The 72,089-nt window shown below is 40.3% G+C and overlaps 1 protein-coding gene and 1 pseudogene across 2 annotated transcripts; both read right to left on the bottom strand.

Annotated features, from left to right (window-relative positions):
* Nucleotides 1-48,390: 48,390 nt before the first annotated feature.
* On the bottom strand, nucleotides 48,391-51,108 carry LOC120515181 (annotated as a pseudogene).
* Nucleotides 51,109-51,134: 26 nt separating this feature from the next.
* LOC120515040 (1,25-dihydroxyvitamin D(3) 24-hydroxylase, mitochondrial) lies at nucleotides 51,135-63,543 on the bottom strand. 2 transcript variants are annotated; one of them, XM_039735745.1, is made up of 12 exons: nucleotides 63,296-63,543; nucleotides 62,974-63,164; nucleotides 62,594-62,687; nucleotides 62,296-62,392; nucleotides 61,909-62,000; nucleotides 59,900-60,011; nucleotides 57,540-57,685; nucleotides 55,184-55,350; nucleotides 54,653-54,731; nucleotides 53,058-53,255; nucleotides 52,542-52,655; nucleotides 51,135-51,774 (listed from the first exon to the last, which is right to left on the bottom strand). In XM_039735745.1, the coding sequence occupies exons 1-12, from the start codon at nucleotides 63,506-63,508 to the stop codon at nucleotides 51,727-51,729; spliced, it is 1,551 nt and encodes a 516-aa protein (XP_039591679.1). In that variant the 5' UTR covers nucleotides 63,509-63,543; the 3' UTR covers nucleotides 51,135-51,726. The 2 variants fall into 2 exon arrangements, with proteins under 2 accessions (XP_039591679.1, XP_039591678.1); XM_039735744.1 differs by lacking the exon at nucleotides 51,135-51,774 and adding an exon at nucleotides 52,151-52,418 and having other exon boundaries at nucleotides 52,480-52,655.
* Between the last annotated feature and the right edge of the window lie 8,546 nt (nucleotides 63,544-72,089).

The following is a 72,089-nucleotide window of genomic DNA, read 5'->3' as shown; positions in this document are numbered from 1 at the left end:
TTTATGCAATTGCATGACTGCAGGAAGTTAATGTGGTTGTTGGAGTGAGTCGCACCTGCATGTGCGGGTGCAATCATTCTCAGTTGCTTCATTGGCTTCCTGCGGTGTGTGATTAAGGCCCACGGAGGCGGGGAGTGTATACATAAAGGTCAGCAAAAAAAGAAAGAAGTAGAATCAAAGCAAAAGAGAAAAGAAAAAAGTTTAAAACACATGAAAGGCAGGCTTGGGAACGATGATCTGGCCACCTGGAGAGAGGAAGCAGTTAAAGCTAGGGCCCCATGAAAGAGCGTTAGCGGTGGTGCTGTATGGGCTACTTCGCCCCACTGAACATTCGGGTGGAGTGTGGCAAACAAGGCAGGTGCCGTCCCTAGGCTTCCGAGGTGCGACTACGTGACCGTGAAGGAAGAAGGGAGGAGAGCCGACCTCGGACGGTCTGGCCGTGATGCCTGGAGGCAGTCAAGACGGAGGTCGGCCGAAAGGAGCTTGTGGCTGCTGAGCCTCCGACGGCTACGTGAGCAATGGGTGAGCCAGAAGAATGAGGAGGAGGTGGGCTGAGATCAGGAGGAATTAGTCTGCATTTTAACCTCGGATTTTTAACGGATTTATGTATTGATTTTGTTATCCTTACATTTCACAATGATTTTTATGGATTTCCAGTATATATGTACTGCTTTTTAGAACACTGCACCATTGACACTTTTGTTGATTTTACTTTTGTTTTGACTGGTTTTAATAAAATCACTTGAGCACTTTTTCCACCATCCTCTGGCCTCATCAGTGAATTATCCTCATATGTCAGCTCATCTCAGTCATAACTATCGAGAGTGTGGGTTCAGCAGACTCCCATGTGGGAAGAGGGAGTCTGTAGGGGACCGGCATTGCCACACACTTCCCCTCCAAATAGCACAGCTGACAGAAAATAACATTAGAACACAAGGCAGCTTGTGCACGTACAAGAAATCTCACTTTACCATAACTGTCTGTGCATGTTTGGTTAAAACGTGCTTGTTCTTCACTCAGTGAAGTGATGGTTAAGCTTCAGCAGGAGTTGACTCTCAAGGTTCTTGCAGTGAAGCTGTGACCGTTTAGCAGTGAATAGGAGCCCCACATGACTAAAAAGTCTCTCACAGGCTGCAGACATAGTAAGTTTGTGTGTGGTCATGTGACTGCATGGCAACGTCTGATTGGTGAAACGTAGTCAAGTGATTATTGTTGCTACGTCTGACTGGTGAAACAGTTATGCAGTAGATCCACTGGCGACTTCTCTCTGGCAAAAATATAGTTTAATGTGTAAATGGAAAAAAGTCGAGTGTTGCCCAATGTAGCGGAGTAAGAGTAGCGTTTCTTCTTCACAAATGTACTCAAGTAAAAGTAAAAAGTATGGTGCAGTAAAACTACTCTTAGAAGTACAATTTTTTAAAAAAGTTACTCAAGTAAATGTTACGGAGTAAATTTAACTTGTTACTACCCAGCTCTGGCACTTACATAAGCAATTACATCATCAATGAAGACAAGTGTGCCAGTACCTGTGGCAGATGCGGTGGTATACTTTGGATCTTGGGTAGTTCCTTTTCATCTCCACATTTGGCTCTTGCCATCACTCTGATACATGTTCATCTTTGTCGTGTCTGTTCATAAGACCTTTTTTTCCAGAATTCTGCAGGCTGTTTTAAGTACTTTTTTTGTAAACTGTAATCTGCACTGTGGCCTCTATATTTCTGTTAGTGACGTCTACTGTGGATAGCAGTCTCAGACATACACACATCTGCCCCCAAAGTCATTTCTGATCTGTCAGATAGGCATTTGGGGCTTTTTCTTTACAATTGGGAGGATTCTTCTGTCATCAGCATTGGAGGTTTTCCTTGGCCTATCAGTCCCTTTGTGATTGCTGAGCTCATTAGTGTGTTATTTCTTCTTAATGATATTCCAGACAGTGAATTAGGTAATCCTAAAGCTTTAACAATGCCTTTAATGGTTTTATTCTTGTTTTTCAGTCACATAATGATGTCTTTGACTTTCACCGGCACAACTCTTGCCCTCATGTTGAACAGTGGCAACTACAGACTACAAATGGTAGAGGCAAGCCTAGGTATCTTATGCCTGCAGTAATGAAGCAATGAAACACACCCAAGGAGTCACAAACACTGGTGACGGCAATTGTAATATTGTAAATTGAAATGGGGGGACGATGTAGAAAAAGTGTAATTTCTACATGATGTGATTTAAATATATTCTAATACAATACCCTTAAATTAAACTTTGCAATGTGAATTGAATTGTAATTGTAAGCCGTGGAGTACAGGTGTAAATCAAGGAAAAATGTATCTTTGTCAGACAAATTATGGAATTATTATGTTATTTACCCCATATACTTTGTAGTGGTGGTTGAGAATAAAATCATCTTATGTTTTCAAGTGGAATGGAAAGAAAAAAAGTTCAGAATCAAATAGTGACCAATGTTACACAACAGCAAATGATGAGAAAAACATCCAATGGAAAAACATACATTGTGGAAGCTCTCCCCTGGAACATAGACAGGCACACACTGATGGTTCCAAAAAGCACATGTTTATTTACAAAACGTCCACACAACACACAGTGCCCCTGCACCAAACACCCTCTTCACGGGCCCTCCACCACCACGGGTCCTGCACCACTTCCACTCCTCTCCACCGAGCTCTGTCCTCTTCCTCACGACTCCAACTCTCGACAAGAGGGAGGCAGCCCCTTTTATTCTCACCCGGACGTGCTCCAAGTGCTCTCTGATTGACTTCCTGTGGCACTTGCTGGTGTGGTGTAAGTGCCGCATGAGCACCCGGAAGCCCTCTGGGTGTTCCTGGTATTCTGGAAGTGCTGACGTCCAAGGCCACACAATTATTCGGACACCGTCTGGTGGTGACCACAGGCCCTTATAGGGTTGAGCTTCTATACTCGAACCCCGCGGCCCCCATACCAGACCATCTCATTGTCCTGGGAAGGCACAGTCCTTCTCCTTGTCCGTCTAGGCATGGCAACTGGGCACGACCCTCAGCCAACCACCACTATATATATATATATATATATATATATATATATATATATATATATATTCCCACCGGTAAGTCCGCAGCACTAACAACAACGTCCTAACCTTGCCTTCATCCTCCCCCACCAGTAGATCGTTTCTACAAAGTAGGGGCCCTGTGGTGTGGGAGTTTCGTGGGAATTGCCCTTCATGGAGATGATTGCATTCCTGGCAAACTTCAGGAAATCATCATTCCATTGCTCCCGTTTGAAGGAGGCCGGCGTAGACCAAAACTAAAAGTCTAGGCAGCATAAAGGGTCGATGTCACTTCCCAGAGGTGGGTTCTCCTCTCACGGACCCTCAGCCGGAGGTGTTTCCGGGTCAGGGTTCAGAGTGGGGAAGATCATCTCCAGGGTTGTGACATCATCCGTAGTTTCCGGATATCACGCTGTGAGGGCACTTGTTGTAGTCTGTCCATTATCAGACCCAACTCACGTATGGGAGGAATATAGGGCTTACCACTTCTGTTTTCCAAATAGTCACACCCTAATTTAACCAGATGGGGGGTTCGGGCAAAACAGCTACCACTAACTGTTTGAGTTATAAAGCACTCGGCGGATTTATAGAATCTGGTCTTTCCCGAGCCAACTGTTTCATGCAATACGAGAGCGTACAGGTGCAGTTTGTCTCAGAAAGGCATTTATTCCCAAACCACCAATCCCGCCAGACACTCACCCTTTCACCCCAAACACTTTATGGCCAACAAGAACACACTGTCGTAAAATGTACATATTGCAAACATAACATTTCCCGCCCTCCCCCACCAAATACAGTGACTCCCAGAAAAACATAACATGAGGCTTGAATTTTCAGAAGTAATTGAAATCGTACAGAAATATTTTTTCTCTTTTTTGTGCGCTTCTTCCAAAACCCAAATGTCATTCTAAAGTCTGCTTAACTGTGAAAATCAGTAAGGAAATCTTTGAATCTGGCTGGCCGAGTTCTGACGCGTTTAGGTCTGGAGATGGCTTCAGTCAGAGGTTGCAACACCTCAGGATTCTCATTCTGCATAGGGACCGATGATCCTTCAGCTGAATCGAGCCACTCTGCTATAAAACCTGAAGAGTCACAGCTCAGCACTGGTGGTGCAGGTACCTTGCGGAGGCGGCTTGCATGCCATCGGGAACCATCAGCCAGACAAAATGTGGCAGGTCCTAGTTGGCTTATTACTTTTAAAGGAGAAGACCAAAAAGATTTCAAGTTATGTTCTCGATGTGGCCTCCAGACCCTGACCCAATCTGATACAGTTCTGTCTGGCATTTTCACCCGGTGTGACCTGTCAAAATGTTGCTTCATTTTATTCTGGCTTTTGGATACCCTGTTGTGTGTATGCATTGCAGAGGGCAAAGCTGGTTGGGCATGCAGACGATCCAGTGGAAGCTGAAGTTCACGACCAATCATAAGAGCTGCAGGTGAACTGCCTGTTGTTGAGTGCTGTGTAGCTCTGTAGTGAAGAAGTGTCTGGAGAAGTGGCGGAAGAAATGTGCATCCATCTGCCAAATGTGTTCTAATGCCATTTTACAAAGTTTTATTTAGACTCTTTACCCCCCCATTGGCCTGAGGGTGGTAGAATGCTGTGCGGTGGTGTCAAATTCCTTTGCTCATCAAAAAGCTTGTAAATTCAACAGAAGTAAATTGTGGACCATTATCTGTGGAAACAGCCACTGGCAACAGCCAGCAAGCAAAAATGGAGTCCAAAAACTCGATCACAGCTCTGGTTGTAACTGATCCAACTGAGGCTACTTCTGGCCACTTAGAGTGTATGGTCATATGCCACAATAAGAAAACGCTGATGACGTGGAACGCCATGTAACTCGCCGCAGATGTCTAGCTGTATATGTTCCCAAGGCTTAACAGGCCACTGAACTGGCTGCAATGGGGGTGTGGGTGGAGGACTCATTTTACCGCTAACAAAGCAAGCAGGGCATTCCTTGACCAGAGCTTCAATATCAGCATCAATCCCTGGCCACCACACAAGGTTGTGACATCGTTGCTTAACACGGACAATACCCAAATGGCCCTCATGTGCCATAGCCAGGACTCGTGCTTGGAGAGACCTTGGAACAACTGTGCAGAGACCACGAGCAACACAGCTTTCATTCCAGCAAGTGAGTTAATCCTTAACACGATGGAATGGTGTCACCTCAGCCAGTACTTGAGTAGGCCACCCCTGCCTGATAAAAGTACGAAGCTGAGTGAGCACAGGGTCTTGCTCTGAGGCCTGCTGCAGTTCCTGGAGTGACACTGTTGCCTCTAGAGGTGTGTGAAAAAGCTGAAGAAGTTCAGGCTCAGCAGAATCAGGGCAGGGAGTCATGGCTGGAGGAGCTGAGAACCGAGACAGTAGGTCAGCCACCACATTATGGCACCCGGGAGTATACTGGAGTTTAAAATTGTACTGCTGGAGACGCTCTGACCAGCGGTGCAGTCTTAGTGGCCTGCGAACAGAACCAGATATAGAAAGCAGTGCAGTGAGAGCTTGGTGGTCAGTTGTGAGTGTAAATGCACAGCCATACAGTGTGCCACCGGTCGCAAGCCCAGATACATGCCAGTGCTTCTCGCTCACTGACTGAGTATTTCTGTTCACCTGGGCTAAGAGCTCTAGAAGCAAATGCCACAGGTTTCTCAGTCCCCTCCTGAATCTGAGACAGTACAGCCCCAAGAGCAACTCCAGATGCATCACAAGTGACTAAGGTGGGACTATTGAGGTCAAAGTGTGCCAGCACAGGCGATGCAACAAGTTTAGCCTTTAGTAACTGAAACGCCTCTGTGCAGGCTAGAGTCCATGCCCAGGGAGCATCTTTCTTCAAAAGTTGACATAAGAGTGCAGTAGTGGAGGAGTATTGTGGCAGAAAACATAGATAGTATGCAGTCATGCCCAAAAATGAAGCAACCTGTGCTACTGATGTGGGCTCTGGAATTCTCTGAATTGCCTCTGTGTTAGACTGGAGTGGGGCTAAACCATCTGCAGATAGTCGGAAACCCACAAATTCAATTGAAGGTGCAGAAAACACACATTTATCACCATTAAGAGTGAAATTATGCCTGGCCAGAGCTGAAAATACTCTTTTGAGACGCTCATCATGAGTAGAGGTTGTGGGACCATGCACAACTATATCATCAAGATAAATGACAACCCTTGGAATCCGTGCCAAGATGGTTGATATTATCTTCTGAAAGCAGCTTGGGCCTGAACTGAGTTCAAATGGTATTCTAGTATATCGGAAAACCCCAATGTGAGTGACAAATGCAGTCAGGTCTCGACTGCTGGGGTGGAGTGGCACCTGCAGATATCCTTGACGGAGATCTAACTTTGTAAAGAAACGAGATCCATAAAATTGTGTAGTTAGCTCCTCTGAAGTTGGCAGAGGGTATTTGTCAGGAATGACTGCCTTGTTTACTGCTCTTAGATCTACACAGATTCGTAGTTCCCCTGACTTTTTTTTTGCAACAACCAAATTGGAAATCCATGGGGCAGCATTAATAGGTTCAATAATTCCAGCCTCTAGTAGGCGTTGCAGTTCAGCAGATACACTGTCATGAAAAGCCAGTGGGATGCGGCGTGGTGGCTGGATGAAAGGAGTCACAATGAGATCTAGCAACGGCTGGTGATGAAAGGCAGAGAGACAGCCAAGTCCATCAAAAAGTGATGGCCACTTCTGTTGCCAAGAGGAGCAGACATTAAGAATTACAGATCCACTAGTGTCAACAAGGGTAAAACCACGGCTGTTAAAAAGATCCAGGCCTAAGAGGTTGGCACCACGGCAGGAGACATGAAATGTGAATTGAGGAAGAAACTTAGAACCATAGCGCACTGACAACCCAACTGAACCCACAATGTCAATCTTAGAGCTGGCATAGCCACAAAGAGTGGTGACTGGAGCAGATAGCTGGAGATCTGGGAAAAACTGCTTCTTAGTCTTTAGATTTAACAGAGACACTGTTGCTCCAGTATCTAGCAAAAGCAGAAGGTATACATTGTCTAGTTCTACTGTGCAGGTTTTAAAAGATGTATGCCTAGATGTCACATTATGAATCGTCACAGGCTTTGACGATGCCGGAGCGGAACGGCAAACTTTCGCAAAGTGATTGGCTTTATTGCAGCGCTGGCATAAATGACCCCTGGCAGGGCAGCTCTGCGCTCTCGTAGAGTGTGATTTAGAGCCACAATTTCCACAGAAACGTTGGGGCCTTGGAGGAAGCTGTCGCATAAGCTGCACAATGTGACCCTCATTGCAGTTGTCCGAGCCTTCTGTGCATTGCAGCGCTTGAGCCGCGTCTCCTGTCACTGCTGAGGTGAACTCCGCGGCAGACTCGATCTGAAATGCAATGTGGATTGCCTGTGATAGACTTAAATCATCTGATTCTAGCAAAAGCTTTTTGTGGACTTTTGGATTGTTCGTGTGCTCAGCCAATTGATTCCTAATAAATTCATCTTGCATGTCTCCGAAATTGCATAAACTGGCTAAACCCCTTAAGTTGGCCATGTATTGGTGAACCGATTCGTCTGCCTGCTGTTGCCGTTTACGAAATAGGATTCGGCGGAAAATAACACTTTGCGAGCAGAAGTACGTCTCCAGGAGAGTCACAGCAGCTGAGTATGTGGCTGCGTTCCCCAAAGTCTTAAACAGGCGCTGTCCCTCAGTTCCCAGACAGTGTAGGAGCAAAGCTCTTTTGCGCACATCACTTATATTTTGCAAATCAAGAGCCAGGAAGTAAGTTTCAAAAGACTTCAGCCAGTGGGACCAAGGCACTAGAGGCTCTCTAGGGGGGGAAAGAAAGGGAGAAGGTGGTGGAAGTGAAAATTAAGCCAACCTTGTCGCCAAAATGTTGCATACAATACGAGAGCGTACGGGTGCAGTTTGTCTCAGAAAGGCGTTTATTTCGGAACCACCAATCCCGCCAGACACTCACCCTTTCACCCCAAACACTTTACGGCCAACAAGAACACACTGTCGTAAAATGTAGATATTGAAAACATAACACCAACAACTGTCGTGGTAAAACAAAATGGTGAACAACAATGGAGATGTTACTCCTGGAATAGAATAGGGCCAGCACCCTGTGCCCATTTACCAACACCACTCTTGTATTCGGAACAGACAGAGGATTCTCCAGTGCACAGTACCTTTCCCCTTTCAGCCAGGTGCAGTCCATGGGTCAATGGGCAAGTGATGAAGATATGTCCCAGCTCCCCACACTTAAAACAGTGGGGAAGACTGTGACTTTTCTCGTGGGATTTACCGGGAGCTTCGGCTGTGCAACTGGTGGGCTCAAGAGTAGTGACACGTCCCTGTCGGGATCTATGAGCAGAACACTCTGACCCCCTGAGTTGGGTGACCACCAGTTGGCGATCCAAGACCTCCAATAGGCCATACATATCCTTAAAGGGATGTCTCTGAACCTGTTTGGTGAGATATTCTTGCATGGTGTGGACCAGCCCCTCGCAAGCCACCTGTTCCAGTGACCTAGCTTGCCCCACTACTCAAAGGCCTGGGTTCTAGCGGGGCGGCCAGGGTCACATTTCAACTGACATTATACCCTCACCTGCTGGCTGGAGGTTATGCCTCAGTGCTTATAAATTTTGGCCCAAAGGAAATTAAATCAAATGTGAAAAACTAGATGTGCAAAAAATTGGGTCCCCTTGTAATTTTGCTGATTTGAATGCATGTAACTGCTCAATACTGATTACTTACAACACCAAATTGGTTGGATTAGCTTATTAAGTCCTGAATCCTGAACTTCATAGACAGGTGTGTCCAATCATGAGAAAAGGTATTTAAGGTGGTCAATTGCAAGTTGTGCTCCCCTTTGACTCTCTTCTGAAGAGTGACAACATGGGAGTTTCGTGTGACATCATCACGCTGCCCACGTAATCACGTGAACTGACTGTCAACGCAGTACGTAGAAAACCAGGAAGAGTTCCAAAAAGGGCAGAAGAAAACATGCATTATATAATTAAGAAGGCAGCGAAACAATTAGAAGCAAGCGAGTGACATATACAACCATATTCATGAGTGCTGCTACTTCGGAAACAAAGCATGATGTAAACCTAAAGTTTAAATTAAGTTCATAGACACGCTGCTGCTGGCGTTTGTCATGCCCACGGGTAATGTGGGATATAAATTTAATTAGAGGACGCAGGATATTAACGAGAGTTTTGATCACTTTGTAACTAAGTTAAAATTGCAGGTTGAAGGGTTGTGCTTATGCAAATTCGGAGAGACTGTGTTTGTGGGGGATTGACAGTTAAGGCGGGTGGGGGAGTCACGTCATCATCTCCCCTCCCATTCACCTCATTTCGCTCTGAGCTGAGCTCCGCAGCTAATGCAGTCTTACAGAGTTGACTTTGTGACGCTGCCACCAAATACTCACGGAAAAATCCACAAGTTAATACACACGCTGTCTCTAGAGTTTCTCCACACTGAATCCTCCAGGCACTACTTACAAAAGGTTACATTGACAATCGTGTTATGTTATTTTTAAAATGTTTCCTTTTCTTAGCACAAGCACAGCTGAGAAGCTTCGATGCATGTGCTCCATAACGTGTTAAAAAATCACACATTTAATCACACTTTCAATTCCAAGCAAAGGGGAACTTTTGTCAATGCATGATTTTCTGGTACACCGATTACATTGATCAGCGCTTCCCGATTCATTTTACCCTCGCACCCCCTTGGTTTGAGAAGAAGTATGAAAAAATATGAGGTTAACACAGAAAAACAGATCACCAATTGAATCTTTATGAATAATCGATTCGCCATCAATAATTGTTTTGGTAAAGCTATACTCAGTGTAATCCTCCTTCCATTTTATAAATTTTCCGCCACTAGCCATGATTAAATGAACGGTAAAAAAGTAAGAGCAAAGCGAGGGTGACTTATTCAGTAGGCAGGCGACAGCTCAATAGCTCGAATTTGGATATAAGTAGGTTCTATTTAGTCCCCAGAAATATCTTTGGTAGGAATGGAAGTTGAATTTAGTCTTTAAATTTCTATGGTAAAGAAAAAGTTATGCAATGATGACTAAATTTAACTATACTGTATAAAGTCAAAACTTGTATATATAAAGTCATTCCCGAATATATAAAGTCAAAACTTGAATATATAAAGTCATTCCCAAATATATAAAGTCAAAACCTGAGTATATAAAGACGGCGTTGGAATATTTCGGAATATATAATGTAAGCGCTGGAATATATAAAGTCAAAACTTGAATATATGAAGTTAGCGTCGAAATATACAAAGTCAGCGCTGGAATGTCCATCCATTTCCCAACCCGTTGAATCCGACCACAGGGTCACGGGGGTCTGCTGGAGCCAATCCCAGCCAACACTGGGCGCAAGGCAGGAACCAATCCTGGGCAGGGCACATGCATCATTTTCAAAACATTAACCGAACAGTGTTTTTTAAATGTATTTTTCTGAATACATTTTTGTTAACTTAGTTCAGTTCAGAGTCGTTTCAATCAATATATTTTGACTTATATTCAGGAATGAGTTTATATACTCCGATGTTGACTTTCTATAATTAGGAATGACTATATATTCTGACGCTGACTTTATATATTCAAGTTTTGAATTTATATATTCCAGCACTGACTTTATATATTCAAGTTTTGACTTTATATATTCGGGAATGAGTTTATATATTCAAGTTTTGACTTTATATATTCGGGAATGATTTTATATATTCAAGTTTTGACTTTATATATTCTGACGCCAACTTTATATATTCAGAAAATTAATGTATTTGCCTGTTTGGCACACCATAGTATATGTGTGTGTGTATATATGTACACATGTATGTATATATATGCCAGCAACACTCATGACAATGACAAAACAATTACGTTGTCAATCATGTTACGTTTTTATTAAAATGTTTCCTTTTGTTTTTACGTTATTAAAATGTTTCCTTTATTTTGCTATATATTTTGCTATATATATATATATATATATATATATATAGATATAGATATAGATATAGATATATATACTAGCAAAATACCAGCAAGCTATATATATATATATATATATATATATATATATATATATATATATATATATATAGATATAACAACAACACTCATATCAATGACAAAACAATTACATTAACAATCATGTTATGTTATTTTTAAAATTTTTCCTTTTCTTTTTCATAACTTCTTTTACACACTACTTCTCCGCTGTGAAGAGCGGGTATTCTGCTAGTCTATATATATAATTCACTAAGGGCACGCAAGATGCACACAAGACAGAGAGCCATGCCCACCAACTCACAGAGCCCCGCCCACCAACTCTAACAGAACCCTGCCCGCCAACTGTAAGACCATGGGATACCATGGGATACGCACAATAGGGCCAGGCGCGCCAACTCACAGAGCCCCGCCTGCCAACTCTAACCCTCCTCCCACGTCATGGGATACGCACGACAAAGCTTCGCCCGCCAACTGTAACCCTCCTCCCGCGTCCACCGTCGCTCTCAAGGCATGTGCACTGCCTGCTCATGTGCCCGCACGCAACAACTCACCAAACACAGCCTCAGTCGCTTTCATCTGTGCTACAGTCCACATGCACCTCTGAGCCACGTTGACTTTTCATTGTTCTTTTCGGTTCCGGTTGCTTTTCTATATATATAATCGACCAAGTCGCCTGACCATGGGGTACGCACGACGGAGCCCCAACCGCCCACTTTAACCCTCCTCCCACGTCATGGGGAACACACGACAGAGCCCCGCCCGCCAACTCTCACCCTCCTCCCGTGTCCACCCTTGCTCTTGAGGCATGCGCACTGCTTGCTCATGTGCCCGCCCCCAACACGTCACCAAACACATCCTCACTTGCTTTGGTCTATGGTACAGTCCACATGCAGCTGTGAGCCACGTTGACTGTTCATTTGCCTACCATGGACACCGCCTCAAATGTATTTCATGAAAACAACACTTCTTTCAATGTTATACAAATTCCTGCATCAGGTAACTGTATCAGATTCAAATTTACCTTTTACTTTTACACACAGGCAACTTGCTGTTAGATTAGCCTTTGCAATGACAATTAATAAGACACAGGGCCAAACTTTCAAAAAGATATGCCTGTATCTGCCAAAACCTGTTTTCAGTCACGGACAATTGTATGTTGCTCTCTCCAGAGTTCCATCTTTTCATTCACTGACAGTTGTATCCTAAAACCCTCCCCATTTGGACAACTGTGTCTTTCAGGAAGTGTTCACACATCAATAAATAATTATGTGGCATAGCATACGCCGGGTTGGTTAGTTTAGTATAAGACCTGTGAATCCTTCACATGAACAAGTAATTTTACCATCATGTCAGTTTGCTGCACTGCACAGAGATAAATAACCTGTCAACCGATGTTTTATAAGTGTTATGGAGAACAAAGGAAGCTTCTTTTTACAAAAAAGTAAATGAGTAATACAGTAATATGAAAAAGTTTGGGAACCCCTCTTAATTCTTTGGATTTTTTTTTATCATTGGCTGAGCTTTCAACGTAGCAACTTCCTTTTAATATACAACATGCCTTATGGAAACAGTAGTATTTCAGCAGTGACATTAAGTTTATTGGTTTAACAGAAAATATGCAATGTGCATCATAACAAAATCAGACAGGTGCATAAATCTGAGTACCCCAACAGAGATATTACATCAATACTTAGTTGAGCCTCCTTTTGCAAATATAACAGCCTCAAGACGTCTCCCAATAGCCTTTGATGAGTGTCTGGATTCTGGATTGAGGTATTTTTGACCATTCTTCCATACAAAATCTCTCCAGTTCACTTAAATTTGATGGCTGCCAAGCATGGACAGCCTGCTTCAAATCATCCCATAGATTTTCGATGATATTCAATTCAGGTGACTGTGATGGCCATTCCAGAACTTTGTACTTCTCCCTCTGCGTGAATGCCTTTGTAGATTTCGTACTGTGTTTTGGGTCATTGTCTTGTTGGAATATCCAACCCCTGCGTAACTTCAACTTTGTGACTGATGCTTGAACATTATCCTGAAGAATTTGTTGATATTGGGTTGAATTCATCCGACCCTCAACTTTAACAAGGACCCCAGTCCCTGAAATAGCCACACAGAGCCACATCATGATGGTACCTCCACCAAATTTGACAGTAGGCAGCAGGTTTTTTTCTTGGAATGCGGTGTTCTTCTTCCACCATGCAAAGTACTTTTTGTTATGACCAAATAACTCAAATTTTGTCTCATCAGTCCAGAGTACTTTGTTCTAAAATGAATCTGGCTTGTCTAAATTAGCATTTGCATACAACAAGCGACTCTGTTTGTGGCATGAGTGCAGAAAGGGCTTCTTTCTCATCACCCTGCCATACAGATGTTCTTTGTGAAAATTGCGCTGAATTGTAGAACGATGTATAGATACACCATCTGCAGCAAGATGTTCTTGCAGGTCTGTGGAGGTGATCTGTGGGTTGTCTGTAACCATTCTCACAATCCTGCGCATATGCCGCTCCTGTATTTTTCTTGGCCTGCCAGACCTGCTGGGTTTAACAGCAACTGTGCCTGTGGCCTTCCATTTCCTGATTACATTCCTTACAGTTGAAACTGACAGTTTAAACCTCTGAGATAGCTTTTTGTAGCCTTCCCCTAAACCATGATACTTAACAATCTTTGTTTTCAGATCTTTTGAGAGTTGCTCTTCACAGGAGAGTCAAAAGGGAAGCACAACTTGCAATTGACCACCTTAAATACCTTTTCTCATGATTGGACACACCTGTCTATGAAGTTCAAGACTTAATGAGCTAATCCAACCAATTTGGTGTTGCAAGTAATCAGTATTGAGCAGTTACATGCATTCAAATCAGCAAAATTACAAGGGGACCCACATTTTTGCACAGCCAGTTTTTCACATTTGATTTAATTTCATATAACTAAATACTGCTTCACTAAAATGTTTGTTCAGTAAACATCCCAGTACTCAGAAGTTCCTAGGAAATGAAAGACATACCACTGTTATCTTTATTTGTTGTAAGTAGAGTAAATTATTATGCAGGCTGAGAGGGGTTCCCAAACTTTTTCATATGACTGTAGATGCATTTTGCAGTAAATAAACAAAAAAAAAAAAATTAAAATATAGCTGCAAAAACAAAGTTGTAATAGCACTTTTATACACACACTAAATATTTCCATAAATTTCTAAGGTTATGCCACTGGACGAAAATAACACCATACAAACAACACAGAAACGTAACAATTCATAAATAAACCTAAAACAAATTCTAAAGAAATGCTTTCCAAATCATCCTGCAGACAGCTAAACTCGTATATAAATTTGAGAAGATGTAGCAAATGACAAAATAAAATAAGAACTTGAAAGCCTCAGGGGCACCAATGATTTTCTTAACCAAGCTGATTCCTATTGAATCTCAGCAATTCACTGATCGGAGATCTGATTGTTGCCCTGATATCATGTTTTGTGTAATGAAGAATTTTAATCATTACAGCTTTGCTCTAAGTCTGAATTATTGTTTTCGGTTTTTCGTGTTGATTGAGAGTTTCCTGCATGTATGTTCCAGTTCCCGAGGTTGATATTGACAGCACTTTGAATTCTTTAATGATATGTTTGCGCTACAGAAATAGACCCAGGATTGCTTTTAGTCATCTTATGTCCACACCCTTCAGAATCTGTGTGAATAAGAATCCTGAATCACAATGCATCTGCCATCCAAATGAAGCTGTCTCAACCTGCCTATTTTTCCAAGTAAAGTTTAGAAAACAGAACAAATAGATCCAAATAATTTACTTACTGACAAGACCTCTCTGACAATAAAACACTTTTGGCAGCACAAACCAATACAGCACCTGTGGACCTTTTGACAGGGTCAATTAATATATGTTTAAATTAAACCTCAGTTCACTTTTTAAGAAGTTTTTCTATTATTATATTTTTGCTTCTTTCTGCATGTTTAGAAATAGTTGTAGCATTAAGATGCAATTGTGATATTTAGTTTGGATACAGAGAACAATAATATGTGAATACAGAATGGAGAGCGCAAGTGCTTTTAACACTAGTATAATAGTGAGTTTCCAATTGTAATACTAATAAGAATGATATGAAATTGCTAAAATGTTACTTTCACAGGTTATAAGAGAAAGCTTCAAAGCAATATAGAGGGAATCAGGGCAAAGTGTACATTAAACTACAAGTTCTAAGCGCTTTAACTCCACCAACAGTCAAGGTGTTTCAGCCTCCTCTATTGCAACAAGTGCAAGCCAATCAGATAGCTATGCAGTCTACATTGACAAACACTGGAAGCAGAATAGGTCGTACTGAAGAGCTCAGTGACTTTGATCATGATACTGTTAGAGGATGCTACCTTTGCCACAAGTTAGCACATGAAATTTCTTTCTCTGCTAGATTTACTCCAGTCAACTTTAAATGCAGCTATTGTGAAGTGGAAGCATCCAGGAGCAACAACAACTCAGCTGTGAAGTTGAAGACTACACAGACTTAATGAGCAGGGCTGCCAAGTGCATTGCTCAAAACAGAGTTCCAAACTGCCTCTGGAATTAACATCAAAATAAGATCTGTGTGTCAAGAGATTCTTGAAATGGGTTTCCATGTTCGAGTAGCTGCACTATATGCAATCTCTAGCATAGACTGGAGTGGCTTAAAACATGCACTAATGGATTTTGAAGCAGTGGAAACATGGTTTCTGGAGTGATGAATACCGCTTGAGTATCAGGTAGTCTGATGGACCAATCTCTCCTGTTTATCCATTAATGGTCACGTTTACACTCAAGGGATGAAACCCAGAGATAAATGATCCATTTCATAGTGTTGACCAATATGTCTCCTGCCAGTTTCATCCTGGTTTTAAACTATAAAGACGATTTTAGAAAAAGAGCGCTGCTAGACAGGTGCTGTGAGACTGTTGGTTTTTTTTTACGGATTTTAGAAGTGCCTACAATCATCCTGGGATGACAAGTTTGATTTTACTATGAAGTCAGTCATCCCTCCATTAAAGAGAAATAAAAAAAGTTTTCTGGTTATTCCATTGCACCAGCAGAAGAAGACAATTTAGGGCTACGTGTCTGGGGGTCTATTCACATTCTGTCCTGTTTAATAGTTAATGTTCGAATTTACTGTACTTACAAACATTTAAACCTAGAGCTAAATGAACCATATCCTAGTGTTGACCAATGTGTCTCCTCTCAATTAAGTCCTGGTTTTTAACTATGAACCTACCTTCCTGACTATATAGTGAGTACTGTAAAGTGTGAGGGACAAGGGATAATGCCGTGGGGCTGTTATCAGGAGTTGGGCTAGGCTCTTGGTTCCAATGTAGGGTACTGTTAATGGTACTGCATACCAGGACATTTTAGACTATTGTACACTTCCAACTTTATAGCAACATTTTGGTTTAGTCCCATTTTTTATCCAGAATGACCATGCCCCTTAGCACAAAGCCAGGTCCATGAGGACATAGTTTGATGAATTTGGTGTGGAGGAACTTGAATGGCCTGCACAGAAAGCTGACCTCAGCTTTACTGAATACCTTTGGGATCAACTGGAATGCCGATTAAGAAGCCATTCCTATAGATATACATCCTTGAGTGCACAGTTATGAGAATGGAAGAGCTAATGTGAAGATATTAAAATTACTTTTCCTGCCTTTGTCTGGACTGAGAGTGTGTGTAGGTAGTGCTGTTAATTCCAGTCGGATAGAGCCTTATCTTTTAGCGTTGCTGGTTGCAGAAGAAAAGGATGCAAGGAGGGATTGAAACTAAGCCAGATCTGTCTGAACCTTTCAATTCCTCCATTTCCATTCATCTGTCCTGGGCCCAGTCAGGACTGGAGGGTTATTCACATGCAGGCCTGGAAGAGAGTAGACAAACATTGTCAACACAGGAAGACAGAGTTGAGCCTAGTGTGACTGTGGCAGTGTTAGTTTCAAGAGAGGAAAATGGTGGGGAAGAGGGAGAACAGAGGAGACCATGGAAGAGATATGGGCAGGAGAGGGGGAGCAGAGGTGTCAATGGAAGTATACAATGGGGGAAGGAGAAGAGTAATAAGGGGGAAGCAGCAGAGACAGCTAAATGAAAAGATGGTCAGATATGTGTAGAGGAGTGACAGTTGCATTTGTGAATGTGCAGTTTCTTAAGAGGAAGAGGTCAATCAAATTGCCAGCCTTGTCAGTGGGCAGGGTGTGGAGCTGTGTGATGTTGAAGAAGGAAAGATGAGCAAGAAGGTCAGCAGGAAAAGGACTGTCCAGGTGGATTCTCAGGTCTCTGAGAATTAGAAGTGGGCTGCCATCATCTGGGAGGGAAGAGAGCAGTTTATCCAGCTCATCGAGGAATATCCTGATCAAACCTGGTGGGCAATAAATAAAAACAATGGTCATATTAAATGGAGAGGAGACGATAACAGCATGGAATTCAAAATTATTGAAATTGCATACATTCCCCAGAGGGGTGAATATCCAGCTCTTAGACATAAGAATACTTTTCCCCCAACATCCCTACCAGTGGACTGGCAGGAGTGCAGGTGCTGAAGGCAGAGGAAACTGCTATTTGGTGTTACCATGTTTTCTGGTTGAATCCATATTTCTCTCAGAGCCACCATTTGGCTTGACAGCAGACAGAGGTTGTCAAAGGTTGTTGAAAGTTGTCCTGCTCTTTGCTTAATATCTGTGACTTTGTAAAATATGTTGATGCCCACATTCCAAAATTCAAAGATATACAAGCATGAAAATACATCACAGACATCATTTGACTCTCTCAATTAGTTTTGGTATTGAGCAGGAGGAGAAGATGATTTAAGGCTATGTGTCTGGGGGGTCTATTCACACTCTGTCCTGTTTAACTGTTAGAAAAAAAGGGCTACTTCAGAGCATATTTCCTAGTCAGTTACAGCTATATGACAAGACCTTAGCAAATGCTATGCTTTGTCTTAAAATGAACTTGGGAAGCACCAACAACACTTTAAAATAGGTCATAGACCATGGAGCCTGGAGGAGACCCCCAGACCTTAGTCACTTGTAGCTTTTTAGTGATGAGCTAGTGATCTGAACAAATCTGGATGTGCAGAAAAGCTTACAAAATTCACTTTACCTAAAAAGGAGAAATTATTATTACATATAACCTACCCATATTTTCATTTTATTTACTGTACAACCTTATGGCAGTGCCAACACAGGAATTACAATTCACATCGGGCAGCAGAAGTGTATTGGGGCTGATGGTAGGACATCTTCATCAGCACATGAAATGGTTAACTATTCCTTGAAAAAGCAGGATCTCATATAAGATTGAAGGTATAGACTTTTCCTCTCATCTAATTTAAATGACATCTTTTGGCCAAGAGTAAGTCTTTGTTTCAATGTGGATTGTGTTTAGCCATTTACTTTTAGTTGGACCCTTTTCTGAGAAATGTATTGGTCCAAAAAGAGTGTACGGTGTTGCCAAACCCTTAATGAGCAGTATGTTCCTTTCTTCCCACCACAAAAAAGTTTATATTTGCCAAAAACTTACAATGAACTCTCAAGGCCTGCCATCAAAATCTTTCCCAGAATTCCCAGGTGTCCCTTTAATCCTAACTGCATCTATCCTTACCATGCATTTGTCCAAATTTACTTCCTGTAAATTCAAACCTCATATTTGTGTAAATTTATTGTATAGTCACTATTTTAGTCTTTTTTGTGATCTGTACCTTTCTTGATTTTATGTGATTATTTAGATGAATTTAGAACTCATTGATAACAATTTTCTCATTAGTTTTTTAAGGAAGATTAGGTTAGATTCAGTTAGATTAAATTAGATTAGCTTTACTGACCTTAAAGTGGAATTTAGCTGCATCAGCATACAGCATCAGATACATAAAAAACAAAGATACAGATTCACATGACAAATAATACAAGTAATAAATAAATAAACAACTATATTGTGCAGAAAATGAGAAATGAATTTAAAGAGTATAAGCATTTAGTTTGAGATGTCAGGAGGATGTATTGAGTTGCTTGATAGTAGCTGGCAGAAAAGATTTCCAGAAGCATTTCTTAGCACACTGTGGAGGAATGTGGCTAAAAGAGCTCCAAGAGAGCACCTCCTGGATGGAATGGAGGGGATATTTTAAAATCGCATACAATTTGCCCACTGTTCTTTTTTCCACAACAGCTTCCAGTGTGCCAAGAGTTAGCCTTTTCTGATATGTTTGTTCAGGCATTATGTGTCATTTGAACTCAGGTTGCTTCCCCAGGTGAACACAGCATAGAACATTACACTAACTGCTAAAGACCGATGGAACATGCATAAATGAAAAAGGCCAGAGTCTCCTCAGAAAATACAGCCTGTTCTGGCTCTTGTTTTCAAGTGCCACTGTGTTGCCAGACCAGTTCAGTTTATTATTTATTTGAATCCCCTGGTACTTGTATCTCTGCACCACTTCAAAATTACCTTCTGAATGGTGACTGGTCTCAGAGGCTCTTTGGCACACTGGAACTCCACTACAAACTCTTTGACTCATCCACATTATAAATGCAGCCTATAATAGAGGAGTCATCTGAGAATCTTTATAGAAACAGTGCAAATTTATATAGTTCAAGAATTTTCCCATTGTGTTGCGATGCCATCTTTGTTTTCTATGGTACTGCTGTTTTCATAGCAGTTCTCCCATAATTCCATACGATCTGTCCCACCTTTCGCGTCATCAGAGCAATAATTTAAAGGTCACTCGAAGGAACTCAAAACTATCAAAATTTTACTGATAGAACTCTCACTGAAATGTTTTGAAACCTTTTGTTTCTTTTGAATAAACATTTTGAATACATATTTCTTGATCTCTTGCTATTGATTCTAACTACTGATATTGAAGTAATGTTCTAATTTGTGTGAAAGTTAAATTAGATTTTTGCTGTCAATCTTAGCTTGCTTTTTGAGTACATGTATTTTTCAGTCTCCAACATTTAAAACATTACTGTCTAACTCTGACTCGGTGTACATTTTACTTGACCTTGTAGCATTGAGGTCAGTAGATAATATTTCTGAAGCCTCCCAATGTCAAGTCTCTGTCCATTCAGAGACCATTAGCTCCCACCATGTCATAATCTTGAACAGTGATCAACACAGTTACTTTTCTCTTTGGTCAGTTTGCAAGATTATATGTGATATTTATATTCATAATTTGATACTGTTGCATTTTTATTTTTGGTATTATTCATTGCCATAACTTATTCTATTGATCTCAGTTAGGTTCACTGATGTCATTGTCAAATGAATAATTTTATAATAATAATAATATTTAGGGATACTTGCATAAAATGAGAAAAGCACCTAATGTCATCATCATGCCTGTCTGTTCACATGAAACAGGTTCAAGTAGACTGATTTTTTTTTAATATGATAGCTTATTCTTAAACAAATTTGTTGAGAAAGTTTACTATTTATTTGATTTATCTATCTTGAATAGATGCCATTGCACACATTTTTTATGTTTTAAAAATGAGACAGTGCCTTAAATGTGGTCAAAACCAGGAAATCAAACATCACCAAATAGACATAAACCACCTCAATGCTGAAGCCATATTCACCTTGTTTCCCTAAATACTGCACAGACACCTCTCTAGCTGCAGCATTAGGTGGCCCAGAGGCACCACATAAAAGGCCAAGTATGTTCTGATGGTTCCCCTCTCCCAGGCCGAAGTCCTTTTTGGAGCTGTCGTTGATAAAATCTCAAAAATTATTGAGATTGTTGATCTACCATGTATAATCGCATTTAACTTCGCATAGCATTCGTACATTGCTTCTGCAACAAAATTCGATGTGTCTGAGAAACTGGTGCGAGATTGGAGGAGGCAAGACGATGTAAAAAAACAAAAGTGTCATATTTTTGAACGGGCATATAAGTTGGGGTCTGATTTTATGATCGATTGGGTTTCAAGACCCGACTTGTACGCGAGTATATACGGTAGGTTCAGTTAAGACTTTTCCTTTGAACATATTATTTTCTGTTGTTGTGTTTTAGAGGTACAAAAAGGTGCAGACTGAATTCTGGTCAACAGACAAAAGGGTCAGTAAACTGGCAGGAAGTCATAACAATGCTTATCAATTCTAATAATTCTGCTTTGGTTGTTAATCTCAGCCCTTTATTCTTTTTCTTCAGAATTACTTCTTAATAGCTCTTCTTCTGTTTGTTAGTTTATTTTCTGAGTGTTTCAGTCAGAAGGAATATTAATTTTTCTTACTTAGATTTTTGATGAATTTGATTTTTTGCCTTTTTTTCTTTTGAAAGTCTTTATTTGATTATTCTTATACAGTATAAAATTTGGCCTCCTTAAGCCTTATCACTTTTAAATGGAAAATCAAAACACAGTGTATACTTAAATATATCCAGGGCCATCTCAAGAAGTGAGAGGGTTTGGTGGGAAGTGGTGAGGCATACAAAGTCTGATCACGAGATGAGTGTTCAGAATTCTTGTGTGGAGAAGCCTTGAGACGATGAAATCACTACCTAATTGGCCTGCATATTGCCACTTGCGTAACATTAATTGTAATCGCCCCTCCCTCACTCCCTACACCACTGCTATCCTTGCTCATAGTCTTGTCACTTCTCATCTGGATTATTGGAATTTCCCTTTTCTTTGGTCTTTCTCGCAAATCTCTTTATAAGCTTCAACTGGTCCAGAATTCAGCTGCCTACATCATTACTAGAACCCCCTCTATTCACCATATCACTCCTGTTTTGCAGCAGCTTCATTGGCTTCCAGTTCAGTTCCGAATTCAATTCAAAATTCTCCTACTAACTTTTAAGGCTATGCACAACCTTGCCCCTCCATATCTGTCTAACCTCCTCCATGTTGCCATTCTCTCCCGTACCTTTAGATCCTCTTCCTCCATCCACTTGACTGTCTGCTTCATCTATCTTACCACTATAGGGAGCAGAGCATTCAGTTGCTCTGCTCCCCAGCTTTAGAACTCACTACCATCTGGGCTTAGATATATTGAATCATTATTATGAGGGGCCAAACAGGCCATAAATCATATATTTCTGTGTGTAATCTATTGGTTTACGTGTAAACACTATTGGTTTATGAATATTTACTATCGGTTTGCATGCATACTTAATTGGTTTGCGTGCGTACAATACTGGTTTCACTCATATGAACTATATTGGTCCGTGACCGTATATTATCGGTTTGTGCGTGAACTATATCCGGTTGTATGTGCATACTACTGGTTTGCATATGAACTATATTGATTTGCATGTGTATATCACTGGTTCCAGTATGATTTGTTATTGGTTTGTGAGTGAACTGCATTGGTTTATGCTTGCATGTTATCGGTTTGCGTATGAACTATACTGGCTTGTGTTCTGTGTCGGTCTAACAATGGATTTGTGTATGCACTATATTGGTTTCATGCACATCTTATACTGGTTTCATGTGGGTAATCTGTCGACAAATTAATTACAAAGGTGGCAGACATTTGACAGTCATATTAAACATAATGCGGTGCTACTTTCTCTCTGGATATAAAAAGACCCCTTTGTAGGGGCCGTAGTCTTTGGTGGACAGTCACTGAAAAAATAAAGAGAGAGGAGCATTCTGCTGATGTGAGAAACAAAGTTATTGAAATGCACAAGGTAGCAGGAAACAACTATAACAATATCAAGAGTTTGTATGTCCCACTGCGCACTGCTGGATCCATCATCAGAAAGTGGAAAGTTCATCACAGCACCCAGAATCTTACTAGAACAGGCCATCCCTCAAGACTGAACATCAGAGTTAGACATCAACTGGAGAGAGAGGAGACTAGAAATCCAACCATCACTCTCAGATGTTTGCAGTGATTTTTGGCTGAAACTGGAGTGAAGGTGCAGGGGTCCACAATTTCAAGAGCTCTCCATTAAACAGGCCTCTACAGGAGGGTGGCAAGAAAGAAGCCATTCCTTAAGATGGTCCACATAAAAGCACATATGGCGTTTTTCCAGTTAAATGTGGGGAGAAGGGTTTATGATCAAATGAAACCAAAATAGAATTTTTTCTCAGACTTCAAAGAGGTACAGAATGTGTGGTGTAAAACAAACACTGCACATGCCACAAGAAACACCAGACCTACAGTGGAATATGGTGGTGGCAACATCTTGCTATGGGGATGTTTTTCATGTGCTGAGACTGAGAATCTTGTCAGAGTTGAAGGGACAATAGATGGGCACAAATACCACACAATATTGCAAGAAAAACTCATTCCAGTCTGCTATGAATTTAAAGCTCGGGAGAAGATTCATCTTTCAAGATGACAATGACCCTAAGCATTAGACCAAAGTGACACTGGGATGGCTCAAAAACAGACAAGTGAATGTTTCTGAGTGGCCAAGTCAAAGCCCTGATCTTAACCCTATTGAGAATCTGGGGCACTGTTTGAAAACTGCTGTTCAGAGATACCATCCCACCAACATAGAGGGTACCTAGAAATCATACCAAGAAGAATAGGGAAGAATCACACATGAGCAATGTGCAGAACTGGGGTGTATTTACATACCCCAAAAGAATGAAGGCTGTTACTGCAGCAAAAAGGTTCTTGAGAAAGTATGAATATGTTGGGCTTGAATACTTAGGCAAACAATCACTTTGAAGTTTTTCTTTAGTTATTTGGAGTTTGATAATGTTTTGTTACAGCACAAGAGTTTCACATTAAAAATACCAAATGGATAAATATGTGGACAAATCTTTTATCATGCAGAAAATTAGGATGACTTTTAAAGGGATTGAATACTTTTGCATGTCACTGTATGTTTGTGAAAGGGCTTGGTGGTAATTCTTTTTCCCTTAATTCTGAAATGATCACAGGGCTGGTTAGGTACGCATTCAGCTGGCATTTTATTCACTCCCAGCTACTCCCAGTATAAGCTTGCAGTCAGCTACTTATTCACACAGCTTTTGCAAAGTGGCTTCTTATTCTATTAGAACAGCAAGGCAAAATATCCATTATTTGAAAAAATAAATATTCCACATTTTGGTCCTGCACGGGTCAAAATTGTTAAACTCTAATTTAACAAATGAATCTGTCCTGGACAAGTTTATATACGTCAATGTCACAAAACTATGAAAATTAAGGTGGCCCAACGTTATTTAACACTTTACAGTGCCCATTAAATATCACAGTAAATCCCATTTATCTGATATTGAAGTGGGAATACATTGTCAGTTTCACCCTGATACTCGCACTGGGCAGAGAAAAGCTCCGCTGCATCTTAAAAAAATGCACCTGTCCTTTCACAAAACTGTGAAAGGTAAGGTGGCCGAATATGATGTAACTGACCCATGCAGGTCCTAAATGTTAAATGTTTAGCTTTTCAAAGAATGGACACGTTTAGTCAATTAATATACACGATGTGCAAGCATTGCGGTTTGGGCTTTGCACTTTCAACTATTTGTTCGTGGGTTCAAGTCCTGAGACTGACACTGTGTTACCCTGAGCAAGTCACTTCACCTGTCTTAGGCACGGTGCGGGGTCGCCGGGCATAATAAATCTAACTAGTAGTAACTAAATGTCATGTTCCATAAAGACGTCAATCGTAAATGTTGAATATTTTGCCTTTAGAATAAGTAACTGTTTTGCAAATACTGTGTGGACAAGTATAGGTGCGGGTTGCAAGCAAGCATGTAGATGAGACCGAATAAGAAGACGGACGAATACATACCTAACTTAACCCTTGAGTTCATTACAGACTCAAGGGTAGATTCTGTTAAATAGTAATAATTACCACCAAGTCCTTTCGCAAACGTATGGTGCGGAAAAATATATAGTGCCGTTTATACGCAGATGCATCTCCTAGCCACTTCTCTTTACACTCCATGACTCTTCCTGACCCTTGAGTTTCTGTTTCTTGCCCCGCCCATTTCCTCTAAAGATCACGTGAACAACCAATATAGTTCACACGCAGAACCGTTATAGTTCATACACAGAGTTGCGAAAGGGTGCGCACGCATAACCAGTATGGTTCATACGCGAAACCGACATACAACCAATAGAGTTCAAGCGCAAAATCGACAGGTTACCCACATGAAAGCAATATAGTGCATACTCAAATCCATTGTTAGACCGTCACAGGACGCAAGCCAATATAATTCATACGCAAACCGATAACATGCAAGCGTAAACCAATGCAGTTCACTCACAAACCAATAACAAACGTACTGGAATCAGTGATATACACACGCAAATCAATATAGTTCATATGCAAACCAGTGATATGCACGTACAAACGGATACAATATTGTAACAGTATGTCGAATTTACGTATTGTCATTTGTGTTGTAAATAATGGTGTGTTTGTATTTAATTGGTTGGGTGGGTTTGGGTTATCGCCGTCCGGGGTTATTTATTTTGTAAAAGTACCAATTTATTGAAATGTGTCTTCGTGCTTGACCTTGGCAATGGCAGCAATAATGTTGAGCTTTTGTTTCTGACTATCTTCTGTAATAAAAGATACAACAGGACAGAGCTGTTTATTTGCTAAGATGTTATCTAAGCAAACTACCGAGACACTCGAGTCGTGCGGTGTATGGGGCACGAGTGTTCTCTTTCTTAAAGAGCTGGGTGCAGTTGCGTGCATGACGCTGGCAAGCCGCTAGCCGACACGCTTCGGAGAGGTGCACGCAGAGTTCGCTCGAAATCTTAAAGACTCCTCCACGGGTCGCTACATTGGTGTCAGAAGTGGGAGACCAGGCTGTTAAGAAGACGCCGTCATGGAACAGAGTCTTGAAGAAATAGAGCGTGCCATCTCGGAAAATAGCGTTATGTTGGGCGCCTGATCAGCAGAACTGCACGGAGAAAAGGACAAACTGGCCTGAGGGTGCCAGTATTCCCCGGACAGTGTTGCGATCTTCTAGGCACGGCGGAATGAACCTGTAGCTGCCGCAACACACCCCAAATCACCAGTCGGCGGTCCTCCCCACGGTCACCCGCTAAGCTGCCACGATACAGCGGGTTGGCGCCCTGAGCCATACCTTGCACAAGTGGATCTGGCTGCTCTTCACAATGGTTGGAGCTGCGAGGAAGCTGCAACACACTTGGCCCTTGCCTTGGAGGGTCCCGCACTTCAGGTACTCATCGACCTGCCGCCTGAGGAGTGTCGTGATCTTCAGGCCCTCACCGATGCTCTCACCCGTCGTTTTGGACAGAGAACCTCAGCGGAACACAACAGGGAGGAGCTGACAAACCGACATCGGCGTGAAGGTGAGAGTGTGGGAGCATTTGCAGCTGACATCAGGGTCTATACGGAAAGGTTACCCTACTTTCTCGACAGCAGCAAGGGAAGAACTCAGTGTTCATGCTTTCCTGCGGGGCCTTACACCAGAGCGTCTCCGTCAGCATGTCTGTCTGCTGTCGCCCAGACATTTGAGTGAGGCACTACGGGAGGCTGAGCGGGCTGAAGAGGTACTACAGCTTGGGTCTCCGGCACGTCAATCATCACGCCCAAGCCGGCTAAGAGCAGTTGGCGAGTGGTAGAAAGGGACCAACCTGAGGGTGTGGAGGTCGGTGGCGCCCAGCCATCATCATCCCTCCGCAATGACTGCCCTAAAGTGGGGCTGTGGGTTTTCAGGTGGACTGTACCTAGACTGCATTATAGGCGGACGGCCATGCAGTGCCTTAGTGGACACGGGTCCACTATTTGTCTATTACAGAGAGGAGTGTTGCCGAAACAGCTGGTCCTCTTCCAAAAGACTGGACTCCTTCTAACATCGAACTGCCACGTTACGGGTGAGCGGACAAAAATGCCGGAAAGAAACTATTGACTGTAGTAGTAGGGACGAGCCAGACCAGCCACGAATTCTGGCTCATGGACATTAAAGACAAATGCATAATTGGGTTAGACTTGCTGGCCCACTGGGGAGCATGTGTTGATGTGTCCAGGGCCATCCTCAGCGTAGGTAATGAGACTGTGTCGCCCAATCGGGCTGGAATCATCCTGGAAGGGCTGTTAGCTTGGATTTGCCTGGACACCACGGCTCACCGGCTCCCGACCGTTGTTCGGAAGATGCAGGGACTGAAGAGACCCCCAGGAGAGTATTGCAGCTCAGACCAGTGCTCCCCAACGGTTTTCCTCACACGACCACCCATCCACTGAGGCGGTTGCTGCTGTGGAGAATTGGGCCATCGAAGTGGTGAACAGCTGAGCACGCCACAGCAGGAGCAACTCCAGAAAGTATTGAGCGACTTTGTGGACATTTTGCGGCTCGAGAAGAGGACTGCACCAGAACCTCGTTAGTCAAACACCACATTGACACTGGCCACGCCGCCCCATTCGGTTCGCCCCACAGATTGCCTCTTGCAAAGCGCCAAGCTGCGAAGAATTGATTCGCGAGATGGTAACCAACGACATCATTGAGCCTTCTGACAGTCCTGGGCGCACCCATGGTCATGGTGCGGAAGAAAACGGGGGGTTGGCGCCCTTGTGTGGACTTTCGTAAATTAAATGCAGTCACTCGAAAAGACTCTTACCCATTGCCTCGCATCGATGATGCATTGGACTATGTGGCTGGATCCCGTTGGTTCAGCACTTTGGACTTGCGCAGTGGATATTGGCAGGTAGAACTGGCAGCAGAGGACCGACCCAAAACTGCATTCACCATCGGACAAGGGCTGTGGCAGTTTAAGGTAATGCCGTTTGGACTTTGTAATGCGCCGGCCACGTTTGAAAGACTAATGGAGCGGGTCCTAAAGACATTCCCGAACCCGTTGTGTGGTCTATTTAGATGACCTGCTGATTCATGCCAGAGACTTTGACCAGGCGGTGCACAATTTAAGGGAGGTCCTGACCGCCATTAGTAGCGCCGGGTTGCGGTTAAACCCTGAGAAATGCAATCTTCTCGGCCGACAGACTCAGTTTCTAGGACGCGTAATCAGCGAGAGTGGGGTGGCTACAGACCCCGCGAAGGTGACTGCCGTGAGCAACTGGCCCCACCAGCCAATATCACTGAACTGCGGAGCTTTTTGGGTTTAGCCTCCTACTACCGAAGATTCGTAAAAAACTTTGCGACCATTGCCAGCCCTTTGCACCGACTAGCGAGTAAGGGCCAACAGTTTGGGTGGGCGGAGGATTGCACAGCCGCCTTCCAACAGTTAAAGGCTGCCCTCGTCAGCGCCCGGTCCTGGCGTACCCTGACCCCAACCAACCTTTTGTGGTGGACACTGACGCTAGCAATGTGGGGATTGGGGCCGTGCTCTCACAGAAGGGGGAGGCTGGAGAAAGAGTGATAGCTTATTACAGCTGCAGCCTCAGTCGACGGAGAGGAATTACTGTGTCACTCGGCGGGAACTGTTGGCAGTGATCCTAGCGGGACGGCACTTTCGGCCCTACCTATTGGGCACTAGGTTCACACTGCGGACTGACCATGCTAGCCTCACCTGGATGTTGAATTTCAGGCAACCAGAGGGCCAGGTGGCAAGGTGGATGGAGATTCTACAAGAATATGACTTTGAGATACAGCACCGACCGGGGCGGCAGCATGCCAACGCTGATGCCCTCTCCAGGCGTCCATGCCTCAGCAATGAATGTCGATATTGCCGCCGACAGGAAGAAAGGGGCTGGGGCCATCGTCGCATCCGCAAGGATAGATGACACTGTTGGAGTAGGGGAGCCGTACACTATTGACCAATTGAGGCAGTTACAGGCGAACGATCAAGCACTAGAAAAGGTAAAGGGCTGGTTGGAGACACAAGAACGTCCCGACTGGCAAACCGTGTCGTCACAGGGGCCTGAACTCAAAATACTCCACTCTCAGTTGGGCAACTTGGAGTTGCACGATGGCGTAATCTACAGGCGGTGGCGCACCGGGGAGGAATTGACCGGCTACAACTACTGGTTCCCCAGGCTTTGCGCCGAGGTCCTCCGATGGGTCCACGGGCGGCTGGATCCGGACATTACGGAACGCTAAGACAGTGCGTCGACTACGGCAGCGGTTTTATTGGCCCGGTGTCGGCAAGGCGCAGAGCTACACGTCCACTGCTGTGACGTCTGCACTGCACAAAAGGACCTGGTCAGCGTTCTCCGCGCCATTGCAACATACCTGGTCGGGCACCCATGGAGAGAATTGGCGTGACATACTGGGTCCTTTTCCTGTAACGGAAGCGGAAATCGCTACGTTTTGGTAGCAATGGACTACTTTACCAAATGGCCAGAGGCGTATGCAGTTCGGATCAGAGTGCCCCACAGCTGCCCAAAACTCGTGGATGAAATGTTCACTTTCGATTTGGAGTTCGGACGAGCTCCACAGCGATCAGGGCGGAACTTTGAGAGCCGTTTGTTCAGGAGGTGTGTCAGCGACTGGGGTGAAAAGACCGGACCACCCCTTCACCCACAAAGTGATGGATTGGTCGGCGATTTAATCGCACCCTGGCCACTCAACTGGCAATTCTGACCAGTCAACACCAGCGGGACTGGGACCAACATTTGCCTTTGGTCCTATGGGCATATCGGACAGCAGTGCAGGAGTCGAGCCAATGCACGCCAGCGGGCTGATGTTTGGAAGGGAACCGCGCGCCGGTGGATTTAGTGTTTGGCTCACCCCCTGAGCCTGAGATTATTGGTGGGCCCGAAATGGATTATTTTAGACGGCTAAAAGAGCGGCTGGGCACCGTTCATCGACTGGCCAGGGAGGCCCTGGAGGGAGCTGGAGCGCCAAAAGCGGGCTTATGACTCACGGGCTCATGGCCCGGCGCTGAAGCCAGGGACAAAGTGTGGGTATTTTGCCCGCAGCGGAAACGGGATTGTCCCCAAAACTAGCCCACCATTGGCAAGGACCGGGAGAAATATTGGACAAAATATCGGAGGTAGTTTTCCGAGTCGAATGCCTGGGCGAGGCAGGCGGGTGGTGCTGCACAAGGACCGTTTAGCACCATACCACCCACTGGCCCCAGAGCAACAACAACTCGAAAATATAAGCGGTTCTCCAACCTCCACCCCCGGCACCGAGTCAGACAGTGACAGGACTGAGCCCGACACCAGTGATGGCACCTCCGGCAGGACAAAGCGTGTCCGTCGGCGGCCAGGACATTTACGTGATTTTATCTGTGATGAGTAGGGTTGTGGGGACACTAACCCTCTTAGGAGGGGCTGTGTAACAACCCGGCAGCAAGCTGCGGAGTGGCGCCTCATGGGTAATTTATGTAAATAGTTTGTGGGGAAATTATGGGTAATTTATAAAAAGCTTATTGTATGTCGAATTTACGTATTGTCATTTGTGTTGTAAATAATGGTGTGTTTGTATTTAATTGGTTGGGTGGGTTTGGGTTATCGCCGTCCGGGGTTATTTATTTTGTAAAAGTACCAATGTCACGAACCAATATAGTTCATATGAATGAAACCAGTATTGTATGCAGGCAAACCAATAGTAAATATTCATAAACCAATAGTGTTCACACATAAACCAATAGATTACACACAAAAATATATGATTCATGGCCTGTTTGGCCCCTCATACATTTTCTCTTTTCAAATCTAAACTTAAAACTCATTTGTTTAAGACTGCTTTTTCTTTTTGATTACAATTGCTCTCTCTGACTTTAATTTTTGTATTTCACTTTTGTTTATAATCTGTGTTTTATCTATTGTTCAGTGTCCTTAAGTGTTTAGAAAGGCACCTACAAATAAATAAAATTCATTATTATTATTATTTAAACATGTATGTTATCATACAGTACATACGCATTAGAGGATTGCAATCCACACTCATCTGAGTTATGTAATACTGTCTTCTTCCTTTATAAAGCCAAAACACATTTGGAAAAGTCAGTCAAAACCAATATTGGGGATTCAAAAACCTGAAGGAGCTCTAACAATCCAGGTAATAGGTGACAAAGACAGCTGAAGGTGAAATTTCTCAATTATCAATTTAACATTTAGAACCTGTAACAGTAAGCAATTTACCTTAATAAGAAATTTAAAGCCATTCACTCATGAATAACCAGTGGCTGAAGTGGAAAAAAGCAGTCAGTACTCCCTGTTCTTTTGGCTTCTTCATCCTCTTCCTATATATATAATTACATATAATATACAGTATGTAATGTTCAAGACGCAATGCGAATGTTACAATTTCTTTGAAGACTGGGGAGAGGGAGGAGTTTAGGGATTCCCTTTCAATGTCCAAACCCCTCTAATAAACAGTGTCTGATATACTGATATACAGTCTCTGTATTTAATCGCTGTTTTGGAAAACAGGGAGTCTTGGAAGTATGAAAGCTGGTACACATCAGTATGCATACATTACCTGCTGTTACATCTAATGGCAGAACAAGGAAGTACTGTTACAGTTACCAGTGAGTACTGACCCACATCAGGAACTGAGAAGAACCTGTTAATTTTAGCAGTCAAGAATATCCACCTTTGACTGTGTAACACTGAGACAATATTGAGAAAAAGAGGATGTTAGAAATTACCTAAAACGTCTAAGACGTCTGATTTCTTTAGAGTTTCAAGTCTGTTCACAGTGTTAGCCCTTTTTAAATGATAAAACAGTTGTCGAGAGTTCTAGGTGTGACATTTTAAAAGGTTCTTGACAGTTATGGGTTCATAAGTTCATGCTCATTAAATCACCAAGTAGGCCTTCATCTTTACTTCCTCCTTCTTGAATGTTTGCATTACAGGATCTTGCACATACAGATGACTTACATCCTATTTTCTATACTGAACATCAGAGTATATTGAAATGAAATGTTTGAGGTTTAAATGACACTGCAAATGTTAAAGTATTAAAAAAATTGTTAACTCTTTGTAGCCACTCCAAGTCTCAGAATTCACACTTAAAATTAAACCATAGATTTCCATATTTCATTTTTGGACTTTACCTTGGAAAATTGATCATTAAGGAAGGCTCTCTACACTTCAGTAACGGGGATTGGTGAAAAAGAGAGTGCAGCCAGGGTGAATGGGTGGAGAAGAGTGTCAGGAGTAATTTGTGACAGACTGGTATCAGCAAGAGTGAAAGGGAAGGTCTGGGTTGGAGACGGTGGCACTGACTAGAAAGCAGGAGACAGAGCTGGAGGTAGCAGAGTTAAAGATGCTAAGATTTGCATTGTGTGTGACGAGGATGAACAGGATTAAAAATGAGTACATTAGAGGGTCAATTCAAGTGGGATGATTGGGAGACAAAGTCAGTGTTGGTTTGGACATGTGCAGAGGAGAGATGCTGGGAATATTGGGAGAAGGATGCTAAGGATAGAGCTGCCTAAGGCCTAAGAGAAGGTTTATGGATGTGTTGAGAGAGGACATGCAGGTGATGGGTGTAACAGAACAAGATGCAGAGGACAGAAAGATATGGGAGAAGATGATCCACTCTGGCAACCCCTAACAGGAGCAGCCAAAAGAAGAAGAAGATTGAATTTAACACCACTAATCACTGGAACTATCAGGATGAAAAGACTCCAAAGTGTATATAAAAGAGTCAAGTTTCTTCACTTATGTTTGGAATTAAACACAAAGCAATTGTCTTTACTTGGCACTTTTTAGGCATAAGTCTGTACTATGTAATCTCTGTTATAGCTAAGATAAATAATAAACTTGTAAAGTACATTGAGTTACACTTCTAGATTAAAATATGGAATATAAATAAATAAATGTTGCTGTTGTCTACAAACATAGTCTTTGAAGTATCATATGTGCCAGCAGTGTTATTATTCTCTGAACCTCTGATGCAAGACAATGTTTAATCCAAAAAGAGTCCACTATTTTCATACACAGGTTCATTAATAATTACATGCAGCATTTAAACTAGAATTTTCAGTTATTGCACAAACACATTCATAATCAATTTGCTTTTAGCCAGATCAGAAGACACATATTTACATTGTTTCGATTAGTAGTTAGTTCAAACAATAAACATTTAAATGAACAATGAGGATAACAGTAAAGACTTCATAGGAATGTCATGGACCACTTCTATTGGACAGAAATATTTTTTTCTTTGGAAAAATGATCACGGAAAGTCTACAAGGAAGAATTGAGTGGACAGAATAACAAGCATTGTTGGGCTGAATGACCTGTTCTCTTCTAAGTTGTTCTTAATCTTCTAATGGACAACAGCACGGCTGCATTTGCAATAATGCCGTGGTTTGTTTAAGTGGTTTGTTTGCCTATAATCTGATAAATAGAAGAGTACATGAAAATTATCTACTACTTGATATGCTACAGAAATAATATGTTTCATCAAGGTCACTCTACAGTTGATGTATTAGATGAGTTGTAAGATGTTGCATATTTACTTGCCAGTTGTAAGTTTGTTTTAAATCCCATATCTACTGTCTCTAGGCCTGTAAATAATTGTTAAGAGTGTTCATTTTGGAATGTATGATTAGCTTTTAATTTCAAAGTTAAGGCACCTCCAGTGTTTGAATCGTAAATGAAGAGTGACCCCATTGACAGGATGCTCCATGAACCACTGTATGGGGTTTAATTGACCTGACCACTATCTGATTGGGCGAGAGACAGAGAGGCGGTGAGCCTTAATAATTTGCTAGAATTGTTGTAATTGATAAGTATTTGTCAAAGCTGTTATGATAATTGCGTTATATTTGCATATACTGTATATTCAATTTTAAATTTTTATTGATTTTTTTAATATCTATTTTGTCTTTTAACTTTTTGACCCTTTAACAAAAAAATACTAAATGCATAAGGCAGGGGTCTTCAATCACAGTTCTGGAGGGCCACAGTGACTGCAGGTTTTTGTTCTAATTAGAAAGCAATTCTTGCCAATAATTTAATTTCATGACTTGTTAGTGCTTTAACTCTGCTATGTCAGGTCACTCACATATCCTAGATTTTCTTTCCCTTTGTAAGGATATCATCCAAACGATTTGAAGGCTAAAATGGATGAGTAATTCTCAGTCTTTCACTTTGTTTTCTTCACTTTCCTTCCAAGTATTTAATTAAACCCAACAGTGCATGATAAATACACACAGGTGTAAATGGTAACAAGCTAAATGGAGAAATGCTGGTCTCTTTTGTTATTTGCATGTTATTGCTAATTAGGAGCAATTAAAAACCAAGAATACAGCAATAAGAGTTCAAAATCTTAACAAGCAAGACAACTAAAGTGAAGCAGAATTGTTACTTGAGCAAAAAGTGCTTCTTATTAAGCAATTGGGTTGAAGCAAAAACCAGGCCATTCAGCACAGCAAAGCATGCTAATCCTTTCCACCTAATTTTTGCAAAATAACATCAAGTCTAGCTTTGAAGGTCTACAAAGTCCTCACGTCTACCGCATAGCCGGGTGACTTAGTAAGCAGGTAACAGTCTCAGTCCACTGTTCCAAATCTCTTCATAATTTTAAACTTCAATCTTGTCTCCTCATTATCTCCATGTAATGTACAACCTCCCATTACAATTTCAAAGTTCCTGATCACATTTGTAAATATTCATTTGTGTTGGTGAAAATCTGTTGCATGTATGAATATTTGCTGATTTGTTTTTAACAAATTGAATTTCATCCTTTCATCCTTCAAAATTGTTGACAATGTTGAAGGCATTGTTCCAACTGCTTTCACCACGTCAATTCAGCTTAAACTGATGCCTTTTCTCACTTTTTTGTTCATCACAAAGAAAACTTTAAGAAGCATTGTGAAACTCAAACAGTACATGGCAAGGAGAGATGTCAGGAATACACAAGAATCAGTGCTGGGCCCTCTCATCTTCTTTCATCACACTTCCTCATTAAGCCCAATCTGTATGTCCTATATATTTTTCTTATCAGTGATATGCCAATGCAACACAGATGTACCTGTGGTTCCCTCTAGAGGATCACATGGTATCAGCTAGAATCTTTGCATGTCTCACTGGTTTTACAACCTGCATGAAAGAATACCATCTCCAGCAAATCATGGCAATGATGGACCATCTTGTTAGTATAGCCTGTCCATCCCTCCTGTTCACCCCATCACTGTTTGGTAAGTACAAAAGACATTGTCACTAACACCTGCTAAGTCTGTATATAGCCTTGGGGTAGAGATCAATGACTGGCTGTCCTTCAAGGACTATATTGCTATGGTTTTGTGGTCTTCAATATTAAGTTTTTACAATATCTGTAAAATCAGAGATTTCCCCACATTTACAGTCACAAACCCACTGAGTCCATTTACTGTGTACTAGGTTTTTTGGGTACCTAACCTTAGCTACTCAAGAAACGAAACAAGTGGTTTTGAGGTCAGAAAAAAAGAATTATTCTAACTTTTCTGACCAAATAAGTCATGATAAATTAACAGCTAGTCAATTTCTGTGAAGTAAATTAATGGACTAATGTAGCTATTTTTCTATCCTGCTTGATAAGAAAACAAATTAGTGGAAATCTGATGACAAAAGGTTACATCAGTAGTAAAGATAGTATTGTAATTTATAAGCTACACGAACGTCCAAACTCTTTAATTGAAGAGTTTTCAATTTTCTTGTTAATGTCAGAACTTCATTTTTCTACAAGAATTTCTGTTTGTTTCAAGTTTAATGCTAGGTAAATAACAACAACAGCAATGTTTTCGTGTATAGTTCAAAATCACATAAGGAATGCCTCAATGGGCTTTAATGGGCCTGTTTTTTTTTTATTAATTTTATTACAATCCATACATAGCAATCAAGTTTTTACAAAAAAAAGAATTATGTTAAGAACAGATCGATCCCCACCCCTGAGAGAGAGAGCAAGCCAAACGGTGTAAAATTTAAGGCTTGTAAAAATACCTAAATTAATAAATTCTTAATGGGCCTGTTTTTGACAGACCCCCCAGCCTTTACTCTCTAAGAAGGCAAGAAAAAACTCACCTGGTGGTCCAGAGCAATTCAATTTAAATGACTGAACTGTAATTATAAACAAACATCTTTTTTAAAAAAAATGTGCTTCTAAGGATCTTGGATTGGTGCTAACTCTAAAAATGCTGAAGGAAACAAATATGACTAATTTATGGCAAATTAGTGCTTGTCGCATAAGCCTTCCTGCATTCCTTTCCACAACTACACCCCAGTAAAAAACAAACTGGAGTGATTGAAAGCCTCCTTGAACTTCAAGAAGGAGGAGCAAACAAATCGACAACGGAAGTTGACCTCAGCAACTTGTCTATTTACAAGTCTAAATCTGGATCTCATCACTAATTTCTAATCGAAGTACAAATAGCTGCTAAATTTAGGCTACAGTTTAAATTTAAACCAACTTGGCAAAGTTTCCCTGTTTAACTTTCTCCATATTAACTAGTAAATGAACATCCATTATGCCACTGTTGTTGGGTTAGTTAATCTCTTGAACTAATGAACACTATAAGATTTTCCACAATGAACAACTTTCCTGTTCATAACAAACGCAATGATCCACACACTTTCTTCAAAACAGATTGCTTGTTTGTTATATTTTAATTTTAATTCATCTAATGGCTAATAAGTTCAACCAAGTTCTGTCTCTCTGCCAGCAGGGTGGCCTAAGATGCTTGACTAGAGCGCTGAACTGGAAGGTACATAGTTACAGGTTCAGTTCCGACCTTTGGTTAATATGTAAGTCAGTCACCTCCATGTGCAATTTCTGAAAAGACAAAAAAAACTTGTCTGTACAAGCACTTTCCCTTTTTAGCAACAAACAAATGGAAATGCGTCACCCAACGAGGTGCTCAATTTCTGTTCTGTTTAGTTTTAGCACTGTTTCTTCTAGCTGTAGTTGCCTATGCTTGAATAAAGACTAAATGTCACAGCACCTCTAACCTTGATGGAGTGAGCATGGGAGCATCCTAGTATGCTTTCTGAATAGTGCCCAGTTCAGCTTAGATGGTTCACTTTCAGTTTATAGTGGACAGCCACAGTTTTGAACTAGAAAAATACAAGATAAAGTCTTCTTTGGGACAGTTTCCATTCTATAATTGTTCATTTTTTTTTTTTTTTGCTTTCACTATCCTACCTGGAAAAAACATTTGTGCAGAAAGAGCAAGTAGAAGGTGTGTCCTGCTTGTGAAAGGTGCCCCCAGGGTATGTTTTTCTAGTGAAGTGCATATAAATGTGTACTCACATATTGCTTCTGCTGAAGCGTGATTTGTTATGCAAATATTGACGGTTTAGTCATTCATATTCAGACTTGTTAGAGTGGTTTTATGTCTACATATTTCAGATGTAAATTGATATGCAGTGACACAGAACTTTGTAAAAAACAATTTTAAAATTGAGATTTCATTTTCTTTGTACTGTCTAATTAGTTGAAAAATGCACACACCATTGTGACTCACATGAGAGAAAGCTAAATGGTAAGGTGAAGATCAAATAGTCATGGAGTTAAAACAAAACTAAAAGACATTACGCATGATTGTAATTAGCAACATTTTGTACTTACTTTCCAAAAAAAAAAAAATCACAAAAATTTCTTTCAAACTATTAACATGACTATCTAAAATTTCAGTTTATTTTTTTAATATGGAAGTCATATCCTAGCATTCTATTTCTTATTACTTGTTGAATCTTACACCTGGCTCTTGTCCATGTAGAGTCTACATGTTTTCCAAAGACATGTATGTGACATGACTGGAAGCCCTTAATTTGCTTTTGCTATGGGGCCTCGGTATAAAAAGCTGACCCCAAGAATCTCTGTCTCTCTCTCTGTGTCTCTGGACAGTAATTTGGGGTATGCTGTAAATGACAAATTTCTAATGCAACATATTGTTTACGGCAAATAAAGTGAATTTAAAAAATTGGCCCATTTAAATATGTGTGTGTGTGTGTTAGTGTGAATGGCCCCTGTTTCTTGTCTTGAACTCAGTGCTGCCAAGATAAACTGCATTCCCAATATGACCCTGAATTGGATTAAGCAGATGAGAGAAGGTTGAGCTATGTTGTGTTATAAAGGCACCAGTCAATCGACAAACTGCGCTTTCCAGAGGTGTGCCATTGTTGTTACTGAACTGCTGCAAACGTATGGCTGGCTGTGTGTTGGACTTATATAATCTGCAGACACAATTGTTTTAATTCCACAGCTCCAAACCTCTCATTTCTGTTAATTCCTTCAGAATCAATGGTATGTTGACTAGACTTGATAAGAGTATCTAATGGTTTATTGTAAAAATATTTTCTAATATATTCAATTAAACTTTTAAAAGTCTAAATGAAATTGTATGCACTTTGCACTTAGAGTGAAGACCTAGGTGGATGCTCATATAAGATGTAGCCAGAGAAGAGTATCTAAGGGTGTTTCTTTCCAAAACCGTAAAACCTTCGCTGGAAGATTTACAGATTGTGTCCATTATTAAATGGTGAAAGTTCAGAGTTATATGTAGTGTAAAGGTACCGAATGAGGGGAACAGGACCCTGTTTCTTTCAGTTGCTGCTTTATGAAGGTTTAGACAGCACACGTGTACCAAATTCAGCAAACACCTCCAAGTCACTAAGGGGATGACCTGAACGTAAAACAAGATTCTGGCAAAGTTAGGGAATGCCTGTTATGAAAAATGAAGTCATCAATATATTGAGAACTGAAATGACAAGCTTATGGATTTTTTTTTACAAGATACTAACAAAATTCAAAATAGAAATTATTTTCTGTGCTTTGTAAATGTTTAAAGGGTTTTGCCTTTTCTGGCTTCCTCAATTCAAGATTGACTTAAATTACATAGTTTTACAGCCCCAAAATAACCACCAGGCATGCCTGCTGTCTAAAAGCTTTACTTGAACTAACTGGAAATTATGTAATGTTTACACAATACCACAGCAGGTTTTTTTTCATCAAGTGAATCTTGAAATGAGTGGGTTACTAAATGACTATTTGCGATAAAAGAAGCATGCAAGCTGTCTCTGAGAAATGCTCGGAAATAAAACCCAAATAATCACTAGAAGCAGACAACTTCAACTGGAGGTATCTGAAAATAACATGTTTTTTTATAGATGTCAATGTCAATTTATTTATATAGCACATTTAAAACAACATATGAATGCTGTGGCCAAAGTGCTTTACAATAAAAGAAGAAAAAACATACAATTAACATAAATAGAAATAAAATAAATGAAATAAATAAAATAAATAGAAGTCAGATTACATAATCACAATGAGGAAACCATCAGTATTATTGAAGGTCACAGAAAGCAAGTGAATAGAAATGAGTCTTTAATCGAGTTTTGAACAGTTCAATTGTAGACGACTCCTTTATGTGATGAGGTAAAGAGTTCCACAGGCGAGGAGCAGCAGCTGCAAAAGCCCTGTCCCCCTTAGTTTTACACTTGGTACAAGGTACAACAAGAGGCAACTGACCAGAAGATCTAAGCACTCTAGATGGCTGGTATAAAGCACACAATTCAGAAAAATAGGCAGGAGCAAGCCCATGTAAAGATTTAAAAACTATAAATTTATGGAGCTTAGAGAGTATAAAGTCCGTCTCTTCTGTTAAAAGAAACAGTTGTACACATACACACACCTTTGTGGATATAACTTTATTAAGTTTACAGGCAAAATAACTTTTCCAGTGGAATCCTGTTTCTCATATATATGGCTTCTCTTGGGTAATTACTATTATTTTATTTTGCTTAAGTAACCATTTAATACATATACAAAATATGCTAATGCGTATGGAAGATCCTAAGGTGTAATAAAACTCAAATCAACTGACCTGGCCATATTCTAACGATACAGCACCATTTGTATTCTTCTTGTGATGACCAAAACCCCAATGACATTTTGTTCTCCCCTGAAATGTAAATCAAACACTTACATTAGCTGTTACAATGGACAGTGTTTTTTTTTTTCCTCCCTTCCAGATCCATTGTCTGGACAAGATTGCAAAGAACTGTCTTGGGAGTTGGTGTGGACCACTGCCCAGATCTAATGCCTAAAAGCTGGTCTAAGCAAATCCCCCAAAGGAATGCTAGAGAGCCATCCTGGAAGAGATTGTACTTGAGAAAGAACAATGAAGACAACTGGTGGAGGTCACCAAGCCAGTCTTCAGTCTTCCAAGCCTCTTGGAAGCAGAAAGGACATTCGGCTGTGTCCTGTTCAAAGGTACAAGTGCCTATCTGATTAAGGTGACATCTACATGGCTCCAAGGGAGTTTTGAGCAACCTGGAGGTACCTACCTGCATGGATGGCTAGTGCTCCTGAAGTCTTCCAGGGTTTGCCTTTACCAGGACCTCTGAACTCTTAGATGGATAAGTTTCAGTCAGTAACAGAGTGGAGACAATGGCTGAAGAGAGGTGGAGGAAGATAAGAGAATGAGGAGGAATGTAGGAAGGTTGCAGACTACTCTACATGGCATAGTCAGAATTTATTTCTTCTTTTTTCTTTTTTGTGACCTGTGTCCCTGTACCTCCCTGATCACCATTTTTCCACTTACAATGAACTCTGTTACTGTAGTGTGGCCTTTGGCGTGTCATTCTGAGTTTAGAGTCTGCTCAGACAGTTTGATTCTTTTAAGAAATATGTTAGGATCTTATTTGTAAGTTTCAGTTCAATCATAAACACTACAGTTGTAGGATTTCTTTACATCAAGCTAATTGGTCTAGCTTTAACACATAATAATTGTCATTTGATTATTAATTTCCTGGAAGGAGGGATGCAGTATGTAAGACTGGGCCTTTAAATATCTGATCCCATGGGTATCAGCATAGGTAGTCTCCTCATCTTTGCTCTTGTACCCCTCTTCTTCTCACGGTGCAATAATGGCTCTCCCTTCTTTGATAATTCCAAAAAATTGGGAAGTATGCTGACAATATGACAAGTGAGGGTCACATCACTAACTATAATGGCACCTGCTACTAGAGAGATGTATAGCACCTGGTTGAACAGTGTGCTGTTAATAATCTAGATCTCAACAATATCAAAACAGTGGAACTGGTGATTAACCTCTTCAGACATCCTCTTCACTACATGCCAACTATGGGTATTTGTGGGTAGGCTGTTTCCATGACAGACTATTTTAAGTATAGACTGATTTTTTTTCTTCACTATCTAAGAAAACTCAGCATTTGTTGGTCTATCCTAATGAAGGTTTATTACACCATTATCAAAATTGTTTTGGCCTTTTCTATTACTGTCTGTTTCTGTTCTAAATCCTCCCTGATTATGACCAGGATACAGCTGGTGTTTCAATCTACTGAGAAGATCTTTGGCTGCAAGGAATATTACTGCACTCCACTCACCCCAGCAGCCATTTACTAACCAGACAACTATCCCAGAGATGTTACTGGCCCATTGCCACTCAGACTGCACACCATCTCCATAGCTTCTTTCCTGGAGCCATTCAGCTCCTTAATGAACTCACTCAGATGTAACCCCCTCCCTTTTCTTCTTTTGTTATTTTGTGCTACACATGATCCTCTTCCTGTAATCATGGCACACCATTGGTGCTAATTCTTGTTGTTGTCTGGTGTTCTTATTGTCTGGTATGTTATGTTATAGCATCAATGCCAAGACCAGTTCCCGTAAGACTGTCATATTGGCACTAAAGTGTTCTGAATCAAGAGTGTCCTTAAGAGTCACACTTTGTAAATTAGTAGAACTCTTGTCTTATGACATTAAAGTTAACGTTCTCTACAGGTGAAGCTTTATGAAAACATTTTGTTGAGAATAATATAAACAGCAGAGGAGAGGATGGTGTGATGGCACAGTTCCTCATGGATCCAGAATTCTTGGTTCTCCTTTTCTGTGGCGTTCTCCCTGTGACTTTGGGAGCTTTTATCAGGTAACTTTAGTGTTGCTCTCACATCCCGAAAATATACAACTGGGTTACTTGCCCTGCTTGGATGCATACATGCCTAGTGCCCAAAGCTGGCAGGAGGGCTTCAGCTCCTTACTATCCTGAACTAGATTAAGTGGGATTGAAAATAATGTTATTCAGTAATATGATAAATGCCTCACAATTTTTATGTTGTGTAAATTTAATTAAAATAATAATTACTACCTTTTTCATGCAATATTATAAAAATGAAAAATATTTGGGCAGCATGGTAGCACAGTGGTAGCACTGCTGCCTCACAGTAAGGAGACCTGGGTTCGCTTCCTGGGTCCTCCCTGCGTGGAGTTTGCATGTTCTTTCTTTTTCTGCGTGGGTTTCCTCCAGGTGCTCCAGCTTCCACCCACAGTATAAAATTATTGCAGGTTAGGTGCTTTGGCGATCCTAAATTGCCCCTAGTGTGTGTGTATGTGTGTCCTGCAGTAGGCTGGTGCCCTGCGTAGGGTTTGTTCCTGTCTTGTGTGCTGGGATTGACTCCAGCAGACCCCCACGACCCTGTGTTAGGATACAGCAGGTTGGAAACTGACTGACTGACTGAACAATATTTTCAATCTTTACAATTATTGACAGTGCAATATTTTAAAGTCCATTCATTCCCTTTTAAAACAACTACATATTCAAGTCAAGTCAAGTCAAGTAGAGCTTTATTGTCATCTTAGCAATATACTTACAGTACTTACAGTGGGACGAAATATAGTCCTCCAGGGTCAAAAGGTGCAATACACAAGATATATATATATATATATATATATATATATATATATATATATATATATATATATATATATATCCATCCATCCATCCATCCTCTTCCGCTTATCCAAGGTTGTGTCGAGGGGGTAGCAGCTTAAGTAGAGAAGCCCAGACTTCCCTCTCCCCGCCACTTCTTCCAGCTCTTCCGGAGAATCCCCAAGGCGTTCCCAGGCCAGCCGGGAGACATAGTCCCTCCAGCGTGTCCTGGGTCTTCCCCGGGGCCTCCTCCCGGTTGGACGTGCCCGGAACACCTCACCAGGGAGGCGTCCAGGAGGCATCCTGATCAGATGCCCGAGCCACCTCATCTGACTCCTCTCGATGCGGAGGAGCAGCGGCTCTACTCTGAGCCCCTCCGGATGACTGAGCTCCTCACCCTATCTTTAAGGGAAAGCCCAGACACCCTGCGAGGAAACTCATTTCAGCTGCTTGTATTCGCGATCTCGTTCTTTCGGTCACTACCCATAGCTCATGACCATAGGTGAGGGTAGGAGCGTAGATCGACTGGTAAATTGAGAGCTTTGCCTTACGGCTCAGCTCTTTTTCACCACGACAGACCGATGCAGAGCCGCATCACTGCGGATGCCGCACCGATCCGCCTGTCAATCTCACGATCCATTCTTCCCTCACTCGTGAACAAGACCCGAGATACTTGAACTCCTCCACTTGGGGCAGGATCTCCCCCCAACCCTGAGAGGGCACTCCACCCTTTTCTGGCTGAGGACCATGGTCTCGGATTTGGAGGTGCTGATTCTCATCCCAGCCGCTTCACACTCAGCTGCGAACCGCTCCAGAGAGAGCTGAAGATCACGGCCTGATGAAGCAAACAGGACAACATCATCTGCAAAAAGCAGTGACCCAATCCTGAGTCCACCAAACCGACCCCTTCAACACCCTGGCTGCGCTAGAAATTCTGTCCATAAAAGTTATGAACAGAATCGGTGACAAAGGGCAGCCCTGGCGGAGTCCAACTCTCACTGGAAACGGGCTCGACTTACTGCCGCAATGCGGACCAAGCTCTGACACGGTTGTACAGGGACCGAACAGCTCTTATCAGGGGTCCGTACCCCATACTCCCGAGCACCCCCACAGGATTCCCGAGGGACACGGTCAAACGCCTTTTCCAAGTCCACAAAACACATGTAGACTGGTTGGGCAAACTCCCATGCACCCTCCAGGATCCTGCTAAGGGTGAAGAGCTGGTCCACTGTTCCGACCAGAAAACCACACTGTTCCTCCTGAATCCGAGGTTCGACTATCCGACGGACCCTCCTCTCCAGAACCCCGAATAGACTTTTCCAGGGAGGCTGAGGAGTGTGATCCCTCTATAGTTGGAACACACCCTCCGTCCCCTTTTAAAGAGGGGACCACCACCCCGTCTGCCAATCCAGAGGCACTGTCCCGATGTCCATGCGATGTTGCAGAGGCGTGTCAACCAAGACAGTCCTACAACATCCAGAGCCTTAAGGAACTCCGGCGATCTCATCCACCCCGGGCCCTGCCACCAAGGAGTTTTTGACCACCTCGGTGACTTCAGTCCCAGAGATGGGAGAGCCCACCTCAGAGTCCCCAGGCTCTGCTTCCTCATTGGAAGGCATGTTAGTGGGATTGAGGAGGTCTTCGAAGTACTCCCCCCACCGACCACAACGTCCCGAGTCGAGGTCAGCAGCACACCATCCCCACCATATACAGTGTTGACACTGCACTGCTTCCCCCTCCTGAGACGCCGGACGGTGGACCAGAATCTCCTCGAAGCCGTCCAAAGTCGTTCTCCATGGCCTCTCCAAACTCCTCCCATGCCCGAGTTTTTGCCTCAGCAACAACCGAAGCCGCATTCCGCTTGGCCTGCCGGTACCTATCAGCTGCCTCCAGAGACCCACAGGACAAAAAAGTCCTATAGGACTCCTTCTTCAGCTTGACGGCATCCCTCACCGCCGGTGTCCACCAACGGGTTTGGGGATTGCCGCCGACAGGCACCACCACCTTGCGGCCACAGCTCGGTCAGCCGCCTCAACAATAGAGGCACGGAACATGGCCCATTCGGACTCAATGTCCCCCACCTCCCTCGGGGCGTGGTAGAAGTTCTGCCGAAGGTGGGAGTTGATGCTACTTCTGACAGGGGACTCTGCCAACACGTTTGGGTCTACCAGGTCTGACCGGCATCTTCCCCACCATCGAAGCCAACTCACCACCAGGTGGTGATCAGTTGACAGCTCCGCCTCTCTTCACCCGAGTGTCCAAGACATATGGCCGCAAGTCCGACGACACAACCACAAAGTCGATCATCGACCTGAGGCCTAGGGTGTCCTGGTGCCAAGTGCACATATGAACACCCTTATGCTTGAACATGGTGTTTGTTATGGACAATCCGTGGCGAGCACAGAAGTCCAATAACAAAACACCGCTCGGGTTCAGATCGGGGGGGCCATTCCTCCCAATCAAGCCCTTCCAGGTCTCACTGTGGGCATTGAAGTCTCCCAGCAAAACGAGGGAATCCCCAGAAGGTATGCCCTCTAGCACCCCCTCCAGAGACTCCAAACAGGGTGGATACTCCAACCTGCTGTTCGCATATGCACAAACAACAGTCAGGACCCTTCCCCCACCGAGGCGGAGGGAGGCCACCCTCTCGCCCACCGGGTAAACCCCAAGGCTCCAAGTCGGGGCAATAAGTATGCCCACACCTGCTCGGCCTCTCACGGGGCAACTCCAGAGTGGTAGAGAGTCCAGCCCCTCTCAAGGAGATTGGTTCCAGAGTCCAAGCTGTGCGTCGAGGTGAGTCCGACTATATCTAGCCGGATCCTCTCGACCTCGCGCACTAGCTCAGGTTCCTTCCCTTCAGAGAGGTGACATTCCACGTCCCAAGAGCCAGTTTCTGTAGCCGAGAATCAGGATCAGGATTTTTTTCTTTATCATAGTTATTTATATATATATATATATATATATATATATATATATATATATATATATATATATATATATATATATATGTATATTTTATAAATAACTATGATAAAGAAAAAAAATAAAAAAAATGAAGAATATATGTACAGTATTATGTAATGTTATGTAATCCAGAGAGTGTATGGAGTTAAGAGTCCCGTGTGGAGGAGGTCAGCGTGGTGTTCATATTGCCTTTGTTTTACATTGATTAATGATCAATTCAAATAAAGTCAACTACTACTATTGTTTGTTCATTATAAATTACAGAAACAGACTTTAAAATTCCATGTTGAAAATATTCCAATGTAAGATGGACTTTTAAAGTGTTTTTTCCTGCTATTTGGATGAAAACTAGTTAATATAATGCAAAAAGGCAGAGTAGTATTTAGGATTACTCTTATTTGTATGAATCACCGATTATAGGCAATATAAGAAAAAAATCATGACACTGTGATATTTTGAACATGCCCTGGGCCTGTACTTCCGCTTTCCTCCTTGGTTCCTCATCATTTCATATTTCTTCCGTCCTCTCTTTTTTTCTTCTTTAGTCTTTCTAGGCATCAAATTGTTGCTTTCTGCTCTCACAGAGTGGAGCATCACTTGTTTGTCCAGTGACATGTTCTCCTCATTGAGCTGAGCCATTCAGTTGTTTCTATAGCCAGGATTAATGAAGAGCAAGACAATTTTTGCTCTGAAAGCCTTTTCTGTTTTTGTTTTGATTTTCTCCCCCTGTGTCAACTTTTACATCCAAGAGAATTCCATTTGGGCGGTAAATTGAAAGCTTTGTTAGGCCGTCTTGAATTCCATGCTATGCGACTTTTGCTTTTGTCTTCTGGGTTTTGTTATTCTTACAAGTGTTCTCGTTTTTCTTGTACTATCTCATAAGGTTAAAATACAGTAGTAGTATAAAATTGCATATACTTTGTATTTCAATCTTTAATTATCCCTTTTTCCCAGTCCTGTTTGCAGCAGGTCCTAAGTGACTGGTAATAAGAAGACAGAACATATTTTTCCAGTGCTGGCAGTAAAAAACAGCATACAGTTTGAAGTTTAATTATTTGTCAATAAAGCACCCAGAGGTTTGGCACCACACTATATCTCAGGCCTCCTTCATCCTTACTCCACCATTTGGCCTTTGAAATCATCTTATCAAAAACTTCTGTCCATTCCACAGTCTCAACTGAAGTTCAAGGGTGATTGTGCTTTTTCTGTGTCTGCTACTGTTCGCTGGAATTGTCTTTCCGTTTACCCTCAGTTTTTAAATACTATTGATATCTTTAAATCTCAATAAAAATCATGTCTTTTCTCATTGCAAAATGGAGATGTTTAAAGGTCATATCATCATATTTTTTATTATATCCTTTTAATGGTTTGTTAAAAATTTGTCAATGTATTTATTTTTTATATTTTCATATGTTTAACATATTTATTGATTTTATTCTAAAGTTTTATCCTGTGCTTTACACATAACAGATTGATTGATTTCTTTGATAGGGTTAAGCATTTCTAATGCTGCTTCTGTGGATGTGGCATGTCCTCTTTTTGGAGTTTAGCCTATAAACACTGCGCATAAATAAAGTTATAAACAGCACTGATACCGTATGTGACTGAGCTCAGATTTTATTTTGCAGTGCTAGTGACTAGGAACACACACCTTTAAATTTAATTGTATATAAACGTGGAAAAGTGGCTACTGAAAATTACAGCTGCATTGATAATAAAATGACACCACATTTACACAACGCAGAATATTTCTTGGTTAAATGAACTTTGGTAGGAGTGCATTGCTAAATTATTAACTATAAAAAAACAGTGATACGCTAGAGGACTCCATGGCCTATGAATCCTGGAGTTTAACCCTGTTTTGTAATATGTCCATTCATAAAAACAAGCAACGGCAGTGAGAGAAATCCACATGTACGTTATTTATCGTTCTCCTGCTGAAATTTGAAAGGGACATGCAAAAAATTGGAAAAAAGGAAATTAGATGTTTTTTACACCAGGTGTTCATGGATTAAAAAGTAGTAGTTGTGCATTAGTCATAAACAGCAGGATTTGCAATAAAATTTCCTTAAGTTTCCAGCAAAACTACATGACCAATTAGATAGGAACTGTTTGAGGCTGTTGGGTCAGCAGGGACCAAATACCTAAAGAATGTTTCCAATACAATTTTGAATTAACTCTCCTGTTACGTTCGTTTCTCAGGAACAGCAATGATGTTCCAGGGTCAATTTGACTCGGGGCAGGTTTAATTGTCCAAAAGTGTCAGAAACCGAAAAATCCCATTTAACATTGTTTATATCATTATTAACTCCATTACTAACCATTTCAATCAATATTTAGTGCAATAGTGTTCTTAATCATCATGGTTCAATGAGGATAATTCACTCGTTTTTCATACAAAATGCATTTTAAAACTTTTTTTTTAATCCACACTGGAAAAACCTACATATAAAATGAAATATTTTTACATGACATTGTTTTTTTTTTTAAATTTAGTTTAATATTTTAAATTTTTTTCTTTTCATGGAGTGATGTTGATAAATTAACACGAGACACCTCTTCTGTTCAGGGTCAGATTGACCTGCTGACTTAAAATCAAGACAAAAGGATTTGTATTGAAAGTAAACTTTATTTAAGCACTGTTTTTGAAGCAGAAATGAACAAAACAATAAAATAAGAGATTAGCAATATGAACACGGTGCATGTGTATGTGTGTCTGTGAGTCTCCACAGCACACAAGTGACGTGTCATCACGTTGTGATAGTAAACACTATGCAATGTTTAAAACCAGATATATACAAAAATTGTTTGGTGGAAATGAGCAAGGTGCATGTGTGTGCATCTACACAGCACATGAGGGACATGTCATCACAGTGTGCTTTGTGCAAATTAATTTTGTACATTTCACACAGGTCATACTCGTCTTGACATCATCCAATGTCTTGCAGACCTGGCACCTCTTCCTCTTCCTTTTTTCCCCCAGCAGCAACCTATAAAGTAGAGGACAATGATTACTTTGTTTTTTGATGATCCCAAAACACACATACACACACACACTTACCACACGCACTGGTGTACTAGATGAAGTCCTCTCCTGGATCTCCCTCATTGTAGCTGCAGTAGCTGGGGTCCATGGCGTGTGCTGCCTCCGTTGTATATGCGGTACCACAAGCGCCTTCCCCAGCTCCTCAAGGAAGATGTGCCTCTTATACAGCATTGACACATTCCATTCAGGAAAGATCTCCATCCAAATGACAAATTTGTTGTAGGCTGATACATCAATCATGTTGTAAAAGATGACAGCTTGCTGCTGTAGGATTCCATACCTTTGTCCAAGTTGTCTCCCCTTCCTTTGGTGGCATTGTAGTCTAGGGTCACAGTTGGTTTCTGGTCCTCTCGTGTGCTCATTTCAGCATTTTTGTGCAAAATGCTCATGAGTACAACATTTTTGCTCTTTTTGGGGCAGTAAGACACTAGGGCTGTGGTGTCTCTGAAGGCAAACATGGGAGACTCAAGGGCCCTGTTTTTGGTTACCAGCACCTCAGCAAGGAGTTCAGCCCTGTTCTTTTGGACCGTTCCAACCATCGTGAGCTTTCTCTTTAGAAGCTCTTGACCCAAGTTGTAGCTTGTGAAAAAATTGCCACCATGAGACTGTGTCCCATATCAAGCACAACCTTCGCACCCTGATTCTTCTCTGAGACTCCTCCAACTGGCATTCCAGTGTAAACCTGCATGTTCAATGTATAGCTGGTGTTTGCATCACATGCTGCACAGATTGTTATGCTGTATTTAGCTGGTTTGGAAGGCATATATTGCCTAAATGTGCAGTGACCTCTGAATGCCACTAGCCTTTCTTCCACTGTGACATTAGGACCTGGGTTATAGAGTAGTGGAAATTGCTCTACCCACTTGTCCCATACTGTCCTAATAGCTGCCAGCTTGTCTCCCTCCCATCTGACAGCCCTTGTCTCTCGATTATCAAATCGGATTACTCTGAAGAAAATATGAAAAGTCTCCAGAGACATTGTGGCACAAAATATAGCCCTACTTGTCTCTGCATCCCACAGACTGGCTGTTGATTTATCCTTTGACTTATAGATCCCAGCCAGGATGAGGACCCCCAAATATGCATGTAAATGTATTTTATTCAGCTCCTTCCACTTCTCCCCCAAAACAAGCCTTTCCTCTTCTTTGTCTTGTCTTTGCACAATGACTTGTCTTGTTTGTGTTTTATTTTAAACTTTAATTTTAAATTTTCATTTTAATTCTATTTTTAATTTAATTGTAATTTTTTATTTGCACTTCATGTTGTTACACTGTGGACCCTGAGTTTCACAATTTCGTCTGTTTGTATACTTGTATATGGTGGAGATGACAAAGTTCGCTTTGACTTTGATTAGTCATTTTGAGAATGATATTCTGTATTGAGTTGGGTATGACCAGCTCAAAAGTTGACTTGATGTCTGTCACACGAGTCACTGCCATCCTAGCTGGCCATGGCACTGTCTTCATTATGTTATCTGCAGAAAGTTTTGCCTGACGTATATTTGGGGATGAAGACCACTGTATTTCACTATTTATTAATGTGAATGTCTTGCTTGGAGGAATATGAATAGCAGTTTCCTCATTTGGTTCATAATCAAATTCATCAGACTCAGAATTGACCTCAAGATGGTCTTCATCTTCAGACACATCCTCCTCTATTTCATTGTCATGATCAAAGATGAGTCCCAGAGCTTCCAGGGCTGTCAACCTTATTACTTCTGCTGCTCATTTTGTAAAGCTCTGACAGAGAGCATATCACATGTAGCTGCAGAGTGTAATGTTGGCAGGACTCCATTGCAGAGAACCTTTATAGGTTTTGCTTTTCCCCTGCTGAGTGTCCACTCAATGTGATGGAGTTTGCTGACTGGAATAGAAAAAGTTCCAGAACAGAAAAGTCATAACACCTTCATTCTTGCACTTTACAGATGAGGTCAATAGAATAGGGAGACAGCGTGTATGTGTGTGTGCGCGCATGACTGATTGCAGTGAAATATGTCTCATACTTGCAAAGAAAGAAATAGTATTTGACACTTCTGACCCCTTTAATCTCCACTTTGACTGCCGGGTCACATTGACCCGAACAGCATCTATTCAATATAAACATGTGCAGGGGCTGCAAATATGTGAAATGAACCATTTTCATTTAATATGTTGATTACACTTAACCAAGCAAAAGAAGTTTCATGCTGGAAAAACATTAACTATTTTTTAACTTTAAAATTGGTCAATTTGACCCACAACATAACAGGAGGATTAATAATTGTCTGTAGGCAAGAAGGGGCTTCTTCTACCTGGTTGTCAACAGGTGTACCTAATAAAGTCTCATATCTTTTAGGAGACGTTTTTAGCATGTGCTGATTTAGCAGCCTCAATTTACTTCCTAGCACAGTTAGTCTTGATGATGGTTGTATATTTTTCTGTGAGTTCCTGGTTTCCTTCAACATTTTAAAGCCAGGCATGTCAGGCCAATTTGAAACTCTAAGCTGGTTTTGTGTATTTAGGTGTGGGCAAATACAAGAGTGTGCCCTGCAAAGGGCTTGTGTACCATCCAAGGTTGGATTCTGACAGTTATGCCATGATAGGCTCTGGCTGGCTATGATCATGTATTGAAATAAGCGGACTAAGGAAATGTATAAATAAAAATCATTTATTACACTGAAGGGAACATCAGTATAAACATACATATTTACAGAATCTACTAAATCTATGAAACTTAAAATATGTTACAACAAAAACATTAAATGGTAAAAATAGAATATTTAAGACAATAAAGACTTTACATATATACATATATTTCATTGATTAAAATATTTCAAAAGTGCAGCTGCTGTTAGAATCTTAGGAACAGTTAACCTTCACTGAAAAGACAAAAACTGATCAGTGGTTGGTAATTTTAGCTTAGATGCTTCCTTCTAGGCTTTAGTTCAAGGGCTTTCGATGATTCACTATGTAAGCAGATTGCTTAATGGTGGAAAGTCATCCTGTGAATCCAATTTTAAGTTGTTACAATAAATTTCACCTCTGCATATTTTTGGTTGCTACATCAACTTAAAAGAATGACATTTCTCTTTCCTTACACGTGCCTCCAGTAATAAACTCTTCTTTTAACATTCCACGGCAATGAGTTTGCAGATTCACACACTCATCTGTGTCCAGATGTGAAGTTAAGAGCTGCTGGTTTGTGGCCCACAGTGTATAACTATTTGCTGAAATCTGCAGTTTCAAAACACACTGGGTTGAGAAGATGGTGCTGCTCTTGAATTTTCATCCTATTAATATAAAGCAATCATGTGAAATTTATTGTCATAAGATTACATTTCGAAAATGCTCTTATATACATTTCCTCTTCATACTTTAGTCACCTCATTGAAATTGACATACCAATGGGTCGAACATCCATCCATCCATTATCCAACCCGCTATATCCCAACTACAGGGTCACGGGGTCTGCTGGAGCCAATCCCAGCCAACACAGGGCACAAGGCAGGAAACAAACCCTGGGCAGGGCGCCAACCCACCACAGGGCAAACACACACACACACACACCAAGCACACACTACTGACAATTCTGGATCACCAATGCAGCTAACCTGCATGTCTTTGGACTGTGGGAGGAAACCCACGCAGACACGGGGAGAACATGCAAACTCCACGCAGGGAGGACCTGGGATGCGAACCCTGGTCTCCTAACCTGCAAGTCTTTGAAGACAAAGGGAGATTCTGAACACTCCTCACAGACAGGAAATGTGGGATTCAAAACAAGGATGATGGCTTTTTGGTGCAGTAACACTAACCACTGTTACCACCCCCTAACACAGATTCACAGAGTTACCCATCAGTCACTGAAGAGCTAGCATAAAGAATGCTGTTAAACTGCCATGCATTAATATTCTTGCTGATATTTCAATACGCAAGTCAGACCAGAATCCAACATCTGTTGCATACCCTCACTGATGCAGAAATACTTCATTCCACATGCACTTCATTAGGTAATCAAAGTTTGTGCCTTCTTTGTATTCATACTAGTAATACTCACACAATGTCTCCTTTTAAAAGCAACTGGTAGTTCTCTGTTTGGCACGAGGATTCCTGAGTGGACTGTGTCCACTGGTTCATTGTCAGTTAACTCGATTTTAAAATCTTTCACAATCTGAAAAAGAAACAGTACAACTTGTTTTGTTCTCTATGCTACAGAGTTTTAGAGCTAACTTTAATGTCAGTGTGAAATGTTCTTGTTTACATTTACAATACTAAGTGTACTATTTTATGAAGGATTTAAGAACAGTTCCGAAAGACTGATTTTTTTCAGTCTCTGCATTTACAAATGCATTTTAAACATCCAGTGTATCCTGCTTAAACAAGAAGATTAAAGCTTTTAAAGCAAAAATGATGCAAAAGCAAACACATTCCAGATGGAAAGCCAATTGACTGCACATCATACAGATGCAGCTTCACAAATCTCTCAAAAAGGGGCTTATACAAAATAGCAAGTAAATATCACAGAAACATACCAGGATTCTAACAAAAGGATTTATTTCTGTGTGAGACTCACCCAGCAGAGGGCCAGCTGTAGCTGAAGTTCAGCCAGTCGCCTGCCGATGCACATTCTCTTTCCAATCCCAAAAGGCACGTGTGCAAAAGGATTAATACAATGCCTCTGCTGCAACCAGCGCTCTGGCTTGAACTGCATGCTGTCATTAAAGCTTTCTTCACTGCATCCCAAAGCATGGCTATTTATCATTAAAACCGTCTGCAAAAGAAAGGCACAGAAGTCAGGAGCTTAGGGTATTTGATGATGATGCAGGTCATTCAAATGATCTGTCATTTTATTTCAACCATGTAATAACTACTAATACCAACAGTATTTCTTGTACAGAGGTCCAAAGCTTAAAATTAGAGATTTTAATTATATTACAACTTAGAGATCAGAAAGAAGTGAAATAATGGATCCTGGACTTTGACAGAGAGACCACAAACAGTCTGCATTGGAAACAACAACTCCACTACCATAATGTTAAGCACTGGTGCTTCCCTGGGCAGTGTAATCAGCACACTTCTATACACTCTGCTGACAAATGGTACAACTATGTACAGATCTAACACCATCATTAGGTTTGCAGATGACACAAAGGTGACGAGTTTCATTGCGAATGGGGATAAGTCAGCTTACAGAATGGATATATGTCGACTGGCGGATTCGTGCAAGTTCAATAGTCTGTCTCTTAATGTGGGCAAGACCAAAGAGGGAATTGTGGGCTTGGAGTTGGAATTGGTCAAGAGCAACAAATTGTGTGCACCTGGCAGATGACTTTACTTGGTCAATTAACACCACCTCCATAGCCGAGAAGGTGCAACAGCATCTCCACTCCCTTTGGCTTGTGAAGAATGCAAGCCTACCCCTCTCTGTGCTTTGTCACATTCTACAGGGGTACCATCGAGAGCATTCTGACCAGCTGTGTCACTGTCTGGTTTGGGCACTGCAATCTCTCGGACCATAAAGTCCTACAGTGGGTAGTGCACACAGCAGAAAAGATCATTGGGATCTCTCTGACCTCCATTAATAACATCCTTTAAAGTTTTTCCATTCACAAAGCCTACAGCATTGTAAAGGGCCACTCCCAACTCTCAAACGGTCTCTGTTCCACGTACAGTACATCTAGCAGAAGGTACTGTAGCATCTAAACAATTCTGCCACGTTCTGCAATAGATTCTAAAGCGTTAGATGTCCTGACTCTGCCCCCCAACTTAGATCTGCTCCAAGTAGCTTATTTATATGCAGTACAATTGTTACTACTGTTTTTTTTTATTATTAGTTGTTATTTATTATTACTATGCATTTCAAATTATTACTCTCTTTTCATGTACCTATTATTTATTTGCCAATTTACAGTATATTATAGTTGTTTATCTGTCTTGCACTTGTCCTGTTTATGTATATGTTACATCGTGGACCTGGGGATCACTATTTCTTGCCAATGTATGTTGCAATACTGTGTAAGAACTTCATGACAATAAAGCCACTTGACACAACTTGATAAAGAGTAAATATTTTTTGAATCTTGATAATATGATGGGGTTCATACCAAGGCTATAAAAGTGTTTTCGTCTATCTAAATCTAATACTCACTGTTACATTTAAATCCTTACCCCTTTAGGAAGCATATAATCTCCAAGCACTGTGTCTTTGTCAAGGGTTCTGCTTGTAAATGGAACTGATGGCGTTAACCTAAAGCAAAGGAAATTAAAACTGTTATTTTAAAAACTCACTGCATACATTGACAATTGCAAGAATAAAAAAATAAACATTAATTTGAACCGTGTAAACAAATTTCATATTCATGGTAAATCATTTCTATCTGAAAACCCTGTTAGTTACAAATTATGACACCCGAATGCAAAAATATACTCCTTACTGCCTTACACACTGTTAAATACAAATGTGTACGCTAGCAGATTAAGAATTGTCCATTTTCTTCATGATTATGACTAAACAGAGGATTACTCTCTAATAATTTATAGTATAAGAAACAGCTAAATGAATGCAAATTGGAATTAAAATTGCTTACATTTTAAATATATTTTGCTTTCATTATAATTCAGAACTATAGGATTAAAATGTAATTGCAACAGCTTAGTGTGAATCCTAAAATAAGAACACAAACGGAGTAAGTCACATGCCTCATTGACTCTTTGAGACAGGCCTTAAGATATGGCATCCTCCTGATATCATCTGCATTTGGAACCTGTTTTACTGGCAACACATTTTGGATTTCCTTGTAAAGCTTCTCTTGCACATTGGGGTTACGGGCCATATTCAGAATAACCCAAAGAAAGCTGTTTGCAGTCTAGAAAAAGTAAATGAAAACAAATTTTAAGTAATGAGAAGAGAAACATACTTTATGTAATCTTAGCGTTAATTATATAATTGTCTTTGTTATATAAAAAAAACAGTTAAGAATCATAAGTCATAAGAATAACAGAGGCATCTATGTTAATTACATTCTTCCTGTTATTAAAAGTAATGGTTAAAGTTTATGCTTTACTATGTATCTGGCTATATCACCTGACAGTTCTAAATTTAGAATTTGCGAAAACTGGACATTTTAAGAGTGCACAAAAAATAAAATTGGTGGATGTCTTCTAAACAGCTTCCTCAATTAGCAAAAGCACTTTCAGATAATAACAGCACAAAAATATATACTTATACACAACAGGCAAGAACAATGATATGGTAAATTGAGGAGTCACATTATAAAGTGGTTTTAGAAGTTGTAAATCATTGACGGCACCATATAAAAGAATGGCTTAATGATCCATCCACTTTCTAAGCTACTCCACCTCGATCACAGTATGAGCTGAAGCCTAACTCAGCAAACATAGGATGTAAGTTTTGAACAATCCCAGGAGAAAGCACAAGTCCATCGCAGATTGAACACACACACACACACACACACACACACACACACATAGTGGGACACAGTGGTGCAGTGCTTACTACTGCTATCTCACAGGACCAGTGCCTCAGGCTTAAAACATGCAGTGGTTTGTTGTCTGCATGGACCATAAGCATTCTTCCCGTGTCTGTGAGGAGTTCCAACTAGGTATTCCAGTGTTCCTTGCACACCCTGAAATAAGTGTACATTGGGTAAACTGGTGGTTCTAAATTGGTCGAACTATGTGTTTATACATGAATAGGTCTAATCACCTCACCAGGGCGGTTTCCTTTACGATTTGACCTCCACAACTCTAAATTTGATTATGAGGTTTGAGAATGTACCTGTATTTTTTTTAAGTCTAACTCATCAGTTTAAATTTGTGGACTTCTGTTCTTTAAACATGTTTAAACAAATAGTACATATGAAACAGATTTTAGTAATGTAATATCTTTAAACTATGAATTGAAAGGCTATTAATAAAAAGGGCAATTAATAAAAAGTCCAAAAAGTGTACAACAAATAGTTCTGTTTAGAGATGTGCAAAATAGCCAGACTTTGTTTTTATTAGGAAGATTTAAAAATGGTAAAATAAGCACACTACTGAATTAGATTTACTTCAAAGTTGGTATGACAGCACAAACTTTACCAGTAGCACATTTTGAATTAACATAAATTGCCTACTATATGCTTTCAACTTCGCTTTGAATACAATTGTATAAAAGATACTGCTTAAGTGGTAGCTTCTATTTATTATATAGGCAGTGCCTGCAGTGTTAACTTCGTTTATAAAATGTGTCCTCTATAGAATACATTGAAAGTCCATTGCAGTACTCTACATCAGAGGGAAAAATGACAAACCTAATATGGCCAAACAACTCCTGTTAGGATACATGAAATTGCTGGAGGCAAAAAGGAATGGTCAGATCTGGATGGGGAGCATGCACTGGCACAGAACATTGCCACACCCACCACATGACGAAACAGCTTAGGATCCTAGTTGGCCACCACCCAAGTAGACATATGGTCCAGTCCCATCCTTTGAAAAGGACCGTTTATCTGCTGCAGCCAGGTAATTACGTAGGTGTCCCCTTGGCCTGGTCCAGCTGCTCTGGTCCTTAACAATGAGGGTCCTGTGAGCTGGATCACCCTCGGGGGAATTACGCCACATGGCCGTAGTGCTGTAGCTGATGGTCCCTCCCAATGCAGGTAATGTGTCTCATTTGGGACTCTGAGCAACTGCTCATTTCACACAAAGTCAACATTGCAAATGTATGCTATATTTAAAATGAGGCAGGATTTTTCTTTACTACAGATTCAGCACATATTAGTTTTATTTCAAAGGGATAAATATACGTTGAATTATGTGCGCCTCATCATCTCTCTGTATAAGACATATATAATATTATTTACGGTATGTGTGTGTTTTGTGCCTTGCATAGGAACAGACTATATAATATAAAAAAATGCAAAGTATATACAATACGTGTATGCTCCCAGAAGCACTAGTCTTGAGATTCTAAGTACAGAACACAAGCTTTGGTATTTAATGTTCCTTTGATTACATTTCCTACAACAAAACCTCATATTCATAAGAGTACCGTTTCAACTCCGCCAATCTGAAGCTCTGTGGTTGTGGCATATAGCTCTTTCCTAGACAAATCACTGTGCTTGAAAATGTCACAAAGGAAGTCTTCTTCTGGCTTCTCAGAATGTGTGCTCAGCCTCTTGTCAATATAAAGTTTTGCTGTAAATTTCAGAGAAAAAAATAAAAAGAATAACTTTAAGTATCTGGGATCAATTCAATAATCAATCCATCCAATTCAGTAATTTATTTGGATAATTTTCTTAAACCATTTGGAAAATAAGCACAAGCTTCCATAGAGAAACAGCAAAAAACCCTGTCTCCCTAACAGTAGAAAAATATGTCACACATTAAACAGAAGAAATAAGAAAAAAAAAGAGGGTGCTGTAATATGCATATGTATGCATGTATTGCTACAGGATGTTAAATAAAATGTAATAAGAAATTTAGTATTTTAATATATTATCAGTTTTATCAATATTCTCAGAAATTAATTAGCTCATTAATTTTTAGAGGGGTTTTCTTCCTTTTTAATCCTTCCAAACAATATAAATATAAATCAAGCATCATTATACTTTTCTTCAGAGCAATGAGGCATGTTTATATATGTAAATAAAGCATATTTTTCTACTTTTTTGTTCCTGTTTTACATTCATAAATACACATAGGTGCTCAAAATCTCTTTTGAGAGAAAAGCATTATACTACAATACACTGAACTGAATCAAAGTACAATTTTTTTCTTGACATGACAGCACTGTGATTTATATATATATATATATATATATAAATATAAAACTAGGAATAATTATTTCCTTCTACTAAGACAAGGAATTAAATCAATACAAATGTTAATACTTGAATTGCTTCTATAACTATCAGCCACAAAAAACTTTGTGTCCAGTTCAAATTGTTTAAAATATTTTTGAAAAGAAGTGCTGTTCCCCCAAAAACTGTATCTTATTCTAAAAGAAACAATTCCCCACTGGACATGGATATTTATTTTATTGCATGAAATTCAGCATTTTTCTTAATTTGTTAAAAAAAATCAAATTTACATTGTTCATCTGTTTCCTTACATGAATAACACATAAAAATAAAAAGATGAAGGTGTAATATGTAGTGTAGGTGTTGGTCAAGTGAGTCAGCTATTACAAGTATTACTGGTTAAAAAGTACAAGGAGTTTAATTTACAAAAAATATTTCTCAAGAAATTATGTTAATCTTCAAGTTTAGCACCATTTAAAATAAAAAAAAAAAACACACAATTTATAAACAAATCAAAACCAAACCATTTTACCCATACTATAGTGGCCATCTGTTATGAACAATTGAAGAGGTCAAACAGACAAATGCTAGCATTACAACTATACTTTGACATCTCTTCAAGTCCACTTTTTTTTCATGTTATGAGAATAGAAAGGCATCATGTCCTACACACTAGCAGCAATAAACCAAAGCACGTGTCTGATGAAAGTGAAGTGACCTTAGGTCAACACTCTGTTAAACTCACCACTGGCTCCAGCAAATATTTGACTCTACTTCCTCACTGCAGGTCATACAGTTTACTACAGCCTAACTGAGATTAACTGCTAATGATAAATTCTCAGTTCACTGAAATGGCATCAAGTTCACATTCTTTTCAACTAAAGATATGAACTGTGCAACTCTAACACCACTAGGGTCCAATATGATACTTATCATTCATTACATGATGTGAATTTTATTCACAATAAAGCCACAAGAGAAAGAGTCAAGAAATAACACTGCCTCACTACTTGTAAGGAGCACAAGCCATCTGCTCTGCATTCAAGTCAGAGCGTTGTTACAGTACTTTAGTAATTCATGTAGTTCATTAGCAGCGTTACATTCCAGTAATGCAACTGGCTAATTTAAAATGGTCACCTTTGAATAAAATTACACACATGTACATTTTAGATGTCAATCTATAGAAAACAATGTAGACAAAACAAGATCTTGCAACACAAAAATCAGATTTCTAAGGATAAAAACATCTATAATTAAATTAAAAAAAAATTATAGTAGTAAATAAGGTTGTTGTTTTACTTTGAAAAGTGATCAGATTTGTAACATCTGATGCTCTCCCTTCAAAGCCACATATTAAACAAGAAAATGTTCACATAATACGTGAACACTTTAGCTTTTGGAGACAAAACTCTGAATGTCACACCTTCCTCTGTGTAAACATTCAAATCAAACCTGGAGGTGGGTGCACATTTTCTCATTTAAATTTATACCTACACTTGCTACAAAAGATTCCATAAAAAAAATAAATAAATAAAAGACGACTTTTTCCACAGATGGAAACACATTGCAAATCAAAAGCAGAACATTTACACCGCTTTTATTACTGTACCTGTCTGAAAAATATGATCCCATGCATTTGTGTGATCCTGCCACGTTTTTGTGTTTAAGCTTCTATGAATTCCCACAGGTGTCACCATCATTTTTCCAAAAGTGCTCATCATCTAGGAAAAAATATCAATACAGTAATGACAAAGTTTAAATATCATTATCTACATTAAATCATACTATTACTATGTAACATCCATCCAGCCATTGTCTAACCCGCTGAATCCAAATACAGGGTCACGGGGGTCTGCCGGTGCCAATCCCAGCCAACACAGGGCACAAGGCAGGAACCAATCCTGGGCAGGGTGCCAACCCACCGCAGTACTATGTAACAATCTGCACAATATATTAGTTCAGAGCACACACAAATAGATTGTGAAATTCTTAATTGTTACCTACAGTATAACATTTGTGGCATACAATTTGTAACAGTTCAAATAGTACAGAATCATTTAATAGCAAAGTCCATAAATTTGCCTGGAGTGGGGTTATCTTAAAGAGGAAAGCACTCTGTACAATTCTCATTTACACTTGAGATAAACTTAATCAAGGTCAAGCAGAAATGTTGATTGATTGACTTAATTTGTGTACTCATTAAAAGCCACTGCACATTGTTTTACAAATTCAGAAAAGAAATATTTGATAAGACAATTAAACACTGATGCTTAAATAATGCATTTCACAAAAAAGTGGTTTATTCCGTCTCATCGATAATTTTTTGTTCATATTACCCAAATACCAATTTTAATAAAGTGGTGACATTCGCTTTTCTAAAAACCCAGCAGTTTTAAAATGAGACACCTTTAGTCTGATAAACTGAATGAGCCTCCAACCAAAGTTCCTTTGTGACTGAACTGCACCAAGTCCTTTTATCTATATTATGCTGTTGAGAATTTGTTCTCACATAATAATAATGATACATTTTATTTATATAGCACCTTATCACTTTGTGCAACTCTTTGTCCTCTTCACATTAGTACTTTTAATTAACCAATTTTTATCATGCACACTTTTTTCTCAAAAATGAAAACAGAAGAGGACAGCAAAATTAAGAAGTTTGTTCCACCATTACTGCTGCATAGATATTTTAACAATTGGAAATTCCTTTGAATAAAGTTAGACAATTAACTTAGAACACTAGTAGATAAATATATCTATTATTTGTTATTTTACAATGCATAAAAATTCATGAATTCCAAGTATAGTATTTACCCATTATTCAAATAAGTGACATATATCAGTATGCTACAGGTGGATTAGTATTTCCATTTCACTGCATTTCAGGTCAGTGTTTAAATAATGTTATGTACAGTTTGCAGGTTCTCTTTGTGCTCATACTGTTGGTGTTTACTCCTGGAAATTAGTGCTCTTCTCACAGTAAATATGTACTATTGAATAAACTATCCATTTTCTAATCCGCTGAATCCGAACACAGGGTCATGGGGGTCTGCTGGAGCCAATCCCAGCCAACACAGGGCACAAGGCAGGAACCAATCCCGGGCAGGGTGCCAACCCACCACAGGACACACACACACCAAGGCCAATTTAGAATCGCCAATCCACCTAACCTGCATATCTTTGGATTGTGGGAGGAAACCGGAGCGCCCGGAGGAAACCCACGCAGACAACATGCAAACTCCACGCAGGGAGGACCCGGGAAGCGAACCCGGGTCTCCTAACTGCGAGGCAGCAGCGCTACCACTGCGACACATTTGTGTCTGTGTGATACACAACTATGCAACAGCCACAGGATTAGACATAAGGAGCAAATACTCATTTGAAGTTCACCACAGGATTAGACATAAGGAGCAAATACTCATTTGAAGTTCACCAAGACAATAAAGGAAGACTAAGAATCACGTCAGGATTCATGCTCCACTTTAACTCTGTCAATGAAATCGTACTTATATTAATCTCATTACATTGCAATTAACCTACACTACCATCTGTTTACATATTATTCTGTTCAAATTGTATTTACTGCATGGGAATCAATATTGTACTTCTACATACCGTTTTTACAGACTTTATGAAATTCAATGCCTCTTCATTTACATTTTCTTGCAGAAGCCCAAATCTCTTGTCATAAAGCACCAGGCTGATCGCTACAAGAAAAACAGAACTTTTTCATGTTTTCTTATTGAGGCTAATCTATAGTATGGGACTGAACATTACCCTCAGCCTTTAAAGTACAATCATATTTGTTTTAATTAATTAAAAGCAATGCAATAATGTATTTGCAGTTGAACATGGGCAATCAAATATGGTAATTAAGTCTATATCAGATAGGCTAATTTTTTTTTTATCTCAAATTAATAACTTTTACCAAAGATTGTATAACATCTGTTGTGTACCATTTCCCTTTAATGTTACAAGGCAAACTTTTAAGATACTACTTACTTTCAAAAGACCACTTATTTAATTCTCCATATAGTCCTTCTATTTTTCCTTCTTTGTCACTTTTAGCTTCCAGTCTTTCAACAAAATCGGCCATAACCTGGAAAAATGTATACTTGTGAAACTGCAGCTATTTCTAGAGACAGAAGCAACTTAAGTTAGTTTACTGGGTATTAAGGAACACTTGACAAAACTGAGGAGAGCTACCGATACCACTAACATTATTCAGTGCTACTCATGATTTAAAATAAATTACTTGAGAAAACTCTTTTTATATTTCTTTTTCGATCAAACATAGTACCTGGTTTATTTTCCCATCCAGTTTTTCCACTTCACTGGGCTTCATTAATTTTTGCTGAAAAGCACTTCTGACTCTTTGCCAATCTTTTCCTTCCCTGCTCAAAAAGAACATAAATCAATTCACAGTGAGATATACAACTTAAAGATTTTAAAAATGAAGTGAAAATATTCTAGAGTTTTTAAAGTACATCAACACAGTGTTAACAATGTAATTTGCAAAAAAATCAGCAATATCTACAATTCCTCTAGCCTGTCGACTTCTTTGCGTTATTGGCCGAATGATGAAATCATTGGACTCCCGCTGGTTGCCGACTTTATGGCTGACTCACGTGTGTATCTGAGGCAGGGGGGAGACAAGAGAGAGCAAACAGGATTACTCACAGAATAAGCAGCCCGTAGGCTTCATTGCGGAAGTCTCGGTACGCTTTCCAGGGTTTGATTTCCAGCCTCTGCGGGTAGTTGCTCTCCTTCCTGAAGAGCGCTTCCAAAAAGCAGGGTGCGTTGATGTGCACCGATTCGAAGGAACCCAACTTCATTCGAAAGATCTTACCAAACTTCTTATGATAATCGATCTAAAAGAGAGCGGGCGGATAGTGTTACACGAAAAGGAGTGCTCAGTCAAGTTATGTTATAGTGCGGCTACGTTTTGCAGCAAGGATGCTGCACGCCCGCTATACTACACAGCGGGTGTGGCTGTATTTACCAGTAATTCGTGTTGCCTTCGCAAACCACCTTTACAAAGCAGCTCCAGCAAACTGCCCACTATTGGCCAGCTAGGGGGACCCGGAATAGGGGCCGCTTCGCGAGACTCTAGAGCACAAGCAGAGGACCGCTCATGACAAGGCTCCACGCGAACAGGATTTTTCCTAATGAGTTGCTGAAATTTCGAGCCTCCCCTTCGCAAGTGTGAAGTCATTCTGTCGACCTAAGGAATGTGTTAAGCATCCTTGCCACCTCGAGCATCCGCATTATATAGAGCCGTGATGTTTGTTACAAATTAACCGACGACCAATCAGCAACAAAAACAGGTGGTGTGGCGGCCAAGCCCTCCGTGTAGCTTGGTACCTAACTCGAGGCGGAGAACTGGGTCACTGGGTTCATGTAACCAGCGGTCCTGCCGGGGAGGGGCAGGCGCCGCGCCCAAGGACGGAAACTAGTTTTAGGGGCTTGTGATGTTGAAACACGTGCAAGCTGATACTGATGATAGACTTCATGATCTTTCTGAGTAGAGTTTACTTTTCACTAAATATGCTAGTTTATGCGGCAGCGTTTTACTTCTGATGAATACCTGAATTATTATTATTATTATTATTATTATTATTATTATGCAAACCTACTTCAAAATCAACCAGACTCTTTCTCATTGAAATACAGTATAATTTAAAAGAACGATTAGCAAATTTGTCAATGCCAGGAGTATTTACTAAAATAAATAATTTATATAAATATATAAATAAATTAACACATTTATAGTTAATCACAATATATTATACTTTATAATATAAAAAAATTAAACTTGTACAGATATTCCTATCGGACAAAAGTTTACATTATCAATATAAATGCAAAAGAACGAAATAACTTATTTTGAATATTTTAACATGATAAGTAGGTTTAAACGTTTTATGCAAACTCTTCAGAAATCAGAAACCTGAATGCTTACAATATTACTTTCTACCCCGTCACTAATTTGAAGAATTAATTTAATTTTAAAGGAAAGCATACAGTAAATTAATTGTCTGACATTTAAATTAGTATAAGTTCAAAAGAACCATCCCGGGAGTTTCTGGCGCAAAGGCAGGAATCAAGTGAACGGAGCACTAGTCGGTTTATCATAGCGCGCACTCAACCAAACGCTCACTTTCACTTATACTGCAAGGGTACATTTAGAGTTCATACCAAACCTAACAAAGTAACCTTGGTGAGATGTGAGCTAAGTACAGCAACGCGCCCAACACAAGAACAGGCGGACTCCACCCAGCACTATAACAAAACGGGTTAAAGGAACTCATAACACTACTACTGTATAATATGGCAGACTAGCAAAATACCCGCGCTTCGCAGCGGAGAAGTAGTGTGTTAAAGAAGTAATGAAAAAGAAAAGGAAACATTTTAATAATAACGTAACATGATTGACAATGTAATTGTTTTGTTATTTATTTATATATATATATATATATATATATATATATATATATATATATATATATATATATATATATATATATATATATATATACATACACACACGCATATATATATTGTGAGCTGGAGGTCTGATCACACCCCAAATAGAGACAGACGCCCCTGGGAAAACCACAAACCCTGAAACACTGACTACACATTGCTCCTTATCCTTGCACTATAACGCTAATACAAGCCTCGCACGGTACTCCGCCGATTTATAAGCCTTGCGCAGCGCCTGTCAGTTTTGGAATTGATTGTTTGCTTTTATCTCTCTCTGCTCCTCGCGGAACTGTTAAATCTGACTTGTCATGGAGCACGTTTAAACTCATGTGTTTGCGGTGTCTGAATAAAAATCCTTCTTTTTTTCTACGACCTTCTGTGTCTCTGTGCAAATCTGTGACCCAAGCGTGACAATATATATACATATATATATATATATATATATATATATATATATATATATATATATATATATATATATATATATATATATATATATACTTATACACATAAACATATATAGAAAAATACCCGCGCTTCGCAGCGGAGTAGTGTGTTAAAGAAGTAATTAAAAAGAAAAGGAAACATGTTGAAAATAACGTAACATGATTGTCAATGTAATTAATGTAATTGTTTTGTCACTGTTATGAGTATACACACATACATATACATACACACATCTATCTTTTATCTATCTATCTATCTTACATATACTGTATATATATCTATCTATATTATATATATATATATATATATATATATATATATATATATATATATATATATATATATATATATATATATATATATATGTATCTCCTTTGGGGTCCGAGCAGCTGTTGCTGGGGGTGCCAGAATCCATATAGGAAGAAAAATTAAAAACATTATTTGTACAAAATCTTAATTTATCTATCCATTCCTATATAATTAAATGGGCAGGCTATTTCGTATCAGTGCAATATGCTGCTTGTTAAAACGGATGACTCCTGCTCTTACATGCACTTAGTGTTGCGTGGGTATTATGAACTATCGTATCTGTTCAAGTTCTATTTAAATTTTAAATATAAGTCATTTTTATTTAGTCGACAGAAATATGTTTAGTAGGAATGTAAGTTAAATTTAGTCATCATCGCATAAATTTTTCTTCACCATAGAAATTTAAAGACTAAATTCAACTTCCATTCCTACCAAAGAATTTCCCTTTGTTGCTTATACTACTATTATACTATTTAATCCACCAAATAGTACATTTTTCTCTGCCCCCTTTGAGCATGGCCTCAATTTCACATTTACTGAAATTCTTCTTTTTTACACATGCTTTTGCCATTATCTTTTAAAAAAAACACTGAGTGGAAGGGACTACTTATACTGATTTGTGTATTGAACTATGCAAAATTTTGGGATGAGTCAGGGTGGGGCAGTACGCCTGTGCATATTCATTAAAATTCATGTTGATTGGGATTTGTAAAGGGAAAGTGCGTAGAACTTTGCTTATGCAGTTTTATACATCTGATTTTTTTTGTGCGCACACATACCATGTTTTAGTGTAAATTCTACACAAGGTATTATACAACCCCAATTCCAATGAAGTTGGGACGTTCTGTAAACCGTAAATAAAAACAGAATACAATGATTTGCAAATCCTTTTCAACCTATATTCAATTGAATACACTACAAAGACAAGATATCGAATGTTCAAACTGATAAACTTTATTGTTGTTTTGCTTATCTTCGCTCCTTTTGAAGTTGATGCCTGCAACACGTCCCAAAAAGCTGGGACAGGGGCATGTTTACCACTGTGTTATATCACCTTTCCTTTTAACAACACTCAATAAGCGTTTGGGAACTGAGGACACTAATTGTTGAAGCTGTGTAGGTGGAATTCTTTCCAATTCTTGCTTGATGTACAACTTCAGTTGCTCAACAGTCCGGTGTCTCTGTTGTCGTATTTTGCACTTCATAATGCACCACACATTTTCAGTGGGAGACAGGTCTGGATTGCAGGCAGGCCAGTCTGGTACCCACACTCTTTTATAACGAAGCCACGCTGTTGTAACATATGCAGAATGTGGCTTTGCATTGTCCTGCTGAAATAAGTAGGGACATCCCTGAAAAAGACGTAGCTTGGATGGCAGCATATGTTGCTCCAAAACCTGTATGTACCTTTCAGCATTAATGGTGTCTTCACAGATGTACAAGTTACCCATGCCATGGGCACTAACACACCCCCATACCATCACAAATGCTGGCTGTTGAACTTTGCGCTGATAACAATCCAGATGGTCCTTTTCCTCTTTGGCCCAGAGGACACGACATCCATGATTTCCAAAACCAATTTGAAATGTGGACTTGTCAGACCACAGCACACTTTTCCACTTTGCGTCAGTCCATCTCAGATGAACTCGGGCCCAGAGAAGCCAGCGGTGTTTCTGGGTGTTGTTGATATATGGCTTTCGCTTTGCATGGTAGAGTTTTAACTTGCACTTGTAGATGTAGCGACAAACTGTGTTAACTAGCAATGGTTTTCTGAAGTATTCCTGAGCCCATGTGGTAATATCCTTTACAGAATGATGTCGGTTTTTAATGCAGTGCCGCCTGAGGGATCGAAGGTCACTGGCATCTGGTGTTGGTATTCGGCCTTGCTGCTTACGTGCAGAGATTTCTCTAGATTATCTGAATCTTTTGATGATATTATGGACAGTAGATGATGAAATCCCTTAATTCCTTGCAATTGTACATTGAGAAAAATTGTTCTTAAACTGCTGGACTATTTGCCCACGCAGTTGTTCACAAAGTGGTGAACTTTGCCCCATCCTTGCTTGTGAATGACTGAGCCTTTTGAGGATGCTCCTTTTATACGTGCTGTAGGCATCAAATTCAAAATGAGTGAAGATCTGCAAAACAACAATAAAGTTTATCAGTTTGAACATTGGATATCTTGTCTTCGTAGTGTATTCAATTGAATATAGGTTGAAAAGGATTTGTAAATCATTGTATTCTGTTTTTATTTACGTTTTACACAACGTCCCAACTTCATTTTTGGGTTTTTTTGTTTAGCACTTGAAATAATAAGCAATTAGGTATTTGAGGAATTAATACTACAGTTGTAGGGGAAGAAACACTTCAAAATATAAGAAGAAGCAATACTGGTCAGAGCCTTATACTGTATGTGATTGAGAGTATTTAAAATAGATTCTAACGGACGCATGCAGCCAGTGTAATAACAAAGACCAGTGAAATTTGCTGAGATTTTCCATGTTTTGGTTAAGATTTTTGCTATTGCATTTTGATCTAGCTGCAGCCAATTTATGTCTTCTTTAAGTAGTCTTAATTAGTGCATTATAGTATTCTGGTTGGGTAAAAACTGAAGTGTATTACAAGTGATCTAAGTCCTGCAGTATTTCTTAAATGAAAGAACGCACTCTTAATAAAATGATTAGTATGGGATTTGAAGCTTAGCACCAAGCCCATCTTAAATTTTTTTTCTGGCTTTATTTATACTGCCAAACGCTGAAATTTAATTGTTGAAGTTCCACAGTTATTTTTTTTTGCCAGTAACTACAATTTCAATTTTGTACTTGTTTTAAGGAAATTCATAGTCATGCTTTCTGAAATGCTCGTAAGAAATTGGAAAAGAAGGCTTAGAGTCTCAATGTCATTAAACATGATACAAAGGAAAGCTGTGTATCTGTGTTAATTTACCTTGTGTTTCAAAATAATCCTGGAATATGTTGAGTGAATATGACAATGAGAGCAGAATTGACCACTGAAGCACACGATATACAATATCATTGATCTCCCATATTCAGTCTCCATAACTTATGAAATAACTGTTCCCCTTATATAAAATCACATTAATTTATACAAGATTCCAATCATACTGTACATTTGGACTGTTGAAGGAAACTAATTTGAACACTATGAAAATGTATGAAGGATTTCCCAACTGGGATTCAATTGTTGTGAGGCTCCAGAACTGGAACCATGTAAATGTGATGCTGGACCTCAGTAGTCATGTGGACATCTGAAAGGGTATGATGGGAGTTGTAGTGCTGTGTGCTGTAAACTGGACCTGCTGAGTCTCATAGGTGCCTCCGGGGCTGCTGCGGGGTTTCATGATTCCTGTTTTTCTTGACTTCCCTAGGGGTATGCCCTTGCACAAAAGTACTCACAGGTCAAACATAAAAGGAAGCCACCCAGCCCCCTCAGTCAGAGTCAGAGATGGGAGGAAGGAAGAGAAGCAAGCAGGCAAGCAACACTCGCTGAAGGGAGTTTAACAGACAGAGAGAGAGAAGAGAAGGAAGGAAGGATTGTAATTAATTTGTGCTACAGCTGAATAATCCTTATTGTAGTATTTTTATAATAAATCGATTACCATGGCTGTTTTTTTCCATGTGTGGTTTAAATGACACAGTTTACTTTGTGTGACTGATTCCGATATCTCTATTGATTTCTGTTCATTTCTTTTAAAGACAGGGTTAGCTTTTAGCCAGGAACTGATTAAAGTCCAAAAAATGAGTTGTGGCTGTTTTATCCTTCAGAGTGGGTGTGATTCCAAATGTTAGCTAGTGCCACAGCCCAGAACATTGCTTTTGGTCAGCAAAAGAGCCTGTAAATAGAACAATTCATAAGGAATCTCAAAATCCACAAAGGTCATTCTTCTTCCATTTAGAGGTTTATGACGTGTCATTAACTTACTTCTAGACCATGATTTAGAGTTCAGATAAGTAATTACAAATGTCTGCATCCTGGTCTTCTTTTGTGGGAGAAACTGGCAGTGTCACAAAACATAGTGGTTAAATTAAAATGTCAAATTATGAACTCTTCATAATACATGTAACCACCTTCATGATTTGGAATAAACTCGTACACTAGCTTCATTTTTTTGGTAGCAAATGAGGCTAGAAATCTGTATTAGTTTTAATTTTACAAAAACAAGATACTGATGCTCTGAATAGATTTTTGTTTTTGAATCATTTTCTAAATTATATTTTAGCAAACATTCACAGTGAAGACTTTTTATGGGTATATAGATAGGAAGCAGAATTTACATTTAATTATAATAATAGGAAGGCTAACCCAGCCACAGGGGATGCACAAACCAGTGTGTTTCTTCTTGCCAGTCCCAAGCCGGATAAATGGGGAGGGTTATGTCAGGAAGGACATCTGGTGTCAAATTTTGCCAAATCAATATGCGGACAACAATACAAATTTCCATAGTCGATCGGTCGAGCCTCGGGTTAACAACAACCACCACCAGTACAGTTAGCCAACAGGGTGCTAGCGGAAATTGGGCTACTGTTGGCTGAAGAAGAAGAAGGAGCAGAAGAGGAGGGAGACGTGTCCGGAGGCAGGAGGAGAGGAGGAAGGTAAAGAGAGTGGAACTAAGGCTAGGAACTTTGAATGTTGGCAGTATGACTGGTAAGGGGAGAGAGTTAGCAGACATGATGGAGAGAAGGAAGGTTGATATATTGTGCGTGCAAGAGGCTAAATGGAAGGGGAGTAAGGCCAGGTGAATCGGAGGTGGATTCAAATTGTTCTATCATGGTGTGGACAGGAGGAGAAATGGAGTAGGGGTTATTCTGAAGGAACAATATGTCGAGAGTGTTTTGGAGGTGAAAAGAGTGTCAGACGGAGTAATGATTATGAAGCTAGAAATTGGAGGTGTGATGATGAATGTTGTTAGTGCATATGCCCCACAAGTTGGGTGTGCAATGAATGAGAAGGAAGATTTTTGGAATGAGTTGGATGAAGTGATGAACAGTGTACCCAAGGGGTAGAAAGCGGTGATTAAAGCGGATTTCAATGGACATGTTGGTGAAGGGAACAGAGGAGATGAAGAGGTGATGGGTAGGTATGGTGTCAAGGAAAGGAATGAAGAAGGTCAAAGGATAGTGGATTTTGCCAAAAGAATGGGCATGGCTATGGTGAATACGTATTTTAAGAAGAGGGAGGAACATAGGGTTATGTACAAGAGTGGAGGAAGATGCACACAGGTAGATTACATCCTGTGCAGAAGAGTCAATGTGAAGCAGACTGAAGACTGCAAAGTGGTGGCAGGGGAAAGTGTAGTTAAGCAGCATAGGATGGTGGTCTTTAGGATGATGTTGGAGATCAAGAAGAGGAAGGCTGACTTAAAAACCTTGTAGGTATAGGCCATAAAACAACAAACTGTAAAGGAGTTGTAAATAAATTCTTTTTTTATGAATAGTAATCAACAAATGAATAGGAATCAAGATAACCATCATATTTCTTCACTTGGGATGATCAAAATGTTTTGCACTTGACCTATTAAGAAGAAATGCCAGTAAAACCAAGCAAGGTTTATTTTTCAACATAATTCCAGTGAACACCAATACACTTGTCAAAATTTTTGCAAAGATTTTCTATGCCACTCAAATAAAATGTTTTTTCAAAGTTGTTTAACCACTCTTCTGTAGTTGACTTGATCATTTGCATCACACATCCTACAGAGGTAGCCCTTTAGATTGGGGAACTAGTGGTAGTCAGGTCTGGACAACATGGTGAGTGTGGTATCACTTTAAACCCAAATTTTAATAGAGCAGTAATTGCAGCAATGTCAGCAGAGGTGTTTTTGTGATTTTGTTTCAAATTGTATTCATGTTTTTTCAAGTCTTTGTCTCTAAAAATTAAGACGCAAATTTAATAGAACACCAAAGTATCAAAACCAAAACAGAGAAGTCACATGCTGGTGTTTTACAGTTTAAAACTGGTCAACCATTCATTAAAGGTTAAAAGTATGTTAGTTTAGACGTGCATGTTACATTATTTGGGGCTTCTAAAAAGGTTCTAGGAGCTGTGGCAGAGAGCTGGGACCCATGCCCGGCCGGGATGCCCCTTTGATACTGGATCCGGAGGAGCAGCCATGGGATACACACTACATCCCCTGGAACATTTGGTGGCAGACCCCCAGGGATGCATCAGGGCCAATACTTTGGAACACTGGAGCTCATCCCTATTGGACCGTTGCCACCGCCAGGGGGAGCTGCAAAGCTTCCTGAGCCCAAGTGGGCGACAACGCAGCCATACCCAGAAGTGCAGCCTAATCTAGGTTTAACTACCACCTGGAGCACTTCCAGGAGAACTATAAAGAGAGCCTGCGGCCACTACTCAGGGCGCCAGAGTCGGGAGGAGGATGAAGCTGCCTGGAAAGAGTTGTGGAGGAAGAAGAAGAGTGTGGTTTGTGGTGATTTACTTTTTGTGTTGTTTTGGGACTATGGAGCCCTGGATCTCAGCACTTCCGCCACACCCGGAAGTGCTGGGAGGAAGAAGAGAGGGGACACTCAGAG

Source organism: Polypterus senegalus, chromosome 14 (genome assembly GCF_016835505.1).
Source record: "Polypterus senegalus isolate Bchr_013 chromosome 14, ASM1683550v1, whole genome shotgun sequence".
NCBI classification, from domain to species: Eukaryota; Metazoa; Chordata; class Cladistia; order Polypteriformes; family Polypteridae; genus Polypterus; species Polypterus senegalus.
This window is presented reverse-complemented; position numbering and strand designations above follow the sequence as displayed.

Coding starts and splice junctions, on each gene's coding strand:
- LOC120515040 (XM_039735744.1), bottom strand. CDS start 63,508: ATGACTTCACACTTGCGAAGGGGAGGCTCGAAATTTCAGCAACTCATT. Junction 62,688..62,973: donor GCCTACGGGCTGCTTATTCT/GTGAGTAATCCT, acceptor CTTTTTGAGCAG/GGAAGGAAAAGATTGGCAAA. Junction 53,256..54,652: donor ATTATATGCTTCCTAAAGGG/GTAAGGATTTAA, acceptor TTTCTTTTGCAG/ACGGTTTTAATGATAAATAG.